Source organism: Protopterus annectens, chromosome 5.part0 (genome assembly GCF_019279795.1).
Source record: "Protopterus annectens isolate FY-2018-M chromosome 5.part0, PAN1.0, whole genome shotgun sequence".
In the NCBI taxonomy this organism is placed as follows: Eukaryota; Metazoa; Chordata; order Ceratodontiformes; family Protopteridae; genus Protopterus; species Protopterus annectens.
The window spans coordinates 551,087,528-551,159,616 of record NC_056735.1 but is presented as its reverse complement, the minus strand read 5'-3'; positions in this window follow the sequence as shown (position 1 = coordinate 551,159,616).

The following is a 72,089-nucleotide window of genomic DNA, read 5'->3' as shown; positions in this document are numbered from 1 at the left end:
TTACTCCTGTTTACTCCAGCGCTATTTTTAATTAAAGAAAAGAAAAAAGGGTGATAGAAAAGTGTTGAAATGGGGGTAAGCAGGGTGTAAAACATTAGGAAAACTAGCTAGGGATGTGCAGGAAGGGTGTAGGAAAGGACCATAGCTTTACATTTCTTCTGCAGCAACAGCTGTGAATAATGTGTACAATTTGGAATTTAGAGCCTCCCACCCCATGGGGAGTGGTGTTGGTAGCAGACATTTGTAGAATAATGTTCATAGGTTCATAGGTTGATACTAGGCTATCTGCCCTAGGGCATTTATAAGCCTAGCCAGTGTGTGTTTGGCTTTCACCACCCTTTTAGATTAGTTGACTGTGCCTCTGTATAGTAGGTAACAGAAGATAGTCCTTTTAAGGTTTGTTTACTGTGGCTCTGTCTAGTAGGGACACAGAAGAGATCCCAGGGGTAAACCTACAATCTCCCATCCACTTGTCAAGATTTCTCTTGAAGAGGATCATTGAGGGGCTCTGCCTAACATGGACTGGGGTTTCGTTCCAGAGTGAGGGGAGCCTCTGGGATATGAATCTGTCCCTCCAGAATGTCCTATTTATTTCTGTGCTGAGGTTTAAGTCCCTGGAGCATGTAGCTCTAAGGGATTTGGATTTCCTGAGGTGGAGCATGTCCATTAATTCTGGGTTGGACATGGCTTTATACGTCAGCCATAGATCACCTCTGAGTAGGCAGTAAGCAACTGAGTAGAGCTAGAGTTTCTTTAGCCTAACTGCGTAGGGCATCTGTTTGAGTCCCTTGATCCTCTTGGTGAGGTACTTTTGGGGTCTTTCCAGTTGCTGCAGGTGTCGGGTAAGGTACATCCCGAATGGGGCATTCTATTCAATTATGGGCCTGATGAGTGATGAGTAGAGGGGCATAATGACCTCTCTTGATCTAGATGTGAACCCGTTCGTGATAAGGTGGGCTATATAGAAGGTCTTTCTAACTATTTTGGCAACATGATTGTCAAAGGAGAGACTGTTATCTACTTGGGTCCCCAAATCCCTAATTACTTCTTCTTTAGTTAATGGATTACCACCTATATGGTAATTTGTGGGCACTTTGTTTTTCCCAAAGGGGATGACTATGCACTTTTTGGCATTTAGCTTTGGGCCATGGCTTTGGCACCAGTTATCCATCACTGTGAGACCCTTTTGGAGGATGCTTGTGTCAGTCGGCGAGTCGATTATGGCACCCAGTTTGCAGTCATCTGTGAACTTGGTCAGCCATAGTCTTCCCGTGTTAGCCTATACCTCAGAGAAATATATACCGAACAAGAGAGGTCCCAGGTCTGAGCCTTGTGGGACGCCACTTGTAACTGGTTTAGAGTCTGACATGGCACCTGCAATTCTGAGCATGTGGGTTCTATCCCTGAGCCAGTTTGCAACCCATCTTGTGACATAGGGGTTGGTATTTAAGCTGGTGAGCTTATTTATGATGCCCGAGTGGGGTATTGTGTCGAAGGCTTTTGCGAGGTCCAGGTAGGCTGTATGGACTACCTTCCCCTCATCGACGGCCTTGGTGACTGTTTCAAAGAAGTCGACCAGGTTCAAGAGGCAAGATCTGCCATTAACAAAGCTGAATTGGGTAGGATCCAGTGTTTGGAGGTTCCCAATGTCTTTGTTTATGAGTTCCATGATGATATGCTCCATAGCTTTGCAGACCAGGCTAGTCAGGCTTATAGGGCGATAGTTTCCGTGGTCCATTGTGGCACCACCTTTGTAGAGTGGGACCACTGTTGCTGTACACCATTCCTTGGGTACATATCCTCTAGTAAGGCTGAGATTGAACAGTGACTTTATGTGGGGGTTCAGTTCTTCTTGGAGCTTGTGTAAGATGCAGCCTGGGACACCGTCCGGTCCCATTGATGTTGTGTTTTTTGCTTTGGAGAGGGCAGCTCTCACCTGTGCATTTGTGATGTCAGGGAGGCTACACTCTGTTGGGATAGACATTTGCTCTTTTGGGAGGAAAGGGGGGAGAAGTTTGCACTGAACCTGTCTGCCAGGATGTTGGCAATGTCTGTGGGTTCAGTGTATTTTTTGTCATTTTGCACTAACTCAGAGCATATCTGGGAGTTGCCACCCTGGTTCCTGACATAACTAAAGAAGGCCTTGTGATTATCTTTAGCGTCTTGTGCAATTTTTCTTTCGAAGCTGGCCTTAGATGATTTTATGAGGGATTGTAGTTTCTTGCTAGTACTGATCAGAGATGCCTTCCCTTTTTGATCTATCATGTAGTAGCTTCCTCCTTCTGTTGTATAGCTTATTTATGGCTGGGGTCCACCAGACAGGTCTCCTGCCTTTGGAGGAGTGAGTCTTGGTTTTATTTGGGATAGGACGATCCATGCATTCCTGTAGGTGTCCATAGAATGCTTTTGTAAAGGATTCTGCGGTTTGGGCCGTATTTTCCACTGGCCCGGGGGCTTTGAAGGATTCCACCTTGGTTTTGAGACATGTGAAGTTTGCTTTTGAGAAGTTCTTCACCGTGGTTTCCTTGGCTGGGGGTGGGGACGTGATATGGATGTCCAGTGAGATTAATTTATGGTCAGATCTTACCAATGAGGGGTATACCTCTGGTATGGAACACAGAGTCCCCATGTTGGTGATGATCAGGTCCAATATGTTTTCTCCTCTTGTGGGAGTGGTGACCAGTTGTTCCATAGCATTTGAGTTTATAAATTCTAGGAACCATTGGGCGAGGGTGTTGGGGCTTGAGAAGTGCTCCCAGTCTATGTTTGGGTAGTTGAAGTCACCCAATATAATGGTGTTTGGAGAGACCTTCATATTTTCCAGTGTTCTCAGGAAAGATGAGTGGGGTTCCTGAGTTTGGGAGGGTGGTCTTTAGCAGGCTACAAACTGAAAGGCAGTTTTGCCCACTGTTAGTTGCATATGGATGGTCTCCGATGCTTCATGCAGTGCCACTAACCTGGAGGTGTGGGTATCTTTGATGAATATGGATACTCCCCCTCCTTTTGTGGTTCAGTCCGAGTTTTGGGGCCAAAAAGCATGGTATGAGGTATAACCTGGTAGTGCTGGGGTGGTCTCGGGAGCCTTGAACCAGGTTTCTGTTACTGCACAGATATCGATATTCTCCATACTGAGGAGAGCCTTGAGTGCTGTGTGCATCTTGAGGTTTAGACTTCTGGCATTGAGCAGCATTACCCTTAGTTTCTTTTTCCTTGTGTTGTCTGTGGAGGTGGGTTTGCCTTTTGAGCCTTGCCTAAACAAGGCACTATGGGGGTGGCAAGAGCCTTAGCCAGTATTCAAAAGCCCAGGGGTGACAGGTGCAAGCCATCCCTAGCAAAGCAATGTGGCTTGTCGAGCATGTCATCCCAGGCTGACAGACACTGGATCCCCTTTGAATGACACCAATACTTTAGCCAATTGTTAAAATTGATCATTTTGTCTTTATACTGTGGCATCATTCTTGGTGAGGGTAAGATGCTACTCAAGGTCAGGGTCATATCGGCCTGGACTACATGATCAGAGAGCTCCTTTATGTCTCTTTTCATGTAGTCCAGAGAGGTACATCTTAGGTCATTCACACCAGCATGGACAATGACGGAGTCATATTTGTACTTGCTTTGGAGTGACCTGAGTGCTTGTGTTATGTGGCGGATCCTGGTACCTGACAGGCAGCTTACAGTGACCTTCTTCTTGTTCAGCCTGGTGAGTGGGACATCAGTGTGTCTGACAATAGAATCACCTATTACAAGTGTATTAGGTGTGTTGTTTAGCCTTAAGGGCTGTGACTGTGTGGCACACTGACTTTGTGAACTATATGATACGTGGGTATTGTTGTGGTGTAGCAGTTGCTTGGAGGTCTCTACTGCTTGGGCAGATTTTTATTTAGAGACTCCAAGTATGTTTTTGTGTGTATGTGTTTTGTTTGCTGTTGCGATAGGTCTATGTGAGACTGGATTTGTGGTGTGTGTGGTTACCTTCTCCTCCTGACTGACTGCGCCAGTACTGGGTTGAGAGAGCTCAGCCTCCAGTTTAGCTATATAGTTGCATCTCTCACATATATTTGAGCTTGTTGGGAGGAGGAGAGGGTGGTCTGTGTACATAAGGCAGTTGTAACATTGCCTCAAGATTCCCAGATTCACCAGCTGGACTGGAGAGTAAACCCGAAACTGACTTTTGGACATGCCAGAATAGTATAAGGAACTACTTTTTGACTGATCAAAAAGGACCAATAGGGAGACAAGTACTTAAAGGGAGTATAAGAGGGTGTAGTGCTTTAATTTATTAGTGCTTACTTATAAGATTACTTATATGAGCAACTGCAGGGCTTTAGAATTAAAATAGAGTGCTTGCTTTGAGATTTAGAACAGTTCTAAGGGAAAAAGTGAAGAGCAGAATTTGTGGAGCCTGGAATAGTTTACCCATTTAAGCGGCGCTGCCCGATGCTGCGCTATGCGCAAAATCGTGCAAAACCACGCAAATGCGGGTTTTAAAGCAGGGAAACTGAAAGAGATAGGAATTGACCTAAAATGGCCAATAAGCTACTAGTTTCAGGGCTGAGACCACTCCTCCAGGGACAGATAGGCTGCTCAAAGCTCCCCACTCTCACTGGTGAACAGAGAAGCTTCCTCCTATCCAAGAAAGGATATGGGCAATACAGGAAACTATAACACAGTCCGGAATTCAGCAAAACCTGAAATCTGGACTAATCTAGTTCAGCAAAGGCGGGAAAAGAGAATTTTTTTTTTTTCAGGAAACAGCAGAAAAACACACAGAAAACACTGTAAATGCTATAAACAGGTTAGCGCACTTTTTTGTGTAGCCTACAACAGTTATACAATACAAAAATGACTTAAACTGATATAAAACAAGTGCAAAAACTATAAAAAGCAGAAGGCAAATGCAATTTAAACTTTTTAAAGCACAGATCAGTTAGAAATTCACTTTTTAGGCGGGAAAAGGCAGTTGGAGCAAAAAAAAAAAACAGAGAAAAAAATACTTAAATCTGGAAAAGTCTCTCTTGGTTCTCACTGTTGCCTGTATCACTCTGCAGGACACCACGAGGAGCTGTGCGGAGTTGTATACTGGTGCAAAATCATGCAAATGCGGGTTTTAAAGCAGGGAATCTGAAAGAGATAGGAATTGACCCAAAATGGCCAATAAGCTACTAGTTTCAGGGCTGAGACCAATCCTCCAGGGACAGATAGGCTGCTCAAAGCTCCCCACTCTCACTGGTGAACAGAGAAGCTTCCTCCTATCCAAGTACGGATATGGGCAACACAGGAAACTATACCACAGTCCGGAATTCAGCAAAACCTAAAATCTGGACTAATCTAGTTCAGCAAAGGCGGGAAAAGAGAATATTTTTTTTTGTTTTTTTGTTTTTTTTCCAGGAAACAGCAGAAAAACACACAGAAAACACTGTAAATGCTATAAACAGGCTAGCACACTTTCGTGTGTAGCCTACAACAGTTATACACTATAAAAACAACTTAAATTGATATAAAACAAGTGCAAAAACTATAAAAAGCAGAAGGCAAATGCAATTTAAACTTTTTAAAGCACAGATCAGTTAGAAATTTGTTTTTTAGGTGGGAAAAGGCAGTCAGAGCAAAAAAACAGAGAAAAAAATACTTAAATCTGGAAAAGCCTCTCTTGGGTCTCTCTGTTGCCTGTATCACTCTACAGGACACCACGAGGAGCTGTGCAGAGTTGTATACTGGTGCAAAACCATGCAAATGCGGGTTTTAAAGCAGGGAAACTGAAAATGATAGGAATTGACCCAAAACGGCCAATAAGCTACTCATTTCAGGGCTGAGACCACTCCTCCAAGGACAGATAGGCTGCTCAAAGCTCCCCACTCTCACTGCTGAACAGATAAGCTTCCTCCTATCCAAGTAAGGATATGGGCAACACAGGAAACTATACCACAGTCTGAAATTCAGCAACACCTGAAATCTGGACTAATCTAGTTCAGTAAAGGCGGGAAAAGAGAATATTTTTTAGGTAGAGTGTTTAATTTCACTGTACATGGAGGCAAAATGTAAAGCTATGTATGGGGTAATGATTATTTTGCAGGGACAGATGCACTTTTTTTTAAGGTGAAAGTGGGTTGTTGTGGAAGGGCTGTAGGTATGTTTGGGGAGGTAGGTTGGGTAGGATAGGTTGCATTTGCAGACAGAAAAGACACACAAGGCAGCAGACAGCGGCAGTATAGGACACATGAGGGTATAAACACCTTGTACATGGAGGGGGGTTGAGAATCAGAGGCCCATGGGCCCCCGAATGGATACAATTTGTCTGAGGAACCCACCCATGGGCAATAAGCACAGCACCTTCCTGGCACCGAACATGGCTGTGCTGGGGGCTGGACAGGAGGAGTAGGCTGCCCCCTAGGTGTGCCAGGTGGCCCTCCATCTGGCACAGCCATCTATCTAACTCTGTACGGATGATGCTGTGCACCATACCCTGGAACTTTGCAGCGGGAGATAGGTTCCTCTCTGCACCTGCACCCAGGGGGGACGGGCCCTGTCCCCTGAGGTGGTTCTACCTGAAGGTGGTACAGAACCAGCAGATGAGGAAGTTCCAGACATGCTGGGACCCAGTGACATGGCCAGATTGGGCAGGACAGGCAGATCCATGGTTGTCTGCCTTCCCAAATGGCCTATGGTGTTGAGGTTATCCAACATATATTGGTAAGTCATGAACAAAATGTTTCAAAATTAGTTATAACAGCATGCATGGGTATTCCAATTAACCCAAACCAACAGATTTGAAACAGTTTATAGCAAACAGAATACATGCATACGTGGAACAACAGTAAGCAATTTAACAGCATGCAAGTTGCAATGACAGCAACAGGCCACCAATAATAGTATTTGAACAAGTTATATTAATATGCAACCAAGTCAATATATGAAGAATAATAGAACACATACACCAACAGTAGGTTTTGAGAACAACATACCAGAAGTATATGAATAATAATTATTGATGCAGATTAGGGTTGGGTAAAGAGAAAAAAGTCCTTTAACAACTGTATAGGCTTCCATTTTTACAACAAGACTACTCAATACTCTACTGGTCTGCCCTCATATTACATATATTCATGGCCCATAGCTTCTGTAGCACATACATACCTGTTAGACTGTCAACCTGCAATGGTGTGGGGCAGAAAGGGAGGACAATGGCTGCATTAATGGAGGGCACTTGTACATGTCAGGGTTACATAGTTGACAGAGAAGGGGTACCCTGCACTGATGTTGTATGAGTCTGCTACTGGCATACTTCCCTGGATTCCTATCTGTGTGCAAGGTTATTGGCAGCAGTCACCATTAGCCATGACAGTGTGACACTTGAGGGACATGTATCAAGTTGAGTGCATGGTGTATGTACCTATCTTGCTGTCATTTGCAGGCATATAGGTTTGGACAATGGAACAGTTGTACATGATGTATTAGTATATCCTTCATAGAGCTACTACATGCATTTCTTTACCTGTAAGACCTGTGGAGAAAATATCATTTAACACGTTTTGACTGTTTTCACAAATATTCAGGATTTCTTTGTTGTATATATGCACACAACTCAGTACCACTCCCTGGATTCAAACCATGTCTGGGTGTGTGCAAAAATGAGCAACAGGGCTATTGTCCATCACACTGAGCTACTGGGAAGCTGATGTCTCATGTTTGACTGATTTCTGCCTAATACTCTCTGGGTTAGACAGTCTGACCTTCTAATCCTGACATTCATATGGCAGATTGTTAATGTGCTGTGCATTAATCTTTTGAAATAATACAATCTGGGAAGCAAAGGTAAACACAAGAATGCAATGCTGCAGGGGACACACTATAATACTGTAGACATTACTATTCAGGGTTCAGAACTTAGTGCATACAATATTTCATACTTCCTTTATATCTTGGTTTACAGCTCCACATTCTACTGTTTTGCATATTAGCTGGTTCTCATAACAGTCTCAGTTACTTCATGCTGTCAATACCATATTTGTTGTGATGCACCTGTAGACATTCTATTTCTAAAACAACATACCAGATTAAACACAACAGTTTGTGTTATACATCTTTATTACAGTGAAATTACACTTTTATTAATGGATATCCTGTGGATCAATATTAGTGTGACAAACATCATTTATACATTAGACACAGTAAACACTATTCCTACGGGCAGTAAACAAAGTACTCCTTCTTCTTTAAGCCACTATATTCTGCAAGTTAGATTTGTACTCACCAGCTTGTTGATGCATCCATGTCAGTCTGTCTGCATGGACCTCAATGTGACTAGCCCTCTCCACTGTAGCTGTAGGATTGAAAAACAAACATTATGCATACCTGTCTATCACATACCCAGGCTTGAATCTGGTACACCTATATCTGTGATACTTACAAACTGCTGGGGTATGGTTGTCCTGAGCATCTTGGATCCATTGGGCCAAGATCACCCCCTTTCTCTGCTTTAGGTCAGCATAGTGATGCTGTGCCTTCTCACTAGTTCAGGAGATACCAGTGGCACTGGTGAGGTTGTGTGCCAGACTGTCCCAGGCCTCCACTTTATACTGTGAGCCCTGGTACTGGCCCTACAGCAGGCTATCGTCATGGTTTGATACGCGGAGCCCAGCAATGACCCTGGGCTCTAAAATTGTTTTTTTATTTTTTGAATTGTGAGGTGTTTTTGCTATCTAAAATGCCCAAGCACTGCACCTGAAAGTGTGAGCCCTTTCCAACACCTGACATGGTTCCTGCAGAGATCATACTACAACAGGTTATGGCTATATTCCCGGCTGTGCAGTTTAAATAAGTCCATATTCCCACCCTTTGCTGTCATTTGACCATTTTGAAAATGCTAAGTTCAGCTAAGCAGTGCGCAAATCTGTTAAGATAAGTTGAACAGTGTTTAAAGGGGTAAATGCTGAACACTGGTTAACAGTGTGCAAATCTGCTTAGCCGAGCTAACTGCTGCTTAGAATGCACATCTAAGCAATGCTTAAACTGCCTAATCATAGCTGTGCACTGCTTAGCATTGCTCAGTTTTCATTTTAAAAAAATATCAGGACTGTAGTTTAGTTCATCATTGCTAACATATCATTATGTGTATATGATTTATTTTACATGACATCCCCCTATGTGCTTCCTTACATTAACTTTGGGTGTGATTATACTGTATGGGGCATTTGTGTAGACATGGGTGATTTCACATGTTATATGCACTCATACTTCCATTTTGGACCAGCTACACTACCCTGGGTGACAAATATCACTTACTACACAATTTAACATAAAAAATCATTTTAGCAATGCTTTCCCATGTAAAAATAAAGTGCCTGTTTTGGTACTTGAACCATGAACACTTACATACAGAGCCAGGACTCTAACCACTACACTATCTCATCACTGATGTTTTAGCTATACAGTTGCATTGAGCTGCTATGAGATGCTTAAGTCATGCTGAGCAGAGGGCCCTAATGTGCAAACCCGCTCAGCTACACTTAAACATACCTTAGAATGGAGAAAAATGAAATTAATAGAACCACTTTATTTAAATGTCTCAGTACTCCCTGTCAGTCACAGTAAGGGCAATTATAACAGGACAAATAGGGATAGATTTTAAATACTGCTTTTACAAACTTAGAAAGTTGATAGAATAACAGGTTTTGCATTAGCATGACTTTTCTGATGGATGTGGAGTCTTAAATTCAAATGTTTATACTTATTTAATGACTCCAGTCATCTGCTATTTGCTAGGTAGGGACAGATATGTGGAGGGACACAACAAAAACATGAGGCAGCATACCTCCCAACTGTGCAGATTTTTGCAGAATGTACAGCTTATTGCCTCATATTTTTGGTCCATTTCTCATATGACTGCTGTTTTCTAACACATCTTTGGCAAATCACTCAGGGTTTCAGTCAGAACATAATGACAGACATTTGAGTTTAAGACTTCATACCCTTCAGAAAAATCTGTGCTCATGCAAAACGTGTTATTCTATCAACTTTCCAAGTTTGTAAGAGCATTATTTAAAAAGTGTCTGTATTTTTGGCCTTTTGCCCCCCCCCCCCATTATTTATGGCTTTATACAGATGTCTCGCTCTAGGAGGTTGAGAGACATGTGAGGCAGGCATCTGGGCATTCTGTGAAAACCTGTACAGTTGAGGAGTATGGCTGTATGGCTCTTTCACAATTCAGGGGGTGTGTGACAGACACCCTCTGCATTGCTTCCTACTGAGATAGCTGCTTTCAGTGTCTGTATACATTGAAAGCACTTGCAAAGTGCTATGCAGCACTATGACAATGCAGGGTATGTGTGACAGTACCTGTCACCCCCCCCCCCCTGCATTGCTTCCTATTGGGATAGCTGCTATCAGTGTTCACGGACACTGAAAGCACTTGCAAAGTGCTGTTCAGCACTTTGAAAATGCAGGAGGTGTGTTACATTACCTGTCACACACTCCCTGCATTGCTTCCTATCTAGACTTTCTGCTTTCATTGCCCACGGACATTAAAAGTGCTTGGTAAGTGCCGTAGGGCACATTGACAATGCAGGGGGTGTGTGACAGAACATGTCACACACCCCCTGCATTCATTTCTTGATCCCCTATCTATTTCAGTATCCATGGACACTGTTTTACTATTTTATTTGATTTCAGTGTCCGCAGACACTGAAAAGCATTTAAAAAGTGCTGTACAGCACTTTTTGAGTGCAGGGGGTATGTTAGATGTGTGCACACTACTTAAACATGCCCCCTGGGCTCAGTAGTGTTTATATCCATTTAGCCTTAGCAGTAGCACAACCTCATGAATATGCAGGGCATGCTGCGGTTAAAGCTAAGCGTAAATGGACATGGTTCACTCCATGCAGGAATAGCACTATTTGTGCACAGAGTTTATTAAATCCCAGGGTGTATTTTACTGCTATGTGGAAGCAGCCTGAGTACTTACCACACCTCTAAACTGTCCGTACTTTTGCAGAATGTCTAGATTTTTGACTCATATTTTTTGTCTGTTCCTCATAAAAGTTGTGTTTTTCTGAATTTTTCTGAGAAATCAGTGAGGACTGAAATCACTATGTAATGACAAGCATTTGAGCTTCTGACTTCATATCCTTGAGAAAATGCTAAGTATCATAAGGCATTTATTCCAGCAACCTTCTAAGTTTACAAGAGCAAAATTTAAAATGTATCCCTATTTTTGGGGCTTTATCCCCCATTATATTTGGCTTTGTCCAGATTTGTTCTGCTAAGAGGTTGAGAGCTATGGTACTTACCTATAAGGTGTGGAGTACCTTGTGGGGTTAGGTTCATTTTTATTCAGTTTATTTTTTTCCACCAGCCCTGTGAGAAATGTTTGTCAGTCCAATAAATATGGTAGTAGTTGTAAAACTGGCTTCATCGCATCATCTGGTAACCTTTCAATTATATAAATAAATTTCTAAATAACTTATTAGCATGAGCAATTAATAATGGACTTGCATTTAACACTAACAAGTGAAAATGTCCTTTATTTTGGAACAACTGTTATTAAAAGTATATTATTAGTTGTAAGTGAGTATAAAGTTTTGGGAATTCTAGTTGATAATAAATGTTCTTTTCAAACTCAATTTCAAGTCACCAGAGTTAGAGCACTAATAAATTGAGGTTATTATTGTGGGCAGTGTCATGGAGAGATGATAAAATCACTGTTGAATTATACTGATACTTTATAGGGCTTGTATCAGAGTACATGCTATTCTGTTTGTACAATAAGTGGGAATTATAGAAACTGAGTCTGTTTAAAAAATATCACCAAGTGTTTACCATCTGTAAAAGATTTTTGTTATAGCTGAATGTGCAGTTATCTGAATTTGTTCACGAGGCATTACAACTATTTTAGAGTAAAGCAATCATGGGTTACACTTTATTAAGGCATTATTAAATCTTAAAAATTACAATAAAAATAACTCACAAGCATAGGGATATTCATTTCAAATTAAGATTTTGTAAAAGTTCCTCATGTAGTAAATATTCTATCAGGGATATGGAGTTGACTTCTTCAGAAAGGGTACCATTTTAACTGAGTTCAGATCTAAGTTGGACTCAAGGATGGGAAACAATGCTTTGGATCCTCATTTTACTGAATCACATTCTTAGTTTGACCCCTGGGCCAATGAGTATAGTTATATAAAATTATGAAACTTCCATTTTTGAAAGTTTAATGGTACAAACAGCACAGTAAGCACACTAGAGAGGTTAGGCATTTGAGGCTGATAATACTAATGTTATCATTCTCCAAGAAACATGCTTAGACTCTGCTGACCATAAGACTGTAGGATGCCCCATGTACCAGATATAGTGTTCTTTTTCCTTTTATTATTAAAAGTCAAGAACCTAAGACTATAAGTGTTAAATAATCTTATGGAGAGAGTGAAGTTTTTTTTTTTTTTGTGAGGAGTTATTTTGGCCATTGTTGATTAGGTATTCAGTTTAGTAGCATGTTATCTTTATCTGAATTGGCCATTTGGCTAGATTACTTCTGTGTTTAATCAATTAAAAGACCTCATGAAAATTCAGTGGCTGTGATGGTGATTTCAATAGACACTTTCTGCCTTTTATAGATTCATAGGTGGTTGCTGGGCTATTGACACAAAGGTCTTTATAAGTCTAGCAGTGTGTGCCCAATATAATACTAGAGAAACCCAATATAAAGGATCTTGCCTAAGTTAGACATATTAGTTAGCAACGACTGCCCATATCTAGGAGGGTTATAGGTGGAATCCCCATCAAGAACTTATGGTCTCCCATCCAGTCATCCAGGCTATGCTTAAACAGGGTCATAGAGGGTCTTTGTTTGATATGAACTAGTAGCCTATTCCAGAGGTGTTGCAACCTCTGAGAGGCATTTCTGTCTCTCCAGCAGGTCCTATTTATGTCACAGGCTAGGTTAAGGTCCCTGGAATGTGTGACCTTTGTCCCATTTGACTTTCAGATGTGCAGCATTTCCATTAGATTTAGAATCAATATTGCTCTGTAGGCCAGGCACAAGTCTCCTCTAAGTAGTCTGTATGCTACTGAGTACAGTGACAATGACTTCAGTTTGTCAGTGTATGATGTGCTGGAGACCCTGAATTTTTTTGGTTAGAAATCTCTGAGGTCTCTTAAGTTGCTCCAGGTGCCTGGTAAGTTTCATGCCAAAGGGACATTGGACTTAATTATTGGCCTGATGAGGGACAAGTACAGTGGTGTTATGATCTCCTTCCCTCTTGAGGCAATGCCTTTGTTAATGAGGTGTGTGACATAGCATGCTTTCCTTAACACAATGTTTACATGATGGTCAAAATTTAGGCTACAGTCAACTTGCGTTCCCAAGTCTCTCACTGCTGAGCTCTTACTTAGGGTATTATTATTTATATAGTCTGCAAGGATATCATTTTCATCAAAGGGGATGATAATGCATTTTTTAGCATTGATCTGAGCCTATGGCTTTGCCACCAATCATTGGTTTGTGAAGCCCATCTTGAAGTATATTGACATAGTTTGGGGATTTAATTATTGCACCTAATTTGCAATAATGAGCAAACTTGATCAACCACAGCCCTTTTGGCTTGAACTTTTGAAAAGTATATTCCAAACAATACGAGGCCAAGAACTGACCCCTGTGGAACTCCACTGGTGATAGGTGTGCTGATTAAGGTAAAGTCCCCAACTTTGACTGATTGTGATCTGTTGGTGAGTCAGTTAGCAACCCACCTGATGACATAAGGGTTGATATTAAACTGGGAGAGTTTATGAATGAAGCCTAAATTTGAGATTGTGTCAAAGGCCTTGCCTAAGTCAAAATAGGTGGCATGCATAGATTTGCTTTTATTTGTGGCTCTGGTGATGTTTTTGAAGATGTTCACCAGATTTAACAAGCATAACCTGCCTTTGACAAAACCAAACTTTGTTCAGTCAAGGATTTGGAGATCACCAATGTCCTTATTTATAAGTTCAATGATGATTTGTCCCATGGCCTTTCAGATAAGGCTGGTTAAACTTATGGGTCTGTAGTTCCCAGGGTCTGTTGCTGTACCCCCTTTATGAATGGGGATGATGGTTGCTTTTTTCCATTCAGAAGGGACAAAACCAGTATTCAGGCTATGGTTGAACAGTGCACCTAATGGAGTTGCTAACTCATGTTTAGACCATTTAAAATGCAACCTGGGATGCCATCTGTTCCCATAGAAACTGTATTTTTTCCTTGAAGAGAGCATTAATGATGTGCTCTTTGGAGATGCAATGTGGGGGGTATGTAGTGGAAATGCTTTTGGAATGTTTGGAGGGGACAGAGGCGTGAAATTTTCACCAAACCTGTCAGCTAATATGTTAGCTATTTTCACAGGATCAGTGTGAATGTGTGATGTTATTTCCAGATAGTTCAGAACATGTCTGTGTCCCACCTTTTAGGTTGCAGATATAGCTGAAGAATGCCTTATGGTTATCTTAGCTATGGTTGCAAAATATTTTTCGATGTTATCCTTAGAGGATTTTACAAGTTGTCTTATTTGTTTGTTCCAGCAGAGGAGGGTATTTCTCCACTGCTGGGACCTTTCTTTTTTTATTCTTAGACAGCAACTTCTTCCTCTTGCTGTATAACTTATTAATGCTAGATGTCCACCAGGGAGGCTTCTTTTTCCTTAAGGGTCTTGTTTTGATCCTATTTGGTACATCTCTGTCAATATATTTGTATAATTGTTTGCACAGGGCATTTATGTAAACCTTAATATAGTTGTCAATGCCATCTGTGGGAACAGGAGCTTGGAAATTATTTATACCATCCCTTAAGAGGGTTTAATTAACATTGATGAAATATTTAGCCTGAGTTCACCAAAAAAGGGGTTCAGGTGTTATAGCTACTTCAAATGTGATTGATCTGTGATTAGATTTAACCAATGAGAGTCCTATACTTATGGTGGTACAATAGTGACCCCTGTTGGTGAGGACCAAGTCATGAATATTTCAGCCCATTGTGGAGTTGCATACTATTTGTCAGGGCATTAGCATTAACAAAGTTCAGGAACCTTTGTGCGAGCATGTTGGTACTCATATAATTTTCCCAGTTAATGGAGGGATAGATAAAATTGCTAGAGTGTTTGGTTGCAATTTGATTGACTCAAGTAGGTCCAAATAAACAGCTTGGGAATTTGGGTTCATTGGAGAGGGCCTATAGCTAACGAAAACTTGAAGGGGGGGGGGTCTTACCCACAGTTAGATGAACTGTTGAGTAACTCCATTGAGTTGGCCTGTCTAACCAGTCTAAAGCTGTATTTATCTTTGATAATGTATTTATCTTTGATTGCTGTCTAAGAGAAAGAGAGAGTAAGCCCGCCTAAACTGGAAAAATTTCCTCCTCAGCTTAAGCAAGCAAATAAGACTTCTTGTAAAGTCCTCCAAAGTAAATTATGAGTCCAAATTAGCTTCCTCAACAAAGGACACCCAGAAGGCATTCTATAGTTACATCCATAACCTGAAAAGAAAGGGCCAGATTTGTGCCAAACTGGTAGTTAATAATACCACATATACTAAGCCTGTGGACATAGCTAACCTGTTGGCCAACAGGTTCTGTGAAAAAACTTTACTCCCGTTTCTCTGCCACACATACCCCAATGACATCCCTACCACCTGTCCCCTACCTTGTATCTCTAAAGAGCAGGTTGTAAATGGCCTCTCTAAGGCCAGAAGCACAGCATCTATGGGACCTGATAATATCCCACACTGTGTCCTACATGGGCTCCAACATGAATTACCAACACCATTCAGTCATAGTCTAAGCATCGGTTTCATACCAGCTGAATGGAAAACAGTCATCATTATTCCCTTGCACAAAGGTGATGCTTCCACTGACCCCGGGAAGTATAGACCTATTAGCCTGACTAGCCTTATCTGCAAGGCCATAGAATGAATCATCATGGACCTTATAAACAAATAGATAGGTAATCTCCAAACACTTGACCCCACTCAGTTTGGATATGTCAAAAGGAGATCATGCCTGTTAAACCTGGTGGGCTTCTTTGAAACAGTCAACAAAAACCTGGACGAAAGGAAATCTGTGCATACAGCCAACCTGAACTTAGCCAAAGTGTTTGGCACTATCCTTCACTCAGCGATCATTGACAAACTCACTCAACTAGGCATCAACCCTTATATTTTTACATGGGTCGCTAACTGGCTCACTGATAGAACTCATATCGTCAAAATAGGGGAATCTACCTCCAACAGCAGACTTGTAACTAGTGGTGTTCCACAGGGATCAATCCTGTGACTGCTACTGTTTGGAATCAATTTCTCCAAAGTACAAACAAAAACTAACGGTTGGTGGCCGACAAAGTTCGCTGATAACTGCAAACTGTCAGTTGTTCAAAGAATCTCCAAATGATGTCAACATCCTACAAGAGGGTCTTACACAAAGAAATGACTGGTGCCAAAGTCATGCCGTTAAATCCAATGCAAAAAATGTATTATCCTTCCTTTTGGTAAAAGCAATGTTCCTGCTAGCTACCACATCAACAGCAACACCTTAAGTATGCAGTCAGTGGTAAGAGACCTGGGCACACAGGTTAACAGCAACCTTACCTTTGAGCACTATGTCTCCACAGTAGTAAGAAGGGCATTCTATGTTACTCATCTCATAAGTAAGGGTATTTCCTCCAGAAAAAAATAAGTTATAACCTCCCTGTACTCTCCCCTCATCAGGCCAATAATTGAGTACAACACCCCTTTTGCTATGTACCTTTCCAAGCACCTGCAGCAATTGGAGAAACCATCAAGGTTCCTCACAAGCAAAATTCAAGGTCTTCATCATCTGTCTTATGCCGAGCATCTGAAATCACTGTCACTTTATTCCATTTCATACAGACTACTCAGAGGTGATCTCTGCCTTGCATATAAGGCAATCTCTAACCCTGCTTTACTGGAAATACTGCATATCTATAAGTCAAATGGTACACGGGTTACTCACTCTAAAGACCTTAACCTGATATGTGACATGAATAAAACCTACTGGAGGGACAGATTTGTCTCCCAGATGTTACCACACCTTTGGAATAGACTCACACTTCATGTCAAACAGAGTACCTCTTTGATCCTCTTCAAAAGCAATCTGGACAGTTGGATGGGTGACGGTAATTTCACCCCAGGGGTGGTTCCACCTGTTTCCCTCTTGGATAGGGGCAATAGGTGCTGATCATGGAAATAAGTCTAAGAACATGGCCAGGTTTGTAAGGCCCCTATGGCCATTAACCTAGTAACTCCCTATGATCCTATGATCCTATGATGAAGATGGATACTCCTCATCCTTTGGTTTACACTCGTTCATTTTGTGGTCTGAAAGTGTGGAAGGCACTGCAACTTTGCAAGGCCGCAGTACTGTCTATGGCCCTGAACCAAGTTTCTGTGACAGTACAGATGACAACATCCTCCAGGGAGAGGAGTGCTTCCAGAGAGTGTAGTTTCCAATTTAAACTCCTAGTGTTTAGTAGCATAACCTTTAATTTATTTGTGAGTGATATTCTCGTGTCAGAAATCTTATTCTTGAGACCTTATCTAAAAAAGGAACTATGTGCGAGGCAAGTGCCTTAGCCAGTAACCAAAAGCCTTTCTAAAGATAAAAAGACTATCTCTGGCAAAGCAGAGTGGCGTATCAACCTTGTCATCCCAGGCTGACAGGAACTGGTTCCCCTTAGAATGTCACCAGAAACTAAGCCAGTTGATGTAAATCCGTTTTTGTTTATATTGTAGTATCTTCCTAGGTGAGGGAAGAATGCTGCTCAAGGATAGGGACATATCTGCCTGTGACACATATTCATAGAGCTCAGTCATGTCTTTCTTCATATAGTCCAGGGAGGTACATCTCAAGTCATTCACACCAACATGAACTATGACAGAGGCATAATGGTACTTGTTGTTGAAAGGCTTGAGTGCATATGTGATCTGATGAATCCTGGCACCAGATAGACTACTGCCCATAACCTTCTCCTAGTCCAGCCTGGTGAGAGAGACATCTGCATGCCTCACAATGGAATCACCTATGACTAAAAAAATTGGTTTAGATGTGTATTGCCTGAGAGGCTTATTTGGTTAGACACTGGTGCTTGTGTTTTTATGTGTATTGAGTGCTGTAGGTGCTGAATTAGGTGTAGCATGTTTGTGTTTGGAAGGTCTCCGGTGTTTAGGCAGGTTTCTGGTAAGTACCTCTGCATATGATGGTTTATGTGTTGAGTGCATGGTTTGCATAGGAGGTGTAGTATGTGACCTGACAAACTGTTCAGTGATACTGTTTTGTGTTTGACAGAGCAAGGATTCCAGATTCTTGGTGTAGATGTATCTCTCACAAATTGTACTTTGCTGATTTATGAGTAGAGGGTTGTCAGTGTACATGAGACAGTTGCTACACTGCCTCAGGATACCAATGTCAATCAGGCTAATAGGAGAAATGCAGGGAAACTGAGCATCCATAATGCTAGATTAAATCCTGTTTTCACATTGGGGAGAGAAAATGGAGGGGTGTGGTATAACTGGGTGCTCTTAATGAGGTCTGTACTAATGGGGTGTTCTATAAAGGCTCTATACTAACAGGGGGTTCTCCAAATGGTATGAGTCTATTTTAGATTTGGTGGTTGTGGGACTGTTTAAGGGGCAGAAGTGTAGTTGAGGTACTCTCTGAATAGCTAAGAGCAATTTAAGGTCTTCTCATCCAGATCACAGGCAGTAACTAAGGGAAAATGTATTTACTGAAGTTTCTGCGTCTATAACTCCCAATAGTTACCACACTGAGCTGTAGTGTGCATTGGTGAATGGGGGTACACAGTGCATAAATAGGTGAATACACCAGACCAGTAGCTGGTCATCTAACTCTGTGCAGCTGTGTTAAAACACACACAAACTTGTGAAAATATGGTGCTTATGTAGCAGCAATAAAAAAAATAAATTAAACAATTTAACCAATAAAAAAGCTCAAACCTGAGTCCTGTGCCAGCAGTCTTTGATCAGATGAGTCCTAACTACAATCTCCTGCCACAAGGGTGAAGGGGGGGGGCGCTCTCCAACAAAAGATAGCCTGGTTTAATGTTCAGTTTGGCAAAACGAACCAGATTCAGCAGGTCTGAATCTAGTCAATGCTTTAGCAGACAAAAAGTGCAACAAATCAGCAACAACAGTTTTTAAAAATCAACAATATAGCAAAAATACAGTTTAAAGTGCAAAATACACTATAACTTTACACTTATGGTTAGAAGAATGCAACAGATTCCCTGGATTGCACAGATGAATACAGTATAGCAGTGGCAGAGCAGTGGCTGGTCACATAACTCTGTGGAACTGTGTTAAAGCAATGAACAAACTGAATTAAACAATTTAATCAATAAAAAGCTCAAAACTGAGCCCTGTGGAAACAGCCTTCAATTAGATGAGTCCTAACTGCACTCTCCTGCCTCAAAGGTGCAGGGTGTCCCTCTCCAACAAAAGATAGCCTTGTTTAGTGCTCAATTTAACAAAGAGAACCAGATTCAGCAGCAAGGTATCTTCCTAAAGGTGCTGTTATATAAGTTAAACAAGACGTGAAGAAGTTGGGTTGTTTTAAATTCATTCTGTGAACAGGATGGGAATATAATCACTAATATACTAGTTATATCCTGTTATATTCATTATATAGAAAAACATTGTCATTCATCTTGTTGTCATGCAATGGCCTATATGTTTTTGAGCTATATATGGATTACTATTTTCTTACTTTCTGGGTATTTGCATTTTAAGGAACAAGCTAGTTCTCACCCAATTTATCATGAAGAATTACTTTCAACATTCAAAATATTTCAGGATTTTTGGACTGGCAACAGAAGTTTAGAATAGGTCATTTATATTGGCATGCCAATATTGCTATGTTGGATTTGGACCAGTGTTAAAATCCACACTGCAGTACACAAAGAATATCAAAGCATTTAAGCCAAAATATTTACTCGTAGAAATAAATATAAGCAAAAACAAATAAGCCAAATCACCTGGTCAGTAACAGAAACCTTATATGTAATAAAGAATCACATTCTCTCATCTCTTAAATCATAAATGCCAACTCCATGATTGTAATACATGGAGAAAAGAGAACTTTCCTTTAATATCAAACAGCATTTTGCATAATGCAATCCCATAATATACAGATAGTTATACTTTTTCTGCTCCTAGCAACAAACAGTAAACAAGTGCGTCCCTTAATTATGGCACTATTCATCCACATCCCCTTACTTAAATATTATAACTCCATGTTCATATAACTCTGGGAGGCTATTCGTCCACATCCCCTTAATTAAATATTATAACTCTATGTTCACATAACTCTGGGAGGCTATTTGTCCACATCCCCTTACTTAAATATTATAAGTCCATGTTCACATAACTCTGGGGAAGGAAGCAAATCCCCAAACCACTGCAGATCACTTCAGGTGATTACTGATAAACCCCTCACCCTCTTGTGATCTAAACATGTATAGACTTTGCAGTGCAGTATCTTTGGAGTTTGATATTACTGACCTTAGATATTTTGTCATTGAAAATTGTTTTGAGCAATACGCTTTCAATACTTTGACGTTATTTGAAGTGCCATGCTTTTTTGAGCTTATATTCTTTTTTTTTTTCAAAACAAGTTTATTGTTTTAACATATAAGAGAAATATCATAACAATTTTATACAAATAATTAAAAATAGGTATTATTATAATATTCAACAAAACAACTAAAGTATTTACAAAGACATCCACTACAATCAGATCAATTAATTAAACTAAAATACTGTGCTATTGAAATTAGAATTTTTTTAACAAATTTTGTAAATTATCCCATACAATAAAATGTGATGTTTTTCTAGTTGTTCTCATTCTAATTGTGCTTATTTCCATATGACACATTATATTCATAACATTTTTAAATTCATTGAACGAAGGAGGTGTATCTGAAATCCAATTTCTAGTTATTATTTTCCTAGCCACTGCTAGGATAGACCATAACAAGGGAAGCTTAATCTTAACACATTGAGGTACAGGTGTGTTGAATAATATAAGAGACTTAGAAATAATGAAATTATCTGTAAAAGAGCCTGCAAAATTCATTAATTGACTTCCAGTATTCTTTCAACTTCATACAGTCATAAAACATATGAGCCCAGTCAGCATTAATTTCTACATTACATCTCTTACATAGATTATCTTTATTATTAATTTTATTCATCATCAAAGGTGTATAAAAAGATCTATGTAAAAATTTCCATGTATAAAGTCTCCAGACAATGGAAGATGTAGTTCTATAAGCAGATTCCAATATATATTGTTTATCTTGTTGAGTTGGTGGGTCCCCATTAATAGAGGTGAAATAATTCCAGTATGAATCTACATTGTAAAAAGTTTCTTGTCTGATAATTTTATGTATATATGAAAGTTTACCTTTATCAGAAACTTTATGCTGTAAATTTATTATCAAGTAATCAATCAGTTTTGGAATAGATTCTTTAACTGTTATAGACATTAGATCTATTCTATCAATGAGATGTTGTCTAAAGATCTGAACCTCTAACCAGCAAGTTTCTCTTAGATCAAATTCTTGTTTTAAGAAATCTAGATTTTTAACTTTATTATCAGATATCAGCTGATACCAGTACTTTAGATTATTATCTATAGCTAAATGAGCTCCTTCAGAAGTAGATGACATAAGCATACCCTGAGTATAAATTATAGGAATACAATAAAATTCCATTCCCTATACTTAGGGTGCATGAATATAAAGTTACGATAACTAATAATAATATTTAATGGGTAACAGACCATATGTTTAGGTGTAATAGGTGAAGTACAAAATTCCTTTAGCAACCACAACATGGAGTTATTTATAATCATATTTTTATGTGTTAAGGAGATTTTCATGAAGTGCATACTAATTAGCTCCCAATAATCTTTCCATTTTGACATATGACCGATCTATTAATAAAGTAATAACTTTTATAATAGAAGAGATAATATATAAATTAAAGTCTGGAAAAGAAATACCCCTTGAGACCAGCTATTAGTATGTTTCTTTAATGCAATCCTAGGTCTATTAGGTGCCCATAAGAAATTTAACATTAGTGTATTCAGTTTCTTGATAGTTATTTTTGTAGGTGAAAGTATTATTGATTGTATTAAGTATAAAATCTTGGGAATATTATCATTTTAATAATTGTAAGTCTCTCCTCCATAGTAAAAACATATTATTCCAGGTATTAAAAGATTTTGTATATTAAGAAAACAGGTATTATAGTTATTATATATAATAGATTTAATATCTTTAGATAGTATTATACCTAAATAAGTTATCTGACCTGAGTTGGGTACATATTTAGTAAAATCACTAATGAGAGTATTTTTCATGTATATATAGGTAGTATTTTAGTTTTTCTTCATTGAATATTAAACCAGAAATACTTTTAAAATTCATCATTTTATCAAATAAAGACTGCATAGAAGAATTAGATCCTGCTGATGTAATTAGAACATCATCTGCAAAAGTTGAATTTTTGATGTTGTATTTTCTTCTATTTCAAAACCCTCTATGTCAGTACTGTTTCTAATCAAATTAGCCCAAGGCTCCATTACTAAAGTGAATAATAGTGGAGAAAGTGGACATCCTTGCTTTGTACCTTTAAGAATGGGTATTTTTTGTGAAACATATGTTCCTACCTTAATACAAGCCAGCGTTCCTTTGTATAAATGCTCAATTAAATTTACAAATGCATCAGAGAAATTTGTGCATTTCAGTAAGGTAAACAGATAGTCCCAACTTACTGAATCAAATGCTGAACCTATATCAAGACTAATAAGTGTTAAATCTTTCTTTTCCTATTTGCAAAATCAATTAATGTTAAAGTTCTTCTTATATTATCAAAAGTATTTCTATTTACAATGAAGCCTGTCTGATCTATGTCTATAATGCCGGGATAATTGTCTTCAATCTATCAGCAAAAATACTCATAAACATTTTATAATCAACATTAAGTAATGAGATGGGTCGATATGAAGAACATCTAGTTGGATCTTTATTAGGTTTTAAAATTGGTGAAATAAATGTATATTGCCAAGATGGGGGGGTTATTAACTCAGTTTGGGCCAGAATAAAAACCTTATGTATTAATGAATATGTAGTTTTATAAAGGATTTTATATATCTCTGGTATAATACCATCATTACCCGGTGCTTTGTTTGATTTAAGCTTATTTATTTGTGTAATAACTTCTGTATATGAAATACTCTTGTCCAATAGTTTAATCTGTTGTTTATTAAGCTTTTTATTCATGTTTGTAGTTATAAACTCCTTTATTTTATCTTTAGATTCCATATTAATGTTGTTATGGTTAATCTTGTGAAAGTGATTTCTAAATTCATCCAGTATTTCTGGTATACTAGAAACATTCTTCTTTTTCCTTAGAGAAAAGATTTCTTTGATATGGTTTTGTTTATTCAATCTTTTTGTTTTATTTTTAAGTCTATGTAAGTATTTGGGGCTTATTGAATAAGACAAAAACTTGTATTTCTCTAAAGTTATTTTAACTTTATGAGTTAAAATTTCTTTGTATTTCTCATTTAGTTTGTTTATTTCTTCAATAACTTTCTTGTCCATAATATTTTCTTTATTATTATGTTTATAAGAGTCTAGTTTACTTTGAATATCTAACAATTCCTTATCCCAAGATTTCCTTTTGTTAATATACCATCTGATACTTTGTCCATATAGATATGATTTTAAGGCATCCCAAACATAGACAATGGAGACTTCAGGAGAATTATTTATGTCTAGAAAATGTTGTACTTCTGAAAGTATATATTCTTTATAGTCTTTTAGCTGAGTTAAGTATGCTGGTATCCTTTTGATCTGAACATTATGAGTATTTTTTATCATGAATTCGAAAACAATTGAGTTATGATCAGATATAGGACATGAAATGATTTTGGAATTAATTAAATCTGTTACCATCTGGTTAGAAATAAAGACCCTATCTATTTTTGAATAAGTTTTGTATCTGTTAGAAAAAAGGTGTATGGTAATGATTTTGACTCTATCTGATTATTAATATCATTCAAATGATAAGAATTAGCAAAATCATTTAAATGTTTTGCATTAGATGTAATTCTTCTTTTCTTTATAGTGGTAGTATCACTTTCATGTAGTATACAATTAAAATCACCAGCTAAAATAATATCCCTACAGAGAATGATACGATCTTATCAATATGATGTTTCACTGTATTAATACCAATTCCAGGTATCCAATATACATTAATTAAAGTGTAAGTCTTCCCATTAATTTGTATTGTAACCATACAAAACATTCCTTTGTCATCCTGATAAGACTTAATGGTTTTAGGAATGGGCATACTTTTATTCCATAAAATAGCCACTCCTCTTTTTTCTGAGTGTGCTCTGAACTAACCAATACTGTATACTTATTAGTGGCTAGTTTATCAATATCTTTTTTCAAGAGATGGGTTTCTTGCAGGAAGACTAGATTGGCCTTGTGTAGATTAATGTATCTTATTAGGCTTGCCCTTTTACACGGATTATTCAATCCATTAATGTTTAAAGAAATTCCTTTTAAAGATGTCATTTGGCATTTTTAAAACTCAAGAATCTTATGATCGAAATAACAAATAACAAGATAAATAATGTTACATCTCCTCTTTTAGGTGTACCTTTAAACATAGCTGTATTTATTAAATCTCTTATGGGATTTTGTATAGGATTCAATTTTGTTTGTAGTGACAATGAGTGTACAAAATATATTGTGGATGTCAAAACTATATACATATAACAATGAACAAGTGAAAATAATGTTAGGATTAAACCTTGCATCCCGCCTGGAGTTGAAAACTCCAACTTAGAGCAGTATTTACTACTCAAGTTAACCCCCTACCCTAAGCAGCAGTACCTCAGCTACCACCTTATCAATTTAATACTAGTTATATTTAACTGAGGTTAACAGTTTTCAATTGGCAGAAAAACTTTTCTTTTAGCAATTACCATGGAAGAATAGTCATTGTCAAAATGCACAGTTGTCTCATTAAACTTAACAGGAGCTTTAGCCCAAGCAGATTTAAGAACCATCTCTTTATCAAAAGATGATAGAAATCTAACTATAACTGATCTAGGATAGTTTTTGTTAGAGTTAGTATTAGCTATAGATCTATGTGCTCTTTCGATACCAAAAGAGAATGCTTCTGGTAAATCTAAAGTTTTAGGGAGCCATGTTGTTAAAAAATAAGTAATATTGTTACCTTCAATATTTTCTGGCAGTCCAAAAATCCTAATGTTATTGCCTAGATCTATTTTCCAGGTCATCCAGCTTTGTTTGTAAATGTGCATTTTGTTTCAGCAGAAACTCAATGTTGATTTCCTCTTCTTGTATTTTATTTTCCATGTCATTCACAGCTTCTTCTATGCCTGTCATCTGGATCTTCTGTTGTTGCAGGTCCATATGTAACAAGTCTATTTGTTTTGTAGTTTTTTCTATGAAAGTGTCTATTTTAGTATCCATTTTATCCATCTTAGCAGTAAGTTGCTGGACTATAATTATCAGAGACTGAAGTTCTTTCTTGATGCTGGAGTCTTGAGAATTTGTCTTACTGGAACTCATTTCAGACTGATAAACTGACAGGAAAATTTCCAAAGTAATTTCTGACAGGAATATTATTAAGATTTCCTTTCTTTTTTAGATATAGTTCAAGAACTATATAAAACAAACATATTTAGAAAGAAAATTACTTCAAGAATTAATTTTTTAAGTAATTAATTCCTGTCAATGTAATGAAATTGGTGGAGCTGAAGAAATCTGCTGCTATCCTGTGTTCATCCTTGGCCACGCCCCCTTTGAGCTTATATTCTGAGATCACTTCATATTCACTCCCTACTGGTAAAACTATGGATTATAATGATAATCTCTTCTTTCAAATTGGCCTAAATTCAAATGAGTTAAACATATGAAAGTCTAACCAGCTTTGAACATTTTTAGAGGGATTGTTGGCATCTTATCAGTCAGACTTTATGAAAGAAAAAGCAGCTCAACAAACATCTGTGGAGTTCTATAGGTGCACAATAGCAAGAGAGAGCTTGAGAGAGACAGAACTGAAACAATTATTTGTTTCTATGATAACTGATGTAGAAAAGGTATTTATTCAGGTCCCTATTTTTTCATCTAGATTCACGTCAGCGAACTGCATTTCAAACGGCATTTTCTCAAACATGCCATTGGGCGAAGCATTCTGATTGTGATCGCATTATATTGGGTATCCAGAAATTTGCCCTTTCCCCAGTGTAGTGCAATCTCAGACTTGGTATATATGTGTGTGTGTGTGTGTGTATATATATATATATATATATATATATATATATATATATATATTTATAAAATTAGCAGGGGTGTATGAGGGAGTTTGATCAAAGGGATTTCTGATGAAATGTTGTTCACTGATGTGAATCTTCGATGACATAATACAGACCCATTATTCAGATAGCCTGCTCTTTTTTGCAGTCATGATAATTACCTTTCCCCCAAAAGATGGATTACTAATAAAACTATTAATCTTAGTTCTAATTATAGAACTTTTGACTAGAACACTGGGTGCATTATTTGAATAATTTAAATTTGAAACTTTAACTACAACTTTTGTATGTCCTAAAATACCAAAAATATATATTTTTTTAATTTCTTGTACCTGTGATAACGTTAGTGAGATTAGTTGAGTTCTTCATTAACTTTTGTGAGATTCATCAATGCAGATTTAAAGAGACTTAATTGCAGATGTCGTATGTCAGATTTAAACCATCTCTGAAATTAGAGGAGTTATTTTCCTTCAGTTTTAAATCTCTTGACATTTAGACAAGCTTTATAGAATAGAGGAAGTATAATTTCTTAAATCATTTTAGATCAGTAGGATAGCAGCCAAGTTACTAATTAAATTCTGCTAAGAAGACAACTATTTTAAAATTATGTTGATCTTCAAACATATTATACATTTTGTTTGTCACACTGAAACATAAAAAACAGGCAAACAGAGGGGTGACAAAAAGATGTTTAGAGATTTTCTTCTGCAGCTGTATTGTATAATTTTCACTTGCTATCTCTGTGTAAATTTTTATGGAAAAGCGTTGAGACAAATCATCTAATGTAATTTATTAATAATTGTGACAGACATTTGAAAAGGCAAGGGAAATGATAATTTAAGATTTCATAAGAATTCTTATACAGGGGATGTACACGCTGGTTTACAAAGTCCATTGACCATGTGGGAGAAACAGACAAATGTAGGTTTTGTAAAACCAAGTTTGAAACAGTCGCACACCTCGTTGCTGGTTGTGACATACTAATGGCAGAAGGACTGTATACTGAAAGGCATAATAACATGGCAAGACTGTTGCACTGGGGATTGTACAAACATTATGGTACTGAAGTGGCTGAAAAACACTGGAAACATGAGCCACAAAGCATCATAGAAAATTATAAAGTCTCCATCACATGGGATCACTCATTACCAAAAGTTCAAAAGACTGACGCCAGAAAACTCAAATATAGTGGTCCATGAAAAGAAGACAAAAGTAGCATTGAACATTGAAATTGCCACACCCAGTGACTACAGTGTGTTGTGTACAGAGAGACACAAAATCATAAAATATCAGGATTTGCAGGCCAAAATGAGTGCAATGTGGAAGAAAGACACCCAGCCAGTTCCAGTAGTGGTAACAGCTCTTTTAAAAAAAAATCTAATTTTATGAACCTTAATCATACTTTGACTTAGGAATGGGGTCCATTCCCATCATAGTATTAGAAACCCAAAAGACTTGGAGAAATTAAAAAAAAAAAGACAGTAAAAGTATGCACATGGGAAAGAGAAAGATTTAATATAGTGCAATATTTATGGAAAGCAGAAAGCAAAACTAATCAATACAAAAAAGCAGCACCAAAGATATTTGAAGAGAAATACAGGCAAAGGCATGTAGATATGGAAAATGCTACAATTTAAAAAATAAGAAAACAAAGAAGGAAAGTAGAAAAGAGGATTCGTAATGGAGAAGTTAAAGAGATAGAAGCTGAAGTTATGGATTTCCTGTAAAGTGAAGAATGTAGTGTAGAAAATCCCACTCTGGTAACGTCACAGCATGATAAAACAATGCATCACCAAATTAAGGAGAAACAGGTGGAATGGCAAACATCTGGTCAGTTGCCATGAAGATACTCTGGAGCCTTCAGTGGGAAGCCAGTGCAGAAATTCAGCTGGAGTTGCACAGCAGGGGAAGGAGCAGGAAACAGTGGCAAATCTAACAAGCTAAATGTTGTGGAGTGATAGGCCAGTAGGTTCCCATACGAAAGAACAATGGATGACGCAGGATGCAACTGAAGAGAATATGTCATAGGAAGATGTTCTGTAACTTTCTGTAAAATGTCAGCAGGAAATGGAGAATAAAGAATGTGTCTTCAGTTTAGAAGAAAAAGATATAAGGGATGGATTGCTTGATTTAACAGAGATCAGTAAATATATTAAGATCAATGAAATAAATAGATTAAAAATGTCAGTAATACCCAAAATGTTAGATGCTTGATGAAACAGACAAACACAGTAATCAAACAGAAACTCATGTGATATAACAGAAGTAATTAAGATATATTACTGTGCAGCTAAATAGTCTTACCACAAAATACAGGGCAATAGTGGAAAGGAAGGGAAGAAATCAAATGCCATAATGGAGATATCAAACAGAGAAAACAATAAAGCAATTAAGACAAGAAGAGTCACTGCTGGGAAGGTATGGAAGAGGGAACAGATATAGAAAAATACTTAGAAAGATAAAAGCAATTCTCTGTATTAGAACATACCAGGATCTATTGTTCACTATTGCAAATAATAAACAAAATAAATCAACACAAGCAGAAAAAGTTAGAAAATATTCAGATAAATATAAAGGAAAGGTACAAAATAAGCAATGCACTGATGATCCAAAAAAGGTTATATAGAGATCTGTGAAACAATGGAAAAAGAATAGAAACAACACCAAAAAAGAAGACACATTTTGGAGAAATATCTATGAAGACCCTGTGGAACATAACAAAGATGCTGAATGGATAGAAGAAGTAAACAAAACCAGTATGACATTCAAATGTACAGGGTATGAAATGGGATGCAGTAACAGCCAGAGAAACTGAAACAAAATTAACAAATGGTCCTAGTTGGAAAACCAAGGCCCAGTTACACTATCTAACTTCTGGCTAAAAGTATTAAAATCTTTACATGAAAATTTAGCTCTGAGTAAGAACTACTTATATGGGCACCCTGAACAGACACCAGCCTGGTTAGCAATAAGGAAAATGATGCTCTTCATTAGGAGTGAACCTGCAAGTTATCCTAAAAACTATAGACCAATAACTTACCTTCTGATGGTGTATAAACTATGTACTCAAACTGATGCTGACAGCGTTTATAATCATTTAAAAGAAAATTCAGTCATGACAATGGTACTAAAGGATAGCAAACAAAAGTCATATGGAACAAAGCATCATTTGCTGTTGAATAAAGTTATAATAGAGAATTATAAAATGTGGAAGAATTTAAGTATGGCATGGACAGATTCCAAAAAGGCATTTGACAGCATACCAGATTCATGGATAAAGATATGCCTACAGATCTATAGTATATACCTTACACTGGTCAATTATATTACATTGACAATGAAACAGTGACAAAGCACTTTGCAGCTAAGACAAATTATTATCCCATGGATAAAATTCAAAGGGGATATTCCAGGATGACGCTGTCACCACTGCTTTTTTGTCTTGCCCTTAACCCATTAAGATGTCTGCTTAACAGATTAGGTCATGGTTTTGTCTCCCAGACAACAACAAAGTGTGAAGACATCCTATCTCCCTTTTGTGGATGATTTAAAACTGTGTAGCACATCAGATGAGGAGCTGAAAGAACAACTGGACGTGGTCAAAACTTCTCAGATGATATAAGAATGTCATTTGGTCCTGATAAATATTTAAAAACAACATTTCAAGCAGGAAAGCCATGGCGCCAAGAAAACATCAGCCTGGGAAAGGAATATGAATTAAATAATCTTGAGCAGGAGGGAGTGTATAAATATTTGGGAGTTGTTTAAGGATTGACAATAAAGCATAAACAAATGCAAACAAAACTTGGTAAGAAATATTTTAGAAGACTAAAATTAATACTGAAAGCAGCACTGACATCTAAGAACAAAGTCCAAGCTTTAAATCAATTTTCTCTTCCTATTTTCGCTTACAGTTTTGGGGTGACTGACTGACCCTGAAATGTATTGGAAATCAGTTGGATGGAAAAACAAGAAATATACTTACCAAATTATATATAAAAATATCAGTGCATACCAAGATTATATATTCCTCATTCTGAAGGAGGTATGGGCATCCTCAAAATTTATTTTATGTATAGATCTGCAATTGCAGGACTGCATACCTATCTGGTGACCTCACCAGATCCAAATATAGTGAATGTTTTGAAACAAGAAGAGAACAAACCTAAGATGACTTTCCTGCTTAGTGCAGTAAAAGCTTATTGGTGTCATGTGGGAATGGAAACCAAATCAGAAGTAGACAAAAATCAGGCAGTGACTGGATGTGCCAAAAAATAAAAGAAAGAATATAAGGAGAAGGATGAGATGAGAAGACAAGAAATGTGAAAAATGAATAAATATAGTTGTAAGTACAGAAAACTCCTGGAACAATTTCATGTCATTCAGGATCTGCACAAGAATAGTTAAGGAGATGTGAATTTAAACTAAAAGATGAAAGGTTATTATTAGCAATCCGGCATAGTGGACTACATTCACTTTGGTTTACAAAGTTCATTGAACATGCAAGAGAAACAGACAAATGCAGGTTCTACAAAACAGAACTGGAAACAATTGCATATCTTGTTGCTGGGTGTGATACACTAATAGCAGAGGGTCTGTATAATGAAAGGCATAATGATGTGACAGGACTGTTACATTGGGAATTGTTAAAGCATTTCAGTACTGAAGTAGCTGGGAAGCATTGGAAACATGAGCCACAAAGTATTATAGAAAATGATGAAGTTTATATCCCCTGGGATTACCCATTGCTAACAGTTCAAACAAACAGATGTGAGAAAACCAGATATAGTAGTCATGAAAAGAAGAGAAAAATCGCATTGATAATTGAAATTGCACAGTAATTACAGTGCCTTACATACAGAAACAAAATCATAAAATATGAGGATCTGCAGGCAGAAATGAGGGCAATGTGGAAGAAAGATACCCAGTCAGCTCCAATAGTAGTAGGAGCAATGGGTTTCTTAAAAAAGAATGTTCAGTCTTATTTAGCAATGCTACCATTACATGTAATTCTCTATGAACTGCAAACCAAATTCATCAGTCTTGGTGCGTAACTGTACGTGGTGGACTTTGTTTTCACAAAGTCTCAACAGGACAACACTGATATTTAGACTGTGTTTTAGATAGCATGTATCATGGACAGAGGTAGGCTGAAAAATAAAAAAAGGCAGCTGGATTCACATGTCCCAGAATAAAAAAAGTACCCAGTTCTGGTATAGGGACTGATTCCAGGACTGGAAAAAAATGCTTGGACAAATTACTACAATGGGGTTAGATCGTTACTAGAAACATTGGTACAATGAGGTTGAGGATGGCCACCCTTGTTGTAGAAGGAAGCCGTAGTCCCACCCAAAATGCAAAAGCAGACTGACTGAAAAAGAGCCATAAAGATGATAGTGTGAAATACTGAAGATAAGGAAGACATTATGTATTATTATTGTTATGCTAGGAGCCCAGAATTTCCAGATAGAAGATATTTGAAAAGATTTAGAGAGAAATTAGAGATAAGAAGAATACTTCCCCAAGAAAAGCTGTCAAATGCAAATTTGTGTTCATTAATGCAACAGATCCATATAAAAAAACTCCTTTTACAAATAAATGTTGGAATGGAAAATGAAGCTTCAGAGTAAGTGCAAACATATGAAGAACAAAACCTTTTCTTAAGGTATACATAACATAAAAAGAAACAATCTGATATGGTACAACGTTTGTGCAAAGCAGAAAGACAAATTAATCAATGCAGGAAAGAAGTTCCAAAGATATTTGAAGAGAAATAGAAGCACCTAGATATGGAAAATTTCACAAATCAAAAACAAGATCACAAAGAGGAAATGTAGAACAGAATAAACAAAACATAAATATTTTTAAAAGTATGAAAATGAAACATGGACATGGGAAAGAAAAAGAGATAAGATATGGGATGATATTGATTCAAAGGAGAAAGCAAAACTTATCAAAACAAAAAAGCAGCACCAAAGATGTTTGAAGAGAAATACAAGCAAAGACATCCGGATATGGAAAATTTCACAATAAATAAGAAAACAAAGAGGAAAATAGAAAACAGGATTAGGAATATAGAAGTTAAAGAAATAGAAACTGAAGTTATGGATTGCTTGCAAGGTGAAGGATTTTGTTCAGAAAATCCAACTCGGGTAACTTCACACCATGATGGAACAATGAGTCCCCAAATTAAAGAGAAACAGGTTGAACGGGAATAATCCAATCACATGTCACATGAAGATGCTCTAAAGCCTTCAGTAGGAAATCAGTATAGAAGTTCAGTTAGAGCTGCACAGCAAGGGAAGGAGCAGGAAACAGTGGTAGCTCTGACACAGTCAATGATGTAGAGTGACAAGCCAATGACTTCCCATATGAAAGAGCAATAGATGACACAAGATGCAGCTGAAGAGAATATGTCACAAGAGGATGTTCTGGAACTTTCTGTAGAATACTCACAGGAAAAAGAGAGCAAAGGATATGTCCTAAGTTTAGATGAAAATGATCTAAGGGAAGAGTTGCTTTATTTAATGGGGATGGATAGACATATTAAGATCAATGAAAGAAATATATTAGAGAATGTTAATAATACTCAACATGTTAGAAGTCTGATAAAGCAGATGAACACAGTAATTAAGACTATTAACAGAAATTCGTATACTATAACAGAAATGAATAGGATATATTACTGTGCAGCTAAATTAATAACAGATAAAGTCTTACCACAAAAAATGCACAGCAATAAGGGAAAGGAAGGGAAGAAATAAAATGCCATCATAGAATCATTAAATAGAGAAAAGTATAAAACAACTAAGAAAGAAAGCGTTTCTGTTAGAAGATTGTAGAAGAGGGAACTGAACAACAAAAACAGTCAGAAATACAGATGTGATAAAAACAACACATAATATCAGAACAGACCAGAATCTGTCATACACTATTGCAAATAATAAACTAAAGATAGCAGCACAGGCAGAAAAATGTAGGTGATTTGCAGATAAATATAAAAGAAAACTGCAAAATAAGCAATGCATTAATGACCCTACAAGTTTATAAAGAATTGGTAAACAAAGCAAAAGGAATATAAACACCACCAACAAAGAAGAAATAGACAGATTTTGATTTTGGTGAAATATTTATGAAGACTCTGTGGAACATAACAAAGCTGCTGAATGGATAGAATAAAAAAAAACTGTATGAAGTTCAAATGTACAGGATATGAAATGGGATGAAGTAATGTCCAGATAAATTTAAACAAAATTAAAAATATCTCTGAAAACATAAGACCCAGACGCAGTACCTGAATTCTAGTTAAAAATATTAACATCTTTATGTGAAGATTTAGCCTTGAGTAAGAACAAAAGGGTAATGAAAGAAAGTCATAAAGAACAAAGGATCATTTTTTGCTAAATTTTTGTTTGGTATATACTTCTCAGAAGTCTAGTCCAACACAAAGGGACTCTGGCTAATAAAGTTCGAAGACGATTCCAAGTTAGGAGCCATTATTAACTCCCCAAGTGATGCTGACATACTACAGAAAGGCCTCATGGAGACCAATGACTAGTGTCAGAACCATGGCCTTAAGCTCAAAGCCAAAAATTGTGCCGTCATCCCATTTGGGAAAAAACAGTTCCCATGAACTACCACATCAATGGTAGTCCACTGAACACAGAAGACGTTATAAAGAGATCTGGGAACACAGGTTGACAGCAACCTCTCTTTTGACCACCACATTGCCATTGTGGTCAGAAAGTCCTTCTTTGTTGCACATCTCATTACTAAGGGTTTTGCATCCAGGAAGGAAGAGGTCATTGTTTCTCTCTATTCTTCCCTAATTAGGCCAATCATCGATTACAATACCCCATTTGGCACGTACCTCACTAGACACCTGCAGCAACTGGAGAGGCCACCTCACAAGGAGGATCCTAAGCCTTAAAGACTTGTCCTATATGGACAGACTCAAAAAACTCCAACTATTGTCTGTCTCATATCACTTACTTAAAGGCAATCTCTGCTTAACTTACAAAGCCATGTCTGACCCAGATCTGTTAGAAAAGCAGCACCTAAAGAAATCCCAATCCCTCCACACCACATGCTCCGGAGACCTCAACCTCATTACCACAATCAACAGAATGTTCTGGAGGGATAGGTTCATAACCCAGAGACTGCCCATGCTATGGAATAGACTTCCCATACATGTCAAACAGAGCACCTCCCTGGCCCTCTTCAAGAGAAATCTTGATGAGTGGATGAGAAATAGAAAATTAACCCCAGGGGTCACGCCAGTGGCTTTACTTGACAAAGGCACTGGAAACTAAGGTCGAGTGTCATGATGCCAGGGTAATCCTATGGGCTAGGCTTATAAAGGCTCCAGGGCCATTAGCTTAGTACATACCTGTGAACCTATGAACCTATGAAATTCACAATGGGGAATTGTAAAAAAGGGAAGAATCTAAGTATAGCATCTTCTTCTTCTTTTGGCTGCTCTCACCACATCCATACACCTTATCTGAGGCCTTCCTCTTTTCCTGTTACCTGTCAGCTTCATCTTTAGCATCTTTTTTCCCAATATACTCTGCATCCCTCCTCAGCACATGCCCAAACCAATGTAATCTTGCCTCTCTGCCTTTGTCTCCAAACCTTCCAACATGGGCTGACCCTCTAAAATATTTATTCCTAATCCTGTCCACCCTCGTCACACCCAGTGCAAATCTTAACATCTTTAACTCTGCCATGTCCAGCTCTGACTCCTGCCTTTTTGTCAATGCCACTGTCTCCAACCCATATAACATAGCTGATCTTACTACCCTCTTGTAGATCTTCCCTTTCACTCTTACTGGTACTCTTCTATCACAAATCACTCCTGACACTCTTCTTTACCTACTCCATCCTGCCTGTACTCTCTTCTTCACCCCTCTTCCACACTCACCATTCCTCTGGACTGTTGATCCCAAGTATTTAAACTCATCCACCTTCATTACCTCTACTCCCTGCATCCTCACCATTCCTCTATCCTCCCTCTCATTCACACACATATATTCTGTCTTAGTCCTGCTGACCTTCATTCCTCTTCTCTCTAGAGCATATCTCTCCAGGGTCTCCTCCACCTGTTCCCTACTCTCACTACAGATCACAATGTCATCTGCAAACATCATAGTCCATGGGGACTCCTGTCTGATCTCATCTGTCAACCTGTCCATCACCATTGCAAATAAGAAAGGGCTTAGAGCTGATCCTTGATGTAATCCCACCTCCACCTAAAATGTATCCGTCACTCCCTCTGCAGACCTCACTGCTGTCACACTACCCTTGTACATATCCTGTACCACTCTTACATACTTCTCTGACACTCCCAACTTCCTCATACAATACCACAACTCCTCTCTAGGCACCCTGTCATATGTTTTCTCTAAGTCCACAAAGACACAATGCGACTCCTTCTGACCTTCTCTGTACTTTTCCATCAACACTCTCAGAGCAAACATCACATCTGTAGTGCTCTTTCCTGGCATAGCATGAATGGATTAAAAAAAGCATTCACCAGCATCCCACATTCAGTATAAAGGAATGCTTACAGATGTATAATAAACATTCTACAATGATTAGTTTCATTACAGTGATTATGACAAACCACTTTTCAATTAAGACATGACAAAGGGCAAATTAGTATCCCAGGGATAAAAATTCCTATGGAGATATTCCAGTGTGATTCTTTGTCACAACTGTTATTTTGTCTTGCCCTTTTCCCATTAAGCAGTTTATTTAACAGATTAGGTCTTAGTTATAACTTGGCTTCTAGAAAACAGACTTGCTTAAAGATTTCTCATCTACATTTTGTGGACGACTTGAAACTGTACAGTTCATTAGATGAGGAGTTGAAAGCACAGCTGCAAGTGGATAAAATTTGCTCAGATGATATAAGAATGAAATTTGGTCTTGATAAATTAAAAAAAAATGCAATGTTTACAGCAGGAAAGTTGCAGTATCAAGAAAATATCAGTCTAAGGCAAGAATGTGATATAAGGGAACTTGCGCAGGAAGGACTTTATAAATATTTAAGAATTGATGAAGGATCAGCAATAAAACATGAACAGATGTTAATAAAACTCATTAAGAAATATTAAAGAAGACTAAATCTAATATTGAAAACAACCCTGACATCTAGGAATGAAGTACAAGCTATAAACCAGTTTGTGCTTCCTGTTTTAATTTGCAATTTTGGTGTGATTGATTTGCCCCAATGGTATTTGATCTGTTGGACAGGAAAAAAAAAAGAAAAATGCTTGACACTTATCAAATGATATAAAAATCAGTGTACATCAAGATTATTTATCCCTTACTCTGAAAGAGGTATGGACCTCCTTAAAATTGATTATGTGTATACATCCGAGATCATAGGATTGCATATATATCTGCTGACCTCATCAGATCCAAATATAGTGAAAGTTTTAAAAGATGTGAAGTCTAAGATGACCTCTCTTCTTAGATTATTAGATTAAGTATTCAGTTAACTGAATAATCTAAGTGAAGTATTCAATTGTCAAGCAGGAATGGAGCTGAAACTAGAAGAAGACAAAAATCAGACAGCAACTAAATGTGCCAAAAAAAATCCAAAGAAAAAATATAAGAAGAAGGGTCACAATAGAAGGAATGAAATGTGGAAAATATATAAATATAGTGCAAGTATAGAAGACTCCCGGAACAACCTCATGTTGATCAGGATTTGACACAGGAATGTTTAAAGAGAGGTGAGTTTAAACCAAAAGATGAAAGGTTAATATTGACAACCCAGGATAGCATACTACATGCACGGTTTACACAGTCCATTGAGCATGTCGGAGAAACAGACAAATGCAAGTTTTTAAAACAGAGCTGGAAACAAGCACACATTTTGTTGCTGGGAGTGACACACTAATAGCAGAGTGCCTGTCTGCTGAAATGCATAATAATGTGGCAAGACTGTTGCCCTGTGGATTGTGGAAACACTACACTATTGAAGTAGCTGATAAGCATGGAAACATGACTCACAAAGCATTATACAGAATAATGAAGATTATATCATATGGGACCACCCATTATCAACAGTTCAGACAATAGATGAAAGATAACTAGATATAGTAGCCCACGAAAAGAAGACAAAAGTAGCATTGATCCTTAAAATTGCTACACTCACTGATTACAGTTTCACCTACAGAGAGACACAAAGTCATAAAATACCTGGATTTGCAGGCAGAAATGGGAGTAATGTGAAAGAAAGATACCCAGACATTTCCAACATTACTAGGAACCATTAAAAAAAAAGTCATATCTAGATATGCTACCAATATATGTAACTCCATATGACTTGCAGAAGGAGTCAGTTCTGGGAACATTGTGGGGTCAGCAAAGGGCAGTTTTGGCTAATGTCAAAGCTTGAAACAATGCTAATTTCATGAACTTTCATCATACACTTACTTAGGAATGGGGTCCATTCCCGTCATGGCATTGGAAACCCAAAAACTTTAAAACAATATAGAATTAGTGGATGAAGATATTTCCTCATGCTTTCCTTCTTGATAATATTGATATCCTGAGGCTTAATATTAATTATAAGTTATATTGCATTTGTGGTCTCACCACATTTAACAGTTGTAAGTGGTAATGGTGGCATCTTCTTCATCAGTTATTTAGGTGAAGTAGCCCAAAAATAATGTGAGGAAAATCAAAGACATACAGAGGCAAGAAAGAAAAAAAAGCCACAGACATTGATTGTAGTAATTATTGATGCATAAAAAGGACAAAAAATGTTGGTGCTAATATACTGAACTTTGAGGAAATATAATTTGTCATATGGAGAGATTATTTGGATTACTGGTTTCCAAATTTATCCGCCAAGATAGTCATTTGCTAAAACTGGGAAATACTTGGTTTAGATGAATTAAAGAAAGTATTGCCATTAAGTCTCATGGATTTATTCAAATTGTCAGTTTGTCTATTCAAAGAAATCAACTATTTACCAATAATATAAGCAACTAGCAGATGAACTGAAATATTACTTTACACCTGTAACATTTTATGTGGTATATATGCTGCTAATGCTTGTATTGTTACCAGTAATACGAATTATAAACTCATAATCTTGATTTTCAAAAAAATAAATTAAAAAGTTTGTTAGTTAGTTATTTATAATGTTGACCAACACCTTTTATTGTAATCGTTATTCAACCACCATCATTCATTTAAGGATCTTCATCTGTTGGATGTTCCATGACCATTTGTGCTAAAAGTAAATTGATCAAAATATTTACTGAACGAGCTCACTGCTGGAGATATCTTTTAGGTGTTAGAAGAGACAAGATGGAGGCATTTGCAGTAGGCCCTAAGTTGTCTTACTTATGCAATAGGTGTCCTCCTTAATATGGTGAAGAAATATTGTAAACTAATTATAAAGATTTTTGGAATTGCAGTACCTTAGCAAGTGCCTTTACTGCAGGTGTTGTTGACTTTTGGTACCTTGGTATTTAATGAAAAGGTTACTACTAAGTCAGCATAGGCTTTAAGGATTTGTGAGGGTCGTATGGGTAGGGCAACAGGAAAAACAAGAGAAGCCATCCCAGACTTCTGAGTGATGTATGACTTGATGGTGGCCAATACATGGATCAGAAAGATAAACAGTCAAAAGATCCCATACAAGAGTCAACAAAATCCAACTCAGGTTGACTTCCTCATAGTAAAGAAAGAACACTGAAGCAAAATCATCAATTGCAACGTCATCCATATTGAACAGTCAGCCCAAGGCATAAATCACTGTTGTCTACAATCAGCTACAAGCAGTGGTTAGACAAGACCCTATGCTCAACAAGGAAAAGGCTAAACACCTGAAAGTTGACTGCAGGGAAAGTACAAAACATCACGGAACTAACCTGGGGTCTAGTCCTGGGGTCTAGCACCTCAGGGAAGAAGAGAAAACAGGTGGAGTAGAAGAAGACTGGCAATGTCTCAAAACAGCATGTGAGATTATAGAATAAATATGCAGCTAAGACAGTTATGTAAATAAGGTACATAAGGAAAGCTGGTGGCTGGTGGCAGAATTCAGAAGTTCAGAAAATATCTAAAGAAAGGAGTGCAGAAAAAAGTGGGAGATAAAAAAGATGGCCTACATTAAGAAGAAATACTGGATGGATAAAAAAGAGGCTCAGAGGCCAATCACAATGGCAGAGAGCAAGGCATCGATCATGCTCTACCAACTCTGGAAAGTGATTCAGCAGACGACACAAAGAAACTCTAACAGGTTGCAAGCAAAGACAGAAAGAGTAAAAAGTTAGTAATCAAACATCATTCCTTAGGAAAGCAAGTGACAGCCTGCTCCCGAGTCCACAGAAGGAAGGAGTATGTCAAGTAGCTTCTGAATGAAGAAAACCCCACAGAAGCTATTCTACCCCATACATAGCCTATGCTGAAAGAGGAACAAGAACCTACACTAGAAGAAGTAAAAGTGACACTAAGGAAAAATTAAGTCAGGGAAGCAGAAGGCTTAGAGGAGATCATGTCAGATATGATGAAGATATTGGGTAAATTAGGGGAGACTGTCTCCTGAGGGTACTAACTGTAGTATATGAAGAAAATTGTATCCTAGATGACTGGAGAATTGGGCATTCTTGTGCCAGTGTACAAGAACTAAGGGGATATTAACAATTGAGGTATCAGTCTCCTGTCATCCTGTATGAAAAGTGATTGGTAAATGAAAACTCAGAGTAGAAAAAGGCATGATGGGAGCTGGTAATTTTGGATTCAGGTCAGGATGTGGCAGAACTGACCTGATGATCACAGTAAAGCAGTTAGTGGAGAAAATGGTAGGGGTGTAGAAAGGGTCCAACAGGACATTCATAAACTTGGAGAAGCCATATGAGAAGGTCCAAAAATACTGATATGGTCAGTCCTGCAAAGGTATGAAATCCAAGAAACAATGGTAGAATTAGTTCAGATGATGCATGCTAAACCAATGACAAAAGAATAACACTGTTTAGACTCACAGAAACATTCCCAGTTGGATTTGGTATGCATCAGGATTTTTCCATAATTCCACTGCTGTTCATACATTAGCAAACAGATTAGATAGGGCAGATCAACAAATATTCTGTATGGAGAAGATGCAGCATTGCACGCAGGCTATGATGATAAATTTCAGCAAATTCTATATTAAAGCAATGCAAAACTGAAGGCACATGGGATGAAACAGAGATCAAACAAGACAACTGCAATGGCAGTAAATGTTGAAAAATCAGTAGAAGCTGAAAAATGAATGGAGAATAGTGGAACAGGTTAATGTATTCAAGTATCTGGGAAGGATGATTGAGGACAACTGATGTCTGAATGAGAATGTCAAAGCTAGGATCAGAGGGACTGAACTGATAAGCACAGAATGTCAGAAGTAGTACGTGGAAGACGTAAACTACTGAAGTTGAAGTCTTTAGTGGACACAATGGTGCAACCAGTACTTTTGTATGGTAAAGAAACCTAGGCAGTTAAGGCAGAGCAGCTAAGGACACTAGAGATGATGGAAATTAACTGAGTGAGATGGGTAGTAGCATGCACTATGGCATAGATGAAGAAATGATGACATCAGAGCAGAAGCCAAAGTAGCTCCAATTTCAGAGCACATCAAAGAGAAAAGATTGTTTTCATTCAGACACATGTAAAGGAAAGAAGATGATTTGTTTAAGAAGTGTTAAAATATGGTAGAGACAGAAAAATGCAAGAGGAAACTGGGATGTTAAGCAAAGTTATGGATGGATTCTGTGAAAGAAGATCTGCATCAGGGTAGCAGGGATGATGAAGAAGGAAGAAAAGTGGCACTGAATCAATAGAGAAGGTCATAGTTCATAGGTTCTTAGGTGTATAGTAACAAGTGACTACTAGGGCCCTAATAAGTCTAGCCATGTAACACAAATGTAACCCATGGATATGATTTATATTTGATTTATAGGGGGGGATGATTTACTGACTGCCTCTGTTCATCAGAGATATAGGAACCAGGCTAGGGGTGAATTTCCGATTATCCATCCACTGGTCCAGGTTGCACTTAAATATGGAGAGGGAGGAACTCTACTTCACATGGATGGGGAATCTGCTCCAGAGAATGCCAGTTCTCTGAGAAACATATCTGTCTCTCCCACATGTCCTATTTATATCACAAGCAAAGTTTAGGTCTAGTAGTTCTAGTTCTCTTCACTTTGCAGATGCATAAAAGGTTAATCAAAACAGGGTCCAGGGATACATTGTATGCCAGGCAAAGATCACCTCTCAAAATTCTGTATAATACCGAGTTAAGAAAAAGGGCTTTGTGGCAATCAGTGTAAGAAATTGTGTTTACTCTCTGTATTCTTTTTGTATGGAACCTTTGTGGACATTTCATTTGCTGCATGTGTTTTGTCAGGTACATACTGAATTGGACATTATATTCTATGACGAGTCTGATGAAGTCCAAATACAGTGGTATGATGACCTCTTTGGATCTAGATTTTATGCCCTTACTTATAAGTTGAGCAACATAGAAGGATGTTCTTCCTATCGTGAACACATGTTGTTCAAAGGGTAGGTTACCATCTAGATAAGTTTCCAGATCTGTGACTAGTGAATCAACTTTTAAGGGTGTTTTATTGATGACATAGTTCACTGGGGTGACCGACTTCCCAGAAAGTATTATAATGCATTTTTTGGTATTGATGTTTGAGCCATGGCCTTGCCACTGAGTGTTTGTCTGTATTAGACCATTCTGACTGGTGTACTCATCTTGGGATGATTCAAGGACTGCTCCCAGTTTGCATTTATCTGTGAACTTGGTTAGTAAGAGGGAGCAGATGCCAAAGAGGAGTGGGCCTATCACAGAGCTATAGAAACTTCACTGGTGACTGGTCTTTTGGAGAATTGGCCTCACCAATTCTAACCTCCCAGGTAATACTAATGCACCAACTAGCTATTTAGTGTGTTGTAAAGGGGTTTATACCTAGTTCCTTAAATTTGTTGACAATGCTCAAGAGGGATATTGTATCAAATGTCTTAATCAGATCTAGGAAGGCAGTATGCACCATTTTCTCCTCATACATTGCCATAGTGACCCATTCCAAGAAGTCCACCAGATTCAGTAAGCATGCCCTTGCTTTGAGAAAGCCAATCTGGGATGGATCAAAGTATCTGGAGGTCTCTTGTATCCTTGTTGATAATTCCTTTAATAATTCTTTACATGGCTTTGCAAATAAGACTAGTCAGACAAATGGGTCTCTATTTTCCAGGATATGTTGTTGGCACTCCATTAGGAAGGGATATTACCATTGCTTTCCACTATTCATAAAGTACACAGCCTGTTTTAAGACTATAGTTAAACAATGACTGCAGAGGTCCTGGTAAGTCATATTTTATACTATTCAGGAGGCATCTTGGGATGTTACCAGGGTGCATTGAGGCCATGTTCTTGGCTTTAGTGAGTGCAACCAGTACATGTTCCCTAGTTTTAGCTGGAAGGGTTATACTTGAAGGTATTTTGGGGTGATAGTTGGGGATGAGAAGGGTGTAACGTTGGAAGTGAATGTGTCTGCTAACAGGTTTGCGGTATTGCCAGGCTTGGTAAATGTGGCATTGGTGTGTGCTGCTCTTGAGGTTTCTGACATAGCTGTAGAAGGTGTTATGAATGTCTTTCAGATAGGAGGCTATCTTCACCTCAACGTTGGCTTTGCTTGACCTAATTAGCCCAGTTTATGTGGTATCCCGGCCTCAGGAAGATCAATTGGAAAAAAGGAGGTAAATTATAATGATCGTGATGATGATGATGATGATGATTGCTAATATAGCCTGGAAGTTGAAGGGCTCACATTGCTGACAGAAAAAAAAACATTTTAATACAAATCTATTTTGCTGAAATATCACAAAGGGTTAATTAATAGTACTTATGGAAACTCATTGCTTAATTGTGAAACTGGCTATGTTAGCCTGATAAAATTAATGTAATTGATATTTTTTAAATTAATTTTGACTGATTATAATCGATTTATATAACATTCTGCTTGGCAATTTGGTTAATACTTTTTGTCCTGCTGAAACTGATTTTCACTTAAATCAATTGTTTAAATTAATGATATTATTGATAAAAATTAAAATGTCTTAACATGTGCCCTTATATCCTCTCTCTAGATTGTCTTGTTAAGTTATTTTACAATAACGTTATTTATTTATTTATTTATATCTATCTTGACACCCCTCACATCATATTCATCTCCTTCCAGGCTGTGTCCTCTTCTACTGTACCTGACTAGCCTTATCCACCCCCAGACTAACAACGAACCACGTTTGGGCCAGTGAAGCGGCTGTGACACTGAGGCACTAGGAGCATCATTATTCTGCTGCTGAGGAGTGTTTTCTCATTAATACACAGAAAGCACCTGCACAGGCCAAAAAGCACCTGCACAGGCCAAGTAACACCATGTGGGATGAAATGCAATATTAGCATCAGTGTGCTGGGCCATCTCTCAGTTTTGGAAGAAGCTGATGGCAGCAAAACTGCCCCGCTCACCTCACAGATAGCAGTGTGTGGTTGTTTCCCAGTTTTCAACATGGAAACAAAACCATACAAATTTACATTTACAGAGGGGACACCTCTCACACTTTCCTCCTGGATGGGCAGAACCATCCTACTTGTATGCAATTTCAAGTGCTCAACCTGCTATTTGAACGCAAGTTGCTAGGATTCTTGTCAAGCCCCTATTGAAAAAGATTTGTTAGAAAAATGCAGAATGGCAACACGATAGTTGTGGAAAGGACTCACTTCTAGTTGCAAAACTTTACATGTGCTGTCTGTAAGGGGATCAGGGTACTGATTATGTCATACATAGAGGCATGGACAATCACACCATGAGCTCATTGCATGTCTCTCCTTGAATGCTTCAGATGTGCATTGGACTAGGAGAAATGGGAAAAATATTAAAAAGTGTCATGATATATGTGTGTGGATGATAACCAGCTCTTTTCCAATCTGGAAGTAATAGGCATAAAAAATTGTGTGGGGGTGGTGGGGGCAGCTGGTGGCCAGCCAACATTAGGGATGCAAACTAAATAAACAAAGAAAATAAGGAAATGAGTGGATGAATGATTGATTACAAAATTACCAGGCTATAACTCATACCACACTTTTCAGTCATGTAACCTGGACCGAAACACCAAAGGCAGAGGCCGCAGACCTCTCAACCAATCGGGGACAAATTTCAACAGAATCAGGGACAAGTCAAGAAAAAATCAGGGATACTTTTAAAATATTAGTGCTATTAACTTGAAACATTGAGAGAATCAGAGCATATGAATTAATACACAGTTTCTGAAGTAAAAGAAGTCTATAACTCTTAAATATTGTCATTATTCATTAAGTGTAATTCACCACCTTTCCTCCAAAATTCACTAGTTTTAGGAGGGATTAAGAGGGACAGAGCTAAAATTTGAGTCAAAATCAGGGACAGTTGAGAGGTATGGGCGGAGGTGGTTCCATATTCATTAAGGATATCCACACCTCCAGTCTAGTTGCTCAGCATAATACATCCGAGGTTATCCAAGTGCAACTAACTCTGGGCAAAACTGCAATCCAAATTGTAGCTTGCTACAGATTCCCCCACAATGCCCTATGATTCCACTCCACTTTTCTTGATGTACTGGAAAATATTAGGGTTCAACAAAACACCCTAATAATGGGTGACTTCAACTACCCCACCATTAACTGGGAAAACCACTAGTGTACCAACTCCTTAGCTCAACGCTTTCTGGAATTCATAAACTCCAATGCCCTGGATCAACTTATCCACACCCCCACCAGGGGCAACAATATCCTAGGCCTAGTCATTACCAACATGAGTGTTCCATACCTGAAGTCAACTCCTCATTGGTCTGATTTGACCATAAGCTAATCACCCTTGATATCCACATCCACCTGCACCCCTCATTTAGGAAACCATGGTAAAAAATTTCTCCAAAGCTAACTTCATGCTTCTTAAGACAGAAGTGGTGAACTTCATGACACCCATTCAGATGGACAATACAGTTACAACTGCTGAATCCTACACAAATGCACTCTATAAGCACTTACATGAGTGCATGGATCGTGCTATCCCAAACAGAACCAAGATGCTATCTTCCAAAAAAAGGAAGCCAATCTGGTGATCCCCTGCCATAAACAAACTGTATAACAGAAGGAATAAACTGTTGCAAAAGAGAGTAAAATCCCATGAGTGGAGGAGCTCCCTGGTCAGCCTCAGTAAGAAGCTGAGATCCCTTATAAGATCCTACAAAAACAAAATCACCACTAATTATAAGGACAACCACAAAGTATTCTATAGCCATGTCAAGAATCCCGATGGCAGCACCCAGATCTGCTCTGAATTACAGCACAACGGCACTAAAATTACAGAACCAACTGATATTGCCAACATCCTGGCAGATAGGTTTAGTGCTAACTTTACCCACCACCCCCTAAAGGGCCCATATCTATACAGGAAGAATGCTGAGTCCCTGTAATCACAACTATGCAGGTAAAAGCTGCACTCTCTAAAGCCAAAAACGCAACATCCATGGGATACGACAACATCCCGGGCTGCGTTTAACATGAACTTCACAACAAACTGGCTCCCCACCTGAGCACCATGTTCAATAATAGTCTCATATCAGGCTTTGTGCCCACTGAATGGTGCACAGCAACAGTTATACCACTCCACAAAGGGGGAGCCACCACTGATCCCAAGAACTATCACCCTATTAGCCTGATGAGACTGGTAGGCAAGACCATGGAATGTATCATCATAAAACTCATAAACAAAGACATTGGTAACCTCCACACTATGGATCCCATCCAGTTCAGGTTTGTGAAAGGCAGATCATGCCTCCTGAACCTGATCGACTTCTCTGAGGCAGTCACCAAAGCCGTAGATGAGGGTAAGGTGGTTCACATAGCCTATCTTGACCTTGCCAAGGCTTTCGACACCATCACCCATTCTGGATTATAACTAAACTCACTAAACTAGGTATAAATTCCTACATCACTAGATGGGCTGCCATCTGGCTCACTGACAGAACCCACACTGTAAAAGTTGCTGACTCCATATCTGACCTCAAACCAGTGACAAGTGGAGTACCACAGGGTTCAGTCCTGGGACCTCTCCTGTTTGGTATATACTTCTGTGAAGTACAAGCTAACACAGAAGGCCTCTGGCTAACGAAGTTCACAGATGACTGCAAATTAGGAGCCATAGTCAAGTTCCTAAATGATGTGGACATCCTACAGAAGGGCCTCGCTGAGACAGATGCATGGTGTCAGAGCCATGGTCTCAAGCTTAATGCCAAAAAGTGCAGTGTCACCCCCTTTGGTAAAAACTCTGTACCCATGAACTACCGCATAGGCAGCAATCTACTTAACACTGAATGTGTGATAAGAGACCTTGGGACCCAGGTGGACAGTAGTCTCTCCTTTGATAGTCACATAGCCACAGTAGTCAGGAAGTCCTTCTACGTGGCACACCTCATCATAAAAGGGTTCTCACCCAGGAAAAAAGAGTTCATTGTTCCCCTCAACTCGACACTCATTAGACCCATTATAGAGTACAATGCCCCTTTTGGAATGTACCTCACAAGACATCTGCAGCAGCTGAAAAGGCCACAGAAGTACCTCACAAAGAGGATTACTGGCCTCAAACAAATGCCCTACACTGACCGTCTCAAAAAACTTCAGCTTTACAACGTAGCATATCGCCTACTCAGAGGTGATCTCTGCCTAACATATAAAGCTATGTCAAACCAGAGCTGTTGGATATGCTACACCTAAAGAAATCCCAATCCCTCCGAACTACATGCTCTAGGGACCTAAACCTTGTCACCACAATAAACAGGACATGCTGGAGGGATAGATTCCTATCCCATGGACTTCCCATACTCTGGAACAGGCTACCCATCTATGTCAAGCAAAGTTCTTCATTAGCACTCGTCAATAAAAATCTTGATGAGTGGATGGGAAATAGGAAATTCATCCCAGGAATCACTTCTGTGTCTCTGCTCGGCAGTGGCACAGGAAAACAAATTTCTTGGGTGGCGAAAGCCATGGACCCTTGTTGGCTAGGCTTGCGTAGGCCCTTGGGCTGATAGCCTAGTACCTACCTATGAACCTATGAAGCACTATTTATAATATCAATGCTTATATAATCTTGTTTTTGATAATATGGAGAAAGAGGTTAAATAATACTATATTCATATATACTACTCTGTTGTGATGCTAACATGCACTAGAAACATTTGTTCATCTTATTATACCCTTTTAAAAGAAAAAATATGAAGCAAAAATAATCCAAAAAGTTCAACTAATGTTCATCATTATTGATAATTAAAGAACCGATCCCTAACAAAAATCATCTGAAAGATAAATTTCCAACAGGCTTACTTAATACACAATTATCTTTTTAGGAGTTATGAAAGAATACGCATTCACTTTTATAAATAAATTGATGTCAGCCTGGAGATATCAGAAATCAGCTTGCATTCTTAGACATTAAGGAATATATTCTAAGATTAAAACAAAATAAGATGAAATAAAATGCTTTTCATGCCTTGTTGACATGGAGACTGTAAGAGAAAATTTGTAAAAGGCATAGCCTTAATGCTGCTGATAATAAAATTTCTATGGTGAATATTTAAATGAATTAGTAATGGCATCAACATGCTACAGTAAATAGCACAGATGATTTAGTGTGATGCACTGATGCGTAGTGATGATGACTACATAGTACTGCCATGGCTGGGAAAGGACTGCATAGTAAAACATCACTGCTCCAATATGTGTGGTCACATGGCTTAAGTGAAAGCCTCAAGGAAGTACAATGCTGAATGGTATGCATGTTCACATGTGCAATGAGACTCCTCATGACTGCAACACAAGCACTGAAAAAAAAAACACACATGTTCACCAAACCAAAGTTCCAGTTCATGTCATCATATAAGTGGAGAAGAAAAGGGAGATAGAAAAGTCAGAAATGTGAAAGATTAAGCAGGAGTACAAAATGAAGGCCAATGTGCAGGGCGTATAGGTGATGAGGAAAAAAGGACTTGCTTTTGTGTGTGGGGAGGGTGATTATTTTCTATTTTTTTAAGGACAGGTACAGAAGGTAGTAAGAAGTAATTGCAAGGATATAGGGAACAAAGCAAGAGATAACAAATATGTAACCCTTAACAGAGATAACAGAGGCTGACACGTGTGACGGAGGGATCAAGACAAGATAAGAATAACATGGAGAGATGCATACTGACAAGGTGGGGGGCAACTAGTGATGAGGAAGAGGTGACTACAAGCAGGGTACAGGGAGTGATTCATAATGAAGGAAAAAAACATGACAAAGGATAAGGAGATTTTTTTAATGAAGCCCTGCCTGACCAGCCCAGAGGGAGAGCCTACCCACATATCAATCTCCTCTGTGGCTGCCATTGTGGGGAGTTGCTTCTTCTGGTGGCCCAATGAACACTGACAATCATCTATGTCACTCCTTCAGTCACAGAAAGAGACATTCTATGGAGCCAGTGTGGGCAGCCAACAGTTGCTGCATTTGAACCAGGTGACCCATGAGTAACCTTCTGGACTACTTTTGGAGTGGATACTTCAGTCTGTCTCCTGGGAGGTGGCCATGGAGGCCATCCATAACACCTTCTACATGATTAGCTTTATCAACCTGCAAACAGGCAGGCCTGAAAAATGATGATGACCAGTATCAGACATAATGGCCAGTGCAGACCTAGGCTGCTCTCACTTAACTGCAGCCTGTACCATAGCAGACCATGTAGAAGTAGAAGACAAAATAAAAAAGTAAACAAATTACAACAGAATAGTAGATGTATGAAAAGATATGCATGTACTATAGTAGTGACAGGTATAAACTGACATCAACACTGCTCCAGCACAGCCACTCTCCTCTCATTAGACTAGCCAGCTGACTAAATTCTATCCAGTCATGTGCTACAAAATGTACAACAGATGATAACTGGTGCAGCATATCTTTGACAATAGAAGGCTATTTCAGTGCTCTCCACTTTTGGACCAGGTCCAAGTACTGACGCTGCATGTAACTGTACCTGTGTCTCCACAACTTGCTAGAGTGGGTGATGCCAGTGACAGCATCAGTCACTGCATTGGCACTAATCTTACAAATGGGCTGTCATGCTGGACCAGCAGATGCTCAGTATGCTTACTGTGCAGTAAGCTTCCTGGCTACAACAGGTGGGAAAGCTGCTGAAACCACTGCCTCTGGGGACTATGCCTAGTTTTTATGCCAAAATGAGGAATGACATGGCAGTCTAGTGCATGTGAGTGCAGATCCTGAACACATGATACTTACCATTTGACAACATGGTTGTAGATGCAAAGTAACACCAGTCAACATGTGGCAGGTAAGCACTGTGCAAAAAAATCTCACATCTCAGGATCAGGCAGAGATGAGCAAAGCAGCACTGGCCGTGTCTGACACACATCATAGTAGAAATTCAGGGCTGATCACAGTAAACCACTTCATCACAATAATTACTGTGCAAAATGCTCATTTTAGCATGATAGAAAGGTATGTCAACATAATACAGGATGCAGTGTCTATATGGAGGCAAGATAGTTCAATGCTTTACTGGCATATGACAGCAGGCAGGACAACTGTTAATGGAACTAATGACTGTAGTGTGCATACTAGTAGATAGCAAAAGGAGCACGATGTATTGTTTAGAGTGGTGTGTGCAGTAACATACCAATAGGCAGGACAAGAGACTTTCAAGCTGTGTCATGGGACCGTCCTTACAGGAAACAAAGAACATCGGCATGAGTGATTAAGTCCTGTGTGTGGAAGATTTGAAGCCTCTCCAATATCAGCAGCGTGCTGCAAGATGCAAGCACTGGTAACCTACCAATTGCCGCTGTCAGTATGGCACAGGATTTAAACAGTGCCAGCATATCAGTTGTCAGGTCTTTGGCCAAAAACGGATGTGGGTCACACACACAAACACACACAAACACACACACACACACACACACACACACACACACACACACACACAGACACACACACACACACACACACACACACACACACACACACACACACACAATGATCCACATGAATAATCTATGGTGGAACCATCTTGAAATCAAGACAATCGTAACAGATGGAAAAAATCACCTTGCCATAGTCAGAGGTGCTGCTACATGGAATATTCACACATGGCATATGCAGACTTTAAAAACTTAACCCAGATAAGGCTTTCTGTAATTATACATAGCAGTGATTTGTGCAAGATACATATGCTGTAGGCAGCCAAAATATAACACTAGTACAGATGAGTTTCAGGGTCACCAATTATGATACCACATCCCCAAAACAAGTCACAGACTAACTCCAGGGACAGGTCCACGAAAGGAAGTGGATTAACAACATAGAGTAATCTCGCAGAGATGAATATATTTCTATTAATTCTGCCCAAGGCAGGTAAAAGAACCATCATACATAGCAGTGGCTTCAATTTGAGAGCCAGACAGGTGACATTGGCACATGTTTCTGCAGGGGATTCATCAGATGAATGCTAACATGTTCCATTACTATTTGCTGTTTGTTGGATACTAACTCAGTAGTGTGAATGGGATGGTCAGCAGAACACATATTCTATATTTATCTGTTCTCCATGTACATTGGGGATGCAACTGCAGCAATCTGTGCATCAAGGTATGTATGTGACAAAGGCAATACAAATAATTGCATGTAGCAATATGTGTGATATATATTTGTGAGAGCGATATATGGCTTAACTTGTGAATGGTCAGGTAGAACAAATTTCCTAATGTCAGCAGCTCACTTATGCCTAATAAAGATGGCACCATATGCATGCTACAGTCTGATGGCACAGTCACACTTTGTCACTGGAGGATTTGCATCGACGCCCCACAGACAATATCAAAGCTGAGGGGTGACAGAAACTATCGGTATTTCCTGTGTTACACTAGATGGCCTGCCCATGTCAGACCCACTCTAGCTATTCAAGAGTTGCCACAAACAAACAGAGTTAATGAGCTGCACTGCAACAAAGGTGTGAGCACCCCCATAGGGGACAGTCAATTACATGTCTGTCAATGCCAAAACTCCAAGACATTTTCTGATGTTGATGTCCCCTCATTATCAATCAGTGGAAGTGCAGGTAAGTGATACAGCCATATGCAACTATTATGCATACCATGTAAAAGGCACTTAGTGTGCTGCATGGTTTGCATAAATAAGTGCAACCTCTGTAGGGTCTGTATGGCATCCTGCAAAGCATGCACATTTGACTTGGCAAATAGGGATTTGGACCAGATACGGTTGCTAGGGTCAAGTGATGGCTTAGTAGGTGATCACTGTTGCATTAAGTAATATACTGGTAAATTGTCATGGTGGCCAAGTTAATGGCTGGATGTGTCTGTCTTACATCATCACAGGCCAAGCGTATACAGATGGCACACACTGTTTTCAAAGACCTCATCATTGTCACCTGTATCAATGGTTGCATCCATCTCTATGTGCTGACACTTCCATTGTCATGGTTGATACTCTTCTTGCTCTTCTTTGGGAACACTCCACCAGGCCAGCCATTTTGGGTTCTGCATTTCCATACAATCCCACTCCCCTGTTGGCCTGAGGAGTACATACTCCCAAAGTGGTATGCTATCTGCAAACCAGAGTATGTGATGTACCTTTAAGAAGCATTCCAGTCAGTGGGCAAGTGCATATAAGTACTGAGCATGTGCAAGCAAGACTGTCATTTGACTGAGCAGCCAGAGTGTTAGCATGCATGTATGTAGTAGTCATTCAGTTAGTTTAAGTTCAATGTTCCTGCCATTCATCCTGATGTGTTTGTATTTAATAAACTAGTTAAACAAACATCCAAGTCTCTTCATCTTATTCAGATATACAAGACATGCAACATAATGTCAAAATGGGATCCAGAGTCACAATCATGAGGCAACTGGTTAGAAGTGGAGGAATATACACAAGTGGATCCTCTGAAGCTCAAACAAAAGAAATGAATTCCAGGTACAAAAACTCACTTAAATGATTTTTCTCACTACGAATATAAAACAAAGCATTCAGAATGCTCAAAACAAATTTAATTAAATGGAATGTCCGAAACTGCGACATTTTGATTAAAATATTTCAAATAGTTATGAAAACATTTGAAACAATATCCAAATCGCATAAAATGTATAAAAAAGGGAAAACAACCATATTTTTTTCATCATCTACTACTTTTTTGCATTAACTAAAGCTATTTAAAATATCCGAAGTGTGCAAAGTTTTGGCAAGTGTGTGCAGCATTACTGTGCAGTTATTTAACAAAGTAGTGTCATTTCTAAGAATATTTTGCAAGGTACAGTCTTTAAAAGAGTTTATTGTGCATTTAACTATGATTACAAGTACCTTTTGTGTGTGCATGTTTGAACATAATTACTAGGGCCAAGATTGCATAGTTTATTACTATCATTTCCAGCTCTATTCAGTCGCCTTACGCTTGCTCAGGGTGACACCTTTGCTAACATATACAAGGCCAAATCAGACCCCAGATTTGAATATGCTTCAATTCCAATCATCTAGATCCATCAGACCACAAAAGGGGAGACTTAAACCGACGGCTAACGCCGCGGGGATCACTGGAAGGATAATAGATTCATCCAAAGAAGACTCCCATGGTGGCAATGAAAAGTATATGTGAGGCAGAGCACCTCGAGCCTGAGCATTCTTGAGAAATCTTGACCAATGGATGGGGATATGGAGATACACATATATTACCTCAGGTGCCCTCAGTGTCACTGTCCACACAAGGCACAAAAAAAAATAATAGAAAGGGTGGCGGGCTAGGGAAAGGGAATGGCTTAAAAACAAAAATGCTTTTGGGCAGATAGCCTAGTATGAACCTATGAACCTATGAACCTATTTGTGGGCATGGCAGAAGAATTTTGCAGGCACGCACCATTTGTGTATGATAACAATATTGTAGAAAATTGGAAAGTGTTTGAGCAGGAACATGATATTTTCATACAGGCTGCTTTTTCTGACAAAGACACATGTACAAAGGAATTTATTTTGCTTAATTTAGCTGGTTCAGAAGCCATTGAAAGAGAGCATCCTTTTGTATATGCACCTGCTGTGTTTGCAGAGAATGGGAAGAATCACCATATTGTGGTGCCGGCTGAAATGCGGAAAGACCCTGATTGCTTAAAATGTAAATTTTGAGAAATGTGCAACTGCCAAATGTATATTACAATAGAAAGGCACTTATTTTACACAAGAGATCAAAAGCCTGGTGAAACTTTTGCAGCATATATAACTGACGAGAAAAAAGGCTAATAGGTGCAGAATTGGTGATTTGAGAAATGAGTTGACAAATAAAGGACAGTCTTGTGTGTGATATTAATAATGACACAGTGAGAAGGATTTTGCTTTGAGACAGTGATCTAATGTTAAACAAGGCCATTGAGATTTGTCAGATAAATGAGCTAACAGAAAAGCACACAAGTATGCTTACAAATAATAAAAGCTTGCTTTCAGTACTTTTCAGAGCTGATATAGATAGTATGCAACATGAGGTTAAAAGATACAGGCCAAAGGGTGTGGTCACTTTATTAAAACCCAGAGCAGCTTCAGTAAGATCTAGGGCTCACACAGCAAAGCACAGGGGTGACTCAGCAAAACCTGTACCTAGCTTCGTAGTCAACTGCCATAAATGTGGTGGTAGCCATGAGCCCAAACGAGTGTCTAGTTTTTGATCAGCAGTGTCATTCTTGCAATAAGTGGAATCATTTCAAAGGTTTTGCAAATCAAATAAGGCACACTTCTTTATTAAAAGAGAGCATACAAATAGGCAAGTTGATCAATTAGAAAGCTGCAGCCCTAATTGTTATGTTGATTGTTTGTCTGTGCTTGGTGAAACAGTCATGCAGTAGTTCTGTGGGCAAAGAACAAAATCTTTTGTACTGTTCAGTTTAATGGAAGTCCTGTAGAGTTTAAAGTAGATACTGTTTCAAAGTACAATGTTATGTCAGCTGAAATGTTTGCTAGAGTAAAAGCTGCAGAACAACTTGATTTGACAAAGTGTGAGAAGTGTGTTATTATGGTGGCAAAGGGATTCAAACCAAAGGCTCAGAAGTGCTTTTATGTTACTCTGCTGGGAACAGCTTTGACTTGCAGTGTTCCATAGTCAAGAGACACATGCAGTCATTATTAGGCCTCAGAGACAGTTTGAAAATGGGACTGCTTTCATTTAACAAAGAGGTCCACCATGTAAGCTTGAATGAGAACAGCTCAGATTTTGCCCCAACTATTTTTTCTGTGTATGTTGATATTTTGAAGACAAACTAGACAGACTCCCAGTTGTGTACTCCATGAAGTTAGACCCAGAGGTCAGCCCAATTATCAGACCAGCAAAGAAAGGTCCAGTAGCTATGCAGAACAGAGTCAAAACCGAGCTAGACAAAATGGTGCAGCTAGGAGTAGTTTGTCCAGTAGAAGAACCAACTGAATGGTATCCTCCATGGTAGTAGCTCACAAGAAAAGCTCAGATGATATCAATATGTACTGATCCAAGAGACATGATCAAAGCATTAAAAAGGCCTCATCTTCCTATGGGCACAGTTGAGGAAGTTGCTGCCCTCTTGCCAAATGCCATGTTTTTTTTTTGTCTTAGATGCAAAGAGTTTCTTTTGGCAAATTTTGCTTGATCGAAAATCGTTATTGCTAACCACATTTGGTACGCCATTTGGTAGGTACAAATTTCTATGAATGCCATTTGGAATAAATTCTGCCAGTGAAGTCTTTCAATGTGTGATGGAACAAATTATTTCTGCTTATCCATGTGCTATTATAGTAGATGATATTCTTGTAGGATCAATGGTGAAGTTGAACATGACAAAAAGCTCAAGAAATTTCTGGAAAGAGCACTTGAAGTGAATCTTAAGCTGAATTCCAGAAGTGTAAATTCAGGCTATGAGAAGTTACTTATGTTTGTCATTTGTTTACCAGTTCAGGCTTATGACCAGATCCGTCCAAGCAAGCAGCTATTCTTGAAATGCCAGCTCCTGACAATATCCAAGCCTTACAATGTTTTCTTGGCATTGCCAACTATTTAGGCAAGTTCATTCCAGATTTAAGCTAACTTTCAGCACTGCTAAGAGAGCTAACGTGCAAAGATGTAATCTGGTCCTGATCAGAACACCACCAAAGAGTATTTGATTTTCTGAAACAGAAAATTGCCAGTCCAACCACTCTACTCTACTATGATGTTCAAAAACCATTTTCTCTTTCCTGTGATGCTTCTAAGTTTGGTCTTAGTGCCGTCATTCTTCAAGAGGGTAGACCAGTAGACTTTGCATCGAGAATTCTAACCCAAACTTATTGGCAGTTTGCCCAGTTTAAGAAAGAACTCTTGGCAATTATGTTTGTATGTTTGAACTGCCATGATTATATTTATGGCTGACCTATCCAGATATAAACTGAACACCAACCTCTAGTCACTATTTTGAGAAAGTCTATGCACACAGCTCCTGCGAGATTGCAAAGCATGATGTTCAAATTGGAAAATTACAATTTCGATCTTGTTTACACAAAAGGTAAACATCTGTATGTTGCTGAAACCTTACCCTGATCACCGAGAAAAAAAAACACAAAACAGCATGACAATGAGCAATTTGATTTTGAAATCATGGAAGTGCAACATTTTTCTTCCACACATTTTGACGAGCTTAGAAGTCACACAGCTTCAGATCCAGTTCTCCAAAAGCTCAACCTCTATCAGTCAAGGATGGCCTTCAAAGCAATCTTGTTTACCAGTAGAAGTGCAGCAGTATTTTCCATACAGAGATGAGATTGTCAGACAATAGTATCATCATGAAATGTTCAAAAGTGATTGTTCCAAAATCTTTACAACACGAGTACATTAAGATTTGGCATTATGGCCATCCAGGAACTGATTCCACCAAAAGAAGGGTGATAGAACTAATATTTTGGCCTTCTATGTCCAGAGATATTGAGAAAGCATTTTCATCATGTTCTGTATGTAATAGTACAAAACTGAATCAACAAAAAGAACCACTTCAATTAAGCCAGATTTATGAACTACCTTGGCTGAAAGTAGTCACAAATATCTTCAAGTGGAATGGTCAGCACTACTTGGTGTCAGTAGACTCTTATTCAAATTGGTTTGAGATTGATCTACTTTCTAACCTAACATGCACTACTATCATTGCTAAGTTGAAAAGACATTTTTCTGTCCATGGTAGTCCGCAAGAGTAATTTCTGACGATGGTGCACAGTTTACAAGTCAACAGTTCAATTTGCTGAAATGTGGGACTTTGTTCATATTATGAGTAGTCCTGAGTACCCGCACTCAAACTGCTTGGCAGAACGTGCAGTTGTAATTTCAAAACAGCTGTTAGAGAAATCCAGATGTGACAATACCATGCTTTTCTAAACATACTAAATCTTAGAAACATTCCTCACAATGTTCATCTTGGTTCACCTGCCCAGAGACGTCTGTCGACAAACTAGAACCACATTACCAGTCAGTAGCAATTTATTGGTTCCATGTGCTAAAAACAACAAAACAGTGAAAGCCCAACTATTGAAAAAAGCATTTGTGCTGAAAGTCTTACTATGATAAGACCAGTAACTGCTCAGTTCATTAAAAGAAGGGGAGATAGTGAGGATGCAGATGTCAGTAGGTTTTGATTACATCAGATTTGTGAAATGTTTGTGTCAAGAGCTGAGATCATACAATATGGAATCACAAGGAATGGAATTTAGGTGGAATTGGACGCATTTATTACTGGTGTCCAAGTCAGTATTACAGCATCTTGCCTGTAATAGACTCTAATTCTTAGAGTGACTTGTCCAATGTTCCTGTTCCTGTGGACATTCCATCAGCAGTCTCTGTTCCTGAGATTACCCTGGGAGTCCTGAAGCAGAACATTCCCCAGTGACTGTCCCTGTTGATAAATCCAGTTCTAACTGTTACATTACAAGATCAGATCACATATCCAGACCTAGTTCCAGTTACACGGCAACCTAGGCATGACTGTTTTGTTTATTATTGTCTGTATAATTGCATGCCTATTAAAATGGTTGTTGTTTATATGAGACAGCTCAGTAAAGAGGGAGGATGTAGATCAGAGTGTGTGATATACCTTTAAGAAGCATTCCAGTCAGTGGGCACATGCATATAAGTGTACGCAAGAGTGCCATTTTGAGTGAGCAGCCAGAGTGATAGCATGCATGTATGTAGTAGTTAGTAAGTTCATTTAAGTTTAATGTTCCTGCCATCCATTCCGATGTGGTTGTATGTAATAAACTACTTAAATGAACACCCAAGCCTCTTCATCTTATTCAGATGTATAAGACAAATGATACTGTCCACTGGACTCGAGGTGTCCATTCCTGATATACCAAAGGGACATCTGGCACAGATGACCACAATCATGTCATGGAAACTCCTCCTGGCACAGTAGGATGTGATCACTGTTTCTCCCATCTTCTAAGCCACATCCACTTGCAATAACCTTGACATCTATGGTAGCATTCCTATCACCTGTCACTGTACACCATCCACCTTTACAAATTATGAGGACTGTGCCCTACACATCTCCTCTGGTCTGTCTGGGTATGGTAATAAATACCTGATGCATACTTTGGCCAGTCACTACATTGCAATGCTTAGCCTGGATGTGTAAATCCATGTGTCAGTTTTATTCTGCTCTGTCTGTCTCATTGCACATAGGAGTGGAACAGCTGCTGCCACTGTACTGGTGCTGCTATGTACTTCCTCTGTCTTTGCCACCCATAGACTACCACTGCATGTGGTTTCTTTGATGAGTCCTCACCTGATTCCTCCTCCTCCACTGCTGTCATAGGTCCATCTGTTCAGCAGTATCACAATGTCCCCATTTTTGAAATGCATTCAAAGCACCATATTGTGTATGATGGTGATGACAAGAAATATCTTACTGCATGTATCCTGCGCATAGTGCAGTGGGCCAGCAGATGTATCTAATCAACAAATGTGACCATTCATAAAGACGTTTGATAATGTTCCATGTCTATGACAGTGAAGTGTTGTACTCCATCTCCACTGTGGTCTCTGGCTACTGATGTGGACCATCATTCATGGTTCCAAGGTATATCCTAGTATAATCCTACATCACCTGCAATACAATAGGCAACCTTATGAGTGCTCAGTTGCCTATATCTATGGAAATAGCATACCAAAGACTGTATGGCTGGTAATGTGTACAGTTACTAACTAGATTACCCAGTAGAAATGTTGTCATAAGTTGCATGTGTGCAAGATGTGGAGATCACAATACTTGCTTGGATGGCTTCCAGACATGTTGAATATCATACCTTATGCAACACATATCATATTACAGCTGATGGGGTAGAAGCCTTTCTGTTGAACATTGTGGATACCATGTGGAGCATGTAGGGCCTTGATGGCAATGTGGGAGTAGCTATTGCTCCCCAGAACTCTGAGGAAATTATCTACATTATAGAATTCCCACGCAGTGGTAGATTTCTCCTCTGCTGTCCACAAAAATCAGCTATGTTCCTCTACAGATTGTAGCATCACTTCAAAGAAATGGTGTAGGATTTGCAAGGTTAGTACCTGTATAATTCATAATCTGTCCTAGTCAGATGCTGGGCCTTTCTCATATTATTGATGGGTAATGATACACAAACCTGTGAGTCAACTGGAATAGGGATTTCCTGCATATTCCTTCATGTCATGTCTATAAATTACAAAAATTGCCATCAGTAGTGCTCTTGGGTGGGTTAGTAATGCCAAGCTCCAGTGGTAGTGCTGATTGATTTATAAGCTCTACAATTAGTAAGCAACTTGATTCTGTTAATGTTTGTGATATCTCATTTACCAACCTTAGATGTTTCATCTTGCCCTGTATTTGAATTAAAGTATTTTATTTTTCAGTTGAGTATGTTTTGATTTTTTTTTTGCTTCAGTTTAAAATAATTTTTAACGGCATGTTGTAATACTGAATATTTTATTAAAGAGACAATTACTGTCAGGCTTCTGGTTGTGTTTTTACTGCCAACTTTAAAAGTAAACTTTTTTTATTCTGGAGTCGTAACTGTTGTTGCTCCTCTCCTTAGTTATTGATAATAATTCAGCTTGCTAATACGTGCAGAAGAAAGTTTAGTTTATACAGCTAAATGTGATTTTGTAAAAACTTTTATATTGTCTGAATTTTGTTAACTTTTTGTTCTAGTGCTAAATAAAATAAGGCCAGCACTATATCATTTGGTGTCATCTCTTACACTGTAAAATTCAAGGAAATAGGTAGTAAAGGTCTCTGATTGCCCTTTTAATCCATAAAATGTATTAGCCAGCTATGACACTGCCTTCCAAAACTGTAGCATTTTAATCCTTTCTCTGAGGTTTTTAGATCTGATTCCACCGCACTGAATGCACAGTTCAAATGTACAGGCCATGACGACTGACAGAAATGCAGACGTTGTAAAAAAAAAAGTCTGTTAATTGTACAAACTCTTTTGAAAAGGTTCAAAATTACCTTAGAGTGGATTTATCATGTTTTCCATAATATCATGAGTATAAATAAGCAGGCTGATGTCCTCTTCGTTTGAGTAACAGTGACTCATCCTTTTGGAATTTCTGTCCTTATGCCACATGGATGAAATTGGCACTGTTATAGGGAGTGGACTATTTTTCCATATCTCTCTGTGGGTAATAGGTAAAGCCTTAGAAGAAGGTGTGGTGTACACCTTACTGGACACCTCTACAGTCTAAAGGAAGGGAGCTGAGGATAGCGTATTACCCACTTAATTGTTATACTGTGTTTATTACTATTGTATAGCTGCATTCCTTTCCCAGGCAATCCAATTACAGTAGGAAGCTGGTATATGAACATGTCGCCTTTGCTCTTCTTACAGTCTGTTATTATTTTAATGCATGCATGGTGTATTGTGAAGCAAGCTGAAGCTACCAAATGCTCTGCACGTACGGAAATGCACGGCCAAACCATAGATAATTCAATACACCAGAGACCAGCATGGAGAGTACATAAAGCACTTGTAGACATAAATCAAGTATGTTTTACATGGAATACTTTATTCAGACTGGTTCTAGCTACCCAGCCTTCTTCAGTGAAATAGCATCACAAAAATATGCATAATAAAGCTATATATAAACACCCCCAACCAATGACAGACATGGTCCAACCCAGAAATAGCAAAGACTTAAAAAATGTATATGAAAAATACATATAAAGCAATAAATATAAATCCATAGTTAGTGGCAATAATACCTATACATATGTAGATAACAAAATACATATGAAAAAGTTATTTGTACATATATAGACATACAAAAAACAACATACATGTATATATATATATATATATATATATATATATATATATATATATATATACACACACACACACACACACACACACACACACACACACACACACACACACACACACTAAAGTGTAATATATATAAAAACTATTTTTATATACATGAATCAAATACAACATAAAAAGTACAATAATCTGTGGTGTCCTTCCTATGCCTACAAAAAGGATATAAACTTATAAGCAGACTACATAAGTGTAAATACAAAAATTGTACTCTATATAAACATTGTATTATATATTAGCATGTAATATATATAAACATAGTAATCTGTGATGTCCTTCATAAGTGGTCATTGAGTCCTGGGGAAAAAAGCGCTCCTAAATTAATGATGCAATATTTTTCTTTGTGATTAAGGATAGTATGTCAGCCTTGTTGGTTACTTCTATCTCCAATAATTCTATCAATGATTATAAACCTGAATTCAGCATTGGCATGTTTGGTACTATGTCTATATAGGGCATTTGTTTTCCTTTTATTTTGGATGTCACTTCTGTGCTTTGACATCCTAATTCACAATGAACGAGAGGTTTGGCCCACATAAAAAGCAGAACATTTGCATGTTGGTAAATATACTATCCAACTGCTGGCACAATTTCCAAAAACCCTGAGATCATATACCCTGCTGGTGTTAGCACTAGTAAATTGTTTAAATTTGCTCACAAACTGGCATGACCCACAGTGTCCACATGGGAACATTCCCAATAATTTATCCCCAGTCATTGTCATTTGTTTATATACTGCTCCCCCACTCTCTTTATTCTTATATTGTGAAAAATGAGCACTCAAAGTTCTCCCACATCTGTAGGAGAATTGGCATCTGGGGTCCAAACATTCCCTAAGTTCATCATTGGCCAAAAGTAAATTCCAATGAGTATCTAACACATTCCTGATGACGTTGTTACATCCATAAGTTGCCACAAATCTAAGATTTTGACCTTCTTCATTTTCTTCTTTTGCAGGATCGTATGTTTAGCCTGCTGGTTTCAAGGTACTGTGTAGTGTTTTCAGTCTCAATACAAATGAGATAGCAAAACGGGACCAGTACAATTTTGTGTTGTGCAATTTGAGGTTATATTATCGCTTTTTGGATTTTGTCATATTCAAACTAGCATGACTGTGATTTGGGCTATGGTCATAGTTTGAGGAATGCCAACCTGATTTAGCAGGGCCTATAGTGTTTCACGAACTTCAGTCAACAAATTTGAAGAACTTTAAACATATTCTATCCTGGTTCTGGTTTGGATGGACTCTGATTTTTATGTAAATTGTTTTCTTTTTTCTATGTAGGGCAAGTTAGCTGCCCTGGGATTGAGAACATTCGTACAGTATACTATAGGACCAGTTGGTTGCCTTGGTATTGAGGGAATATTTTAACTATACTAATATATGCATTTATGATTTCTATTGGGTTATATGATTACTGGGCACAATAATATGTATACGGTAGTAGGAATTCTATCAATACAATGCACTTTTATTGGATGGGACATGTATATATAATTCTAATGTTTATTGCTGATTATTAGATAGGAAGTAACAGTGTGTATTATAGGTCTAACATTTGATTTGGACCAAATATTTAAACAATACTTAACTACCGGCGATTGTAGCCTGTTGCTACAGCTTTTCATAAGCATAGTGGATATACACATAATTATTAAACATTTTTGCAGTATGGCAACTATTTGTCATCTTGATATTAATGTGTCGGAATAAGGCACTGACTAATATCGGGACAATATTGGGGATAGTTTTGGCCATCTTGTCAAAATTTTTGATCTCAGTAACAACTATGGAATAAGTATATAGAATGACAATACTGTATATGCATATAACAATATCTAGTTGCTGATATTCATACACAATTATGGTCTATAGGTAGTATAGATATATACATGTACCACATCTTATGTGCTTTATGTCACTTATGTAAGCTGACTACATCAAAGTAGATTGGAATTCCCTTTGTCAGCTCAACTCTAAGCTATGCACTTTGTAGTAAATATCAGGTAGTATTTACCTTGTGAAGGAAAAATAATTATATCAGCAGGGTTACACCTAGCATGTAAAGACATAACATTGCAAATTGAACCTTTTGGATTTAGATTAACCAACTACATTTTTTCTATATTTGAGCTAAATAACCAAGTGGATATAGCAATCATTGTCAACTGGAACAGAATCATTTAATGGGTTTACCTAACACTGAGTACAGAAATAATCACAACACACTGAATGTATTCAGTTTTTATACATGACTTAGCACCTTATATTTTAGGGCCATAGCTATGTGTATATGTTAACTATTGTATGATCAGGACTGACTGTTTACTAGCATAAATATTATTGTGCTAAGAATCACTAACTATAGATTCTGGGTGTTTTGTACCCACATCAAAAACCTACTACCTTTGTATCAAGGACAAACACCTGGAGTGATTCCATATATTTTTAAGGTTTGTCCCAATGTTTTATCCAAGCACTCAGTGATGTGTAATGTTTGTTGGAGGATTGGTTTGGGTCTGTTTTATACTCATGGCCCCTTCTAAACAGTGGGAATCCTGCGACTACTCTGTTGGTATCTGTTTTTGTATGAATCTTATATATAGAAATCTTTAGACATCCTTTGGTGACTCGGTTTTGTCTCTACTTACACGAATTTGCTATATCACCGTGTTTCAAATTATTTTGATTTCTCTTAGATACTCAACATCTTTTATAGCTCTCTTTTATTGGATAAGCCTTATTTTGCCTTTAATTAGGAGGATTTGTATCAGAATAATTCACAACAATATGGATCTGGAGAGCATTCTCAGTGGATTATGTTCCGATAGGGATGATATTGGAGTATTTGGTATAGATATCAGACCAGGCAGTAATCAGAATGGCTCCAATATTGATCCTACAAATGGATGCAATATGGCTTTTAACAAATTAGGCAAGGGCTTGAAAAATTTACGTGTCAACATTTGGCATCTCAGACTTTTCAGAGCATACATGAATAGGGAAATAGCACCCAGAGGTCTTATAGTCCGCCTTCAACCCTTAGTTGGTAGATCGGAGGATAAACTGACTAAGGAATGGAATTTAACTTTACAACAGGCCTCAATGATGTTTGTTAACATTCTAACATCATATTATGAAAGGATGGTGGACATTAACCTAACAGAGGTGAAAACCTTATGTGAGGATTGTAAAAAATATGAGTCTTTACCACTATATGCTATTTCTCTTAATAAGCTTTCCAAAGAGCTGGCTATCTATGAGAAACAAGCTTGGGATATGAAAATCAAAAAATTTAACAGAGACATAATGGATTACCAAAGGGGTCGCCCTTTTGAATTTTCAAGAACGGTAAGATTTTTGGATACCAATAGAACTGTCAGCAATAATACATCTAGGAAGAGGCCTAGATCTATTTTAAAGAGAACAGACAACTTATACCTCAGTACATCAGGGGAGGAATCTTCCTTTATGGACGATGACAGTGTCAGTACTAGAGAATCACTCATTCGTAAACAATTTAATGCACCACACTCTTTAGATGTGAAAGGAAGCGGCAGGGGAGCCGCAAACACAAACATGGGGATAGGAATAAACTCAGTGGAAACACAAGAAAGACAAAATCTTAGATTTGTGACAACCTATGGACGTAACAACAATGTCATCAGGAATGTGTTAGATACTCATTGGAATATACTTTTGGCCAATGATGAACTTAGGGAATGTTTGGGCCCCAGATGCCAATTCTCCTACAGATGTGGAAGAACTTTGAGTGCTCATTTTTTCACATTATAAGCATAAAGAGAGTGGGGGAGCAATATATAAATAAATGACAATGACTGGAGATAAATTATTGGGAATGTTCCCATGTGGACACTGTGGGTCATGCCAATTTGTGAGCAAATTGAAACAATTTACTAGTGTTAACACCAGCAGGGTATATGATCTCAGGGTTTTTGGAAATTGTGCCAGCAGTTGGATAGTATATTTTGCAACATGCAAATGTTCTGCTTTTTATGTGGGCCAAACCTCTCGTTCATTGAGAATTAGGATGCGGAGCACAGAAGTGACATCCAAAATAAAAGGGAAACAAATGCCCTATATAGAAATTGCACCAAACATTGCCAATGCTGAATTCAGGTTTATGATCATTGATAAAATTATTGGAGATAGAAGTAACTAACAAGGCTGGCATACTATCCTTAATCAGAAAGAAAAATATTGGATCATTAATTTAGGAGAGCTTTTTTCCCCAGGACTCAATGACCACTTATGAAGGACATCACAGATTATTATGTTTACCCCAAGGGTGTTCTATATATGTGTATACATATTTTTGTATATATATTACATGCTAATATATAATACAATGTTTATATAGAGTAAAAGTTTTGTATTTATACATATGTAGTCTGCTTATACGTTTATATCCTTTTTGTAGGCATAGGCAGGACACCACAGATTATTGTGCTTTTTTCTGTTGTATTTGATTCATGTATATAAAATTAGCTTTTATATATATTACACTTTTGTGTGTGTGTGTGTATGTGTGTGTGTGTGTGTGTGTGTGTATATATATATATATATATATATATATATATATATATATATATATATATATATATATATATATATACATGTATGCTGGTTTTTGTATGTCTATATATGTACAAATAACTTTTTCATATGTATTTTGTTATCTTTCTATGTATAGGTATTATTGCCACTAACTATGGATTTATATTTATTGCTTTATATGTATTTTTCATATACATTTTTAAGTCTTTGCTATTTCTGGGTTGCACCATGCCTGTCATTGGTTGGGGGTGTGTATATATAGCTTTATTATGCATATTTTTGTGATGCTGTTTCACTGAAGAAGGCTGGATAGCCGGAACCAGTCTGAATAAAGTATTCCATGTAAAACATACTTGATTTATGTCTACAAGTGCTTTATGTACTCTCCATGCTGGCCTCTGGTGTATTGTACTGTGAAGCAAGGACACTGTAGGAATCATAGCACACAATATTCACAAATCACTTAAGATTATGCTTTTACTGATGCAGCTCTACTCTCTTGAGCTCAACGTCAGTCACATCAAATATACATTTTGAAAACATATATAGCATACAACATTCACACATTTAACAACTACTTTCAGAGTGACAACAGTAATGAGAAATCAGTTGGGAGAAATGACAATTTATAAAAAATGAATTAGGTACCTTATTTACTAATGTGCATATGAATGAAATTAGAGGAAACAAGTATTTGGATTATTTAAGGACGCCTCCAACTCACACAAAGAAATGAACAGTAAAGAATCAGTTTACCCAAACTGTCAGACTTAGTATAGAGGATGCTCTCTTTCTGGAAGACATTGTGCATTATTTTACAAAAGGATATCCAGAAGCCCTGATACAGGCACCCCTTTTGGAGGTTTGGCATGGAAGAGCAGAGGTAAATGCTGCATTTGCAATGGTAGAAATTAGGTCACCTGCAAAAGGCAGAAGTGGAAGTGACAATTTTACTGTAAATGTCTCATTTTCTAGTGACAGTAGAAAGATTGAAAGTATAATTGGTTGTCACTGGAATGTATTGAAAGGGCAGGAATACGTTCTAATTTGTAGACAGAAGGGATAATAATAACAAAGGAATATAAGAGAAAGGACAAAATTCAATTACAAACAAGAAGCAGGAACAAACAAATCTTCTGGTACCTGTTCATGCTTTGGGTGCAGACAATGCGGAATCCACTTTTATTTCAGTCTGTATGTTTATAATTTGTATTCAGGCATGCCTGTTACAGTGTTCGGTAGCTTTAACTGTGACAGCAAAAATATAGTATACCATGCCCAATGTCAAACTTGTGACTCATTCTTTATAGGAAGAATAAACCAAAAGTTATAAGAAAAGACTGTGGAGCATGTGAGAGCACCAAAAGAGATTACAAAAATGCATTAGCAAAGCATAGCATGAGTTGCTCAAATTTTAAAAAAGGTTTGTGTTTATTCTGTTAGAAAAAGTGTGCATTGACAGGAGAGGGGGGAGACTAGGAGGATGTTTTAGATTGAAATGAATTGATTTGGCAGTTTATGTTTAATGCTTTTAGGTCAATAGGGCTTAATTTTCATTTAAATTTAGTGTGTTTTTGAAGTTAAAGTTCTTGGTGTCCTAATGTTTGATTGGTTTGTATTGAACATTTGATAAATAACTAAGTTATTTAAATAGCTTAACAATTAGAAATGAATGTGTCTGATGAAGTTTTTATTTATGTATTTTGAGAACAAAAGTGATTACATATTTTTAATGTTTCTTTTTTAATCCAGTTGTTAAACGGGTTGTTAAATAGGCCAGAGAGTAGAACATTTGTTTTCATTTTATTTTTATTTCTTTTTGAAAAAAATATTTGGTATATAGTTGTGAAACTAGTGTTAAAGGCCTCTAGTTGACCAGATTTGTGGATGACTGTGAACCTGGTGCAATTTTAGAATCTCCCAAAGATACAAGTGCCCACAAATAGAGCTTGTTGCAAACTAATAGCTGATGCAAGAGCCATGATGTAAAACTGAATGCATGAAAAATGCCCAACAATATCCTTTAGAAAGTCAGCCACCCCAGGAAATTATCACATTGATGATACGCTCTCTAGGAGATAATCCAGTCATCAGGTACTTGGGTAAATATGTTGACAGTTATTTGGGCTTTGACCACCATGCATCTACTGTTGCTAAGAAATCTTTCTGTATCAAGCAACTAATAAGCAAGGTTATGGCTCCCGGTCCACAGGTGTCACTGTGCCCCTATACTTGGCACTCATTTGTCTGATCATTAAATGCAATATAACCTTTGGTATATACCTTACCAAGCACATGAGACAACTGAAACACCAACAATGCTTCTGCACAAAAAGAATATAAGTCAAAACCACATGAAATACAAAGTCCACTTCAAACAGATAAACTCTGGAAAGGATGGCACACTTCCAAATTTCCCTCACACCTAAACAACAGGCATCTCAGTAATTTGACTAAAAAGCAGTAACAAAAGACAAAAGAGACCATTATTAGACATTAATATCCACTAACAAACACAACCCCCAAAAATTCTGGTCATCTATTTCATCTCTTCTCAATCCTGGCAAAAAAACAAACCCCAACCCTCTTGCAGACATAACCAACACACAACTAGTCAACATCTTTAACAGCCACTTAATTCAAAGTATACAAAATATCATTTCAAACTCCTTAACTCTTCCCATCACCACACATGACTCACCACTATCACATCCCCCACAAAAGGCCCATTGACTCCTCTCTTCCCCCATGACCCACACTCACTCTTCCACTCCACTGCTCCACTGCTTCCTTAACCTCACCAACTTTCTCACTATAGTCTTTTCCCACTAACACAGTTAAAAAGCTCCTCCTCAAACTGAAAGCTGGCACTAACTCTCCTGATTAACTTCCCGTAGACTATCTGAATATGGCAGCTGATGCCATTGCATACCCTATATCCATCCTCTTTAACAGATCTATTCTAGAAGCTTACATCCCACCTCTCTGGAAAAATCCTTCATTATACTATTACACAAAGGTAGCAATGCCATGGAATTGTTCAACTATTGACCCATTGCCCTACTATCACCTCTCTCTAAACTCCTTGAAAATGCATCCATTCACAACTACTCCACTACCTCTTAAACAATCAGCCACTCACTTCTACACAGCACAGTTTTAGACCTAAACACAGTACTAACACAGCTTTATTACCCTTCACTGACACAGTGAATAAAGCTCGTGAGTCAGCTAAACTTGTTTCATCTCTGTTCCTTGACTCAAGGCCTTTGACATTGCTCCCCATCACCTTCTTATACTAAAGCTCAAAAACCTTGGATTGTCCCCTTCCACCACTAGCTGGTTTACCAGTTATCTCTCTAATAGACAGGAGTTAGTTAGATGGTTAGACTCCCTCTCTGCTTTTCAAGACACCTCAGCTGGAGTTCCTCAAGGCTCTGTTCTTGGACCCCTCTTATTTAACATCTTTACTAATGACCTATATACCGCTTCCCAACAGAGTAAACAAATACAGTATGATGATGATTCCACAATCATCTGTTTGCCACATCTCCAACAAATTACTCTATAAATAAAAAACAATTTACTATTCTCTCTCAGAGCAACACCATAATTCAACATGTGTCCCACACAAAACTACTTGGCGTTGCTATTGGCGAACACCTTAAATTTGATCTGCATATACATAAAAACATTAAGAAAGCATAGCAGAAACTTGGAACTCTCTACTGTCACAAAAATTTCCTAGAGACTTACACTAAATGCACACTACCCACTACCTACCTTCTGCCCTCTCTCTTATATGGAGCCAAGTTTTCAACAACCTACAAACCTGCCTAAAATCTAAGCACGAATCTTCCTTCAACAAATTGCTAAGTTTGCCATCACTGCATATCCCGCCACAAACTCAATTGCCTTGAACTTCAACTTCATCTTAGCTTCATCCAGCTAATCACAGCACATAAAATCATTAATACAACCATGGCCTGTCCAGCCTTAAATACAGTCTTCAACTCACACATACCAATCAGACCTCTTAGGTCAGAAAACAAACAGTTTCTACAACAACACTGTCCAATAAAATCAGTCAGACAAAATCTGTACTCCTCTATAGCTAAAATCTGGAATACCCTCCCCTTATCCTTAAGATCTAACCACAATCACACATCCTTCAAGCTTGCACTTACGGAACACCTTTCTAAATCTTGGATATGCTCCTGCTCACCTCCAGGCTGATTAGTCCAGCCATTTCATCATTCTGCTACCTCCTTTCTCTTCTACAATCAACTCTCTGTTCCAGAATCACCTTACTTTTCCCTAGGACTTTTCTTCTCTCCTCCTCTACCCTACCCTTAACTCTATCTGCCTTGCCCGCTATATTATTATTATTATTATTATTTTTACTCTTTTTCTTCCTCTCTTCTTCCATGTACATTCTAGTACATCCCCTCTTTTCTTTCCTAAACTACAAGCTCTCCTACTTCCCATTTTCCTTATGACTACCGCAATAAATCATGCCATAACTAGCATAAATGCTATATGAAAAATACTTTGTACTATCCTATGTAGGTAATCATTTTGTTATATTTGTGCTACTGTTATTGTGAATTTAATTAGCTACTCTTAAGTGAAAGCCCATGTCTATATCTACACTAATCATTTTTATAGTTTGTTCCATAATAACTGTTTTTTTTTTTTTTTTTTTATTGTGGAGTTTTTCTCCCCAGGACTCCACTGAAAATTGATTCTTTATGGTACAGTTGGACTTTCCCGGTAAACAAATGTCAAATAAATAAATTGTTTCTGAATGGATGTCAATTCTAAGTTACATGAAATTATAAGAAGATTTAGATTTGTAGAACATATTTTTGTCTGTCTTATTAAATGGGAAAAATACCAACTTATAGACTTGTTTGTAATGTAAATCACATTTAACTAACATAGTTAAAATGTAGTATCTCATAAAACCTCAAAGCCTAATCAAAATCTGTATTTTATTGAAGGAGTGTATATAGTCCCCTATAACCCCATACTGGGAATTCACCCTGGTCACACTTTCTGCCTTACCATACCTATCTATATGATGACACTTGACTGGAATGGAAAAAAAAATGAAATAGATTTTAAATGTGTTGAAATTCAATGTTTATAAACTTCTGTTCAGCCTGTATAGTATTCCACATCAGATTTCATTCTTTATGCGTCTTGCTATCTATTTATTGATCTGTATAGATATCTGTCTATTTATCTATGTTTTTCTCTATGCCCTGCTGATGCCAGTTATTGAGAGTTATTAGGAATCTATGCCTTGTTGATGTTACTTATTGGAGGCGGTAAGAAATACCATACTGTTATTGAAGAGGTCTATGATGTAAAGGGTAGAAATCATACAGTATTTTCATATTAACAGTTTGATGCGGGTCTACTGCAATGAACAGTGGCTGTGGTTTTGACAGGTTAATGTCACTTTCATGCTTCTTATGAGAATCATGCATGCTGTTCAGTATGTGTGCATGTATGCATTTGTCAGCATGCATTTGTGTAGGGCAGATATAGAAAAAATAACACTTTTTATGCCTTGTGCAGTTCCAAAAAGTCCCTAAGTTTTCACTCTGCACTAAACTGTAGGACATAAAGAAATGCACACCTGGAGGAATCAAGGCAGTTTTCAATATTAGCTTTAGTCTTCTGACGTGTTCCTCACTGAGCTGCAGCAACAAGATGAAACCAGCTGTGGGCAGCAATGTGATATAAGGATCATGAGCATCTAGGAGTGTATAAATATTTAGGAATAGATGAAGGGTTGTCAATAAAATATGAAAAATGAGAATAAAGCTCATTAAGAAATACTTCAGAAACCTAAAGCTTGACATCTATGAGTAAAGTCTAAGCTATAAACCAATTTCCTCTTCCTGTTCTCAATTGCAGTTATGGTGTTATTGACTGGCCCCAATCAGTACTTGATCACTTGGACAAGAAAGCATGAAAAAATGCCTCATGCTTATCAAACATTCTATAAAACCTGACACATACCGATATTATTCATCCTTTAATCTGAAGAAGGTATGGTCCTCCTTGAAATTAACTGCATATATAAAGGTCTGCATTCATGACCACATCGTCACAACAGTCAGGAAATCCTTCTATATGGCACACCTCATCACTAAGGGCTTTTCATCTAGAAAAAAGGCGGTCATTGTCCCACTTTACTCGTCCCTCATTAGAACCAATATAGAGTACAACACCCCATTTGGTATGTACCTCATAAGACATCTGCAACAGTTGGAAAGGCCGCAGAAATGCCTCATTAAAAGAATCACAGGCCTAAAGCAGATACCCTGTGCTGACCATCTAAAAAAACTTCAGCTATACTCTGTGGCATATTGTCTACTCAGAGACGATCTCTGCTTAACATACAAGGCCATGTCAAACCCTGAGCTGTTGAACATGCTCCACTTAAAGAAATCCCAGTCCCTCAGAGCCAAACGCTCCAGGGATCTAAATCTTGTCATCACAATGAATAAAACATGCTGGAGGGATAGGTCCCTGACCCAGAGAGTCCCCATACTCTGGAATAGACTGCCCATACATGTCAAGCAGA